Genomic DNA, 72,089 nt, shown 5'->3' with positions numbered 1-72,089 from the left:
GGAAACGGGATTCCTTCATATAATGCTAGACAGAACAATTCTCAGTAACTTCTTAGCGTTGTGTGTATTCAACTCACAGGGTTGAACCTTTCTTTAGAGAGAGCAGATTTGAAACTCTCTTTTTGTGGAATTTACAGTTGGAGATTTCAAGCGATTTGAGGCCAATGGTAGAAAGGGAAATATCTCCGTTTAAAAACTAGACAGAATCATTCTGAGAAACTACTTTGTGATGTGTGCATCCACCTGACAGAGTTTAACCTTTCTTTTCATAGAGCAGTTTGAAAACACTCTGTTTGAAAAGTCTGCAAGTGGATATTTGGAACTCTACGAGGCCTTCGTTGGAAACGGGATTTCTTCATATAATGCAAGACAGAAGAATTCTCAGTAACTTCCTTGTGTTGTGTGTCTTCAGCTCACAGAGTTTAACTTTTCTTTAGACAGAGCATATTTGAAACTCTCTTTTTGTGGAATTTGCAATTGGAGATTTCAAGCGATTTCAGGCCAATGGTAGAAAAGGAAATATCTTCGTTTAAAAACCAGACAGAATCATTCTCTGAAACAACTTAATGACTTGTGCGTTCAGCTCACAGGGTTTAACCTTTCTTTTCATAGAGCTGTTTGAAAACACTCTGTTTGTTAAGTCTGCAAGTGGATATTTGGACCTCTTTGAAGCCTTCTTTGGAAGCGGGATTTCTACATAAAATGCTAGACAGTAGAATTCTCAGTAACTTCCTTGTGTGTGTGTATTAAACTCACAGAGTTGAACCTTACTTTAGACAGTGTTGATTTGATGCACTCTTTTCGTGGAATTTACATGTGGAGATTTCAAGCGAATTGAGGTCAATGACAGAAAACGAAATATCACTGTTTAAAAACTAGTCAGAATCATTCTCAGAAACTACTTTGTGATGTGTGCATCCACCTGACAAAGTTGAACCTTTCTTTTCATGGAGCAGTTTGAAAACACTCTGTTTGTAAAGTCTGCAAGTGGATATTTGGACGTCTTGGAGGCCTTCGTTGGAAACGGGGTTTCTTCATATAATGCTAGACAGAAGAATTCCCAGTAACTTCTTTGTGTGTGTGTATTCAACTCACAGAGTTGGACCTTCCTTTAGACAGAGTAGATTTGAAACACTCTTTTTGTTTAACGTACATGTGGAGAATTCAAGCGAATTGAGGCCAATGACAGAAAAGGAAATATCTTCGTTTAAAAACTAGACAGAATCATTCTCTGAAACAACTTAATGATTTGTGCGTTCAGCTCACAGAGCTTAAACTTTCTTTTCATAGAGCAGTTTGAAAAGACTCTCTTTGTAAAGTCTGCCAGTGGATATTTGGGCCTTTACGAGGCCTTCTTTGGAAACGGGATATCTTCATATAATGCAAGACAGAAGATTTCTCAGTAACTTCCTTGTGTTGTGTGTATTCAGATCACAGAGTTTAACCATTCTTTAGACAGAGCATATTTGTAACATTCTTTTTTTGGAATTTGCAATTGGAGATTTCAAGCGATTTCAGGCCAATGGTAGAAAAGGAAATATCTTCGTTTAAAAACTAGACAGAATCATTTTCAGAAACTAGTTTGTGATGTGTGCCTTCAACTGACAGAGTTTAACGTTTCTTTTCACAGAGCAGTTTGGAAGCACTCTCTTTGTAAAGTCTGCAAGTGGATATTTGGACCTCTTTGAGGCCTTCGTTGGAAGGGGTATTTCTTCATAAAATGCTAGACAGAAGAATTCTCAGTAACTTTTGTGTGTGTGTGTATTCAACTCACAGAGTTGAACCTTCCTTTAGACAGAGTAGATTTGAAACACTCTTTTTGTTTAATTTACATGTGGAGATTTCAAGCGAATTGAGGCCAATGACAGAAAAGGAAATATCTTCTTTTAAAAAGGAGACAGAATCATTCTCTGAAACAACTTAATGATTTGTGCGTTCAGCTCACAGAGTTTAACATTTCTTTTCATAGAGCAGTTTGAAAACACTCTGTTTGTAAAGTCTGCAAGTGGATATTCGGGCCTTTACCAGGCCTTCGTTGGATACGGGATTTCTTCATATAATGCAAGACAGAAGATTTCCCAGTAACTTCCTTGTGTTGTGTGTATTCAGCTCACAGAGTTGAACCTTTCTTTAGACAGAGCATATTTGATACATTCTTTTTTTAGAATTTGCAATTGGAGATTTCAAGCGATTTCAGGCCAATGGTAGAAAAGGAAATATCTTCGTATAAAAACTAGACAGACTCATTCTCTGAAACAACTTAAAGATATGTGCGTTCAGCTCACAGAGTTTAACCTTACTTTTCATAGAGCAGTTAGGAAACACTCTGTTTGTAAAGTCTGGAAGCGGATATTTGGACCTCTTTCAGGCCTTCGTTGGAAACGGGATTCCTTCATATAATGCTAGACAGAACAATTCTCAGTAACTTCTTAGCGTTGTGTGTATTCAACTCACAGGGTTGAACCTTTCTTTAGAGAGAGCAGATTTGAAACTCTCTTTTTGTGGAATTTGCGGTTGTAGATTTCAAGCGATTTGAGGCCAATGGTAGAAAGGGAAATATCTCCATTTAAAAACTAGACAGAATCATTCTGAGAAACTACTTTGTGATGTGTGCATCCACCTGACAGAGTTTAACCTTTCTTTTCATAGAGCAGTTTGAAAACACTCTGTTTGAAAAGTCTGCAAGTGGATATTTGGAACTCTACGAGGCCTTCGTTGGAAACGGGATTTCTTCATATAATGCAAGACAGAAGAATTCTCAGTAACTTCCTTGTGTTGTGTGTCTTCAGCTCACAGAGTTTAACATTTCTTTAGACAGAGCATATTTGAAACTCTCTTTTTGTGGAATTTGCAATTGGAGATTTCAAGCGATTTCAGGCCAATGGTAGAAAAGGAAATATCTTCGTTTAGAAACTAGACAGAATCATTTTCAGAAACTAGTTTGTGATGTGTGCCTTCAACTGACAGAGTTTAACGTTTCTTTTCACAGAGCAGTTTGGAAGCACTCTCTTTGTAAAGTCTGCAAGTGGACACTTGGACCTCTTTGAGGCCTTCGTTGGAAGGGGTATTTCTTCACAAAATGCTAGACAGAGGAATTCTCAGTAACTTTTTTGTGTGTGTGTATTCAACTCACAGAGTTGAACCTTCCTTTAGACAGAGTAGATTTGAAACACTCTTTTTGTTTAATTTACATGTGGAGATTTCAAGCGAATTGAGGCCAATGACAGAAAAGGAAATATCTTCTTTTAAAAAGTAGACAGAATCATTCTCTGAAACAACTTAATGATTTGTGCGTTCAGCCCACAGAGTTTAACATTTCTTTTCATAGAGCAGTTTGAAAACACTCTGTTTGTAAAGTCTGCCAGGGGATATTTGGGCCTTTACCAGGCCTTCGTTGGAAACGGGATTTCTTCATACAATGCAAGACAGAAGACTTCTCAGTAACTTCCTTGTGTTGTGTGTATTCAGCTCACAGAGTTGAACCTTTCTTTAGACAGAGCATATTTGATACATTCTTTTTTTAGAATTTGCAATTGGAGATTTCAAGCGATTTCAGGCCAATGGTAGAAAAGGAAATACCTTCGTATAAAAAATAGACAGACTCATTCTCTGAAACAACTTAAAGATATGTGCGTTCAGCTCACAGAGTTTAACCTTACTTTTCATAGAGCAGTTAGGAAACACTCTGTTTGTAAAGTCTGGAAGCGGATATTTGGACCTCTTTCAGGCCTTCGTTGGAAACGGGATTCCTTCATATAATGCTAGACAGAACAATTCTCAGTAACTTCTTAGCGTTGTGTGTATTCAACTCACAGGGTTGAACGTTTCTTTAGAGAGAGCAGATTTGAAACTCTCTTTTTGTGGAATTTGCAGTTGGAGATTTCAAGCGATTTGAGGCCAATGGTAGAAAGGGAAATATCTCCGTTTAAAAACTAGACAGAATCATTCTGAGAAACTACTTTGTGATGTGTGCATCCACCTGACAGAGTTTAACCTTTCTTTTCATAGAGCAGTTTGAAAACACTCTGTTTGAAAAGTCTGCAAGTGGATATTTGGAACTCTACGAGGCCTTCGTTGGAAACGGGATTTCTTCATATAATGCAAGACAGAAGAATTCTCAGTAACTTCCTTGTGTTGTGTGTCTTCAGCTCACAGAGTTTAACTTTTCTTTAGACAGAGCATATTTGAAACTCTCTTTTTGTGGAATTTGCAATTGGAGATTTCAAGCGATTTCAGGCCAGTGGTAGAAAAGGAAATATCTTCGTTTAAAAACCAGACAGAATCATTCTCTGAAACAACTTAATGACTTGTGCGTTCAGCTCACAGGGTTTAACCTTTCTTTTCATAGAGCTGTTTGAAAACACTCTGTTAAGTCTGCAAGTGGATATTTGGACCTCTTTGAAGCCTTCTTTGGAAGCGGGATTTCTACATAAAATGCTAGACAGTAGAATTCTCAGTAACTTCCTTGTGTGTGTGTATTAAACTCACAGAGTTGAACCTTACTTTAGACAGTGTTGATTTTATGCACTCTTTTCGTGGAGTTTACATGTGGAGATTTCAAGCGAATTGAGGTCAATGACAGAAAACGAAATATCACTGTTTAAAAACTAGTCAGAATCATTCTCAGAAACTACTTTGTGATGTGTGCATCCACCTGACAAAGTTGAACCTTTCTTTTCATGGAGCAGTTTGAAAACACTCTGTTTGTAAAGTCTGCAAGTGGATATTTGGACGTCTTTGAGGCCTTCGTTGGAAACGGGGTTTCTTCATATAATGCTAGACAGAAGAATTCCCAGTAACTTCTTTGTGTGTGTGTATTCAACTCACAGATTTGGACCTTCCTTTAGACAGAGTAGATTTGAAACACTCTTTTTGTTTAACGTACATGTGGAGAATTCAAGCGAATTGAGGCCAATGACAGAAAAGGAAATATCTTCGTTTAAAAACTAGACAGAATCATTCTCTGAAACAACTTAATGATTTGTGCGTTCAGCTCACAGAGCTTAACCTTTCTTTTCATAGAGCAGTTTGAAAAGACTCTCTTTGTAAAGTCTGCCAGTGGATATTTGGGCCTTTACGAGGCCTTCTTTGGAAACGGGATATCTTCATATAATGCAAGACAGAAGATTTCTCAGTAACTTCCTTGTGTTGTGTGTATTCAGATCACAGAGTTTAACCATTCTTTAGACAGAGCATATTTGTAACATTCTTTTTTTGGAATTTGCAATTGGAGATTTCAAGCGATTTCAGGCCAATGGTAGAAAAGGAAATATCTTCGTTTAAAAACTAGACAGAATCATTTTCAGAAACTAGTTTGTGATGTGTGCCTTCAACTGACAGAGTTTAACGTTTCTTTTCACAGAGCAGTTTGGAAGCACTCTCTTTGTAAAGTCTGCAAGTGGACACTTGGACCTCTTTGAGGCCTTCGTTGGAAGGGGTATTTCTTCACAAAATGCTAGACAGAGGAATTCTCAGTAACTTTTTTTTGTGTGTGTATTCAACTCACAGAGTTGAACCTTCCTTTAGACAGAGTAGATTTGAAACACTCTTTTTGTTTAATTTACATGTGGAGATTTCAAGCGAATTGAGGCCAATGACAGAAAAGGAAATATCTTCTTTTAAAAAGTAGACAGAATCATTCTCTGAAACAACTTAATGATTTGTGCGTTCAGCCCACAGAGTTTAACATTTCTTTTCATAGAGCAGTTTGAAAACACTCTGTTTGTAAAGTCTGCCAGGGGATATTTGGGCCTTTACCAGGCCTTCGTTGGAAACGGGATTTCTTCATACAATGCAAGACAGAAGACTTCTCAGTAACTTCCTTGTGTTGTGTGTATTCAGCTCACAGAGTTGAACCTTTCTTTAGACAGAGCATATTTGATACATTCTTTTTTTAGAATTTGCAATTGGAGATTTCAAGCGATTTCAGGCCAATGGTAGAAAAGGAAATACCTTCGTATAAAAAATAGACAGACTCATTCTCTGAAACAACTTAAAGATATGTGCGTTCAGCTCACAGAGTTTAACCTTACTTTTCATAGAGCAGTTAGGAAACACTCTGTTTGTAAAGTCTGGAAGCGGATATTTGGACCTCTTTCAGGCCTTCGTTGGAAACGGGATTCCTTCATATAATGCTAGACAGAACAATTCTCAGTAACTTCTTAGCGTTGTGTGTATTCAACTCACAGGGTTGAACCTTTCTTTAGAGAGAGCAGATTTGAAACTCTCTTTTTGTGGAATTTGCGGTTGGAGATTTCAAGCGATTTGAGGCCAATGGTAGAAAGGGAAATATCTCCGTTTAAAAACTAGACAGAATCATTCTGAGAAACTACTTTGTGATGTGTGCATCCACCTGACAGAGTTTAACCTTTCTTTTCATAGAGCAGTTTGAAAACACTCTGTTTGAAAAGTCTGCAAGTGGATATTTGGAACTCTACGAGGCCTTCGTTGGAAACGGGATTTCTTCATATAATGCAAGACAGAAGAATTCTCAGTAACTTCCTTGTGTTGTGTGTCTTCAGCTCACAGAGTTTAACTTTTCTTTAGACAGAGCATATTTGAAACTCTCTTTTTGTGGAATTTGCAATTGGAGATTTCAAGCGATTTCAGGCCAATGGTAGAAAAGGAAATATCTTCGTTTAAAAACTAGACAGAATCATTCTCTGAAACAACTTAATGACTTGTGCGTTCAGCTCACAGGGTTTAACCTTTCTTTTCATAGAGCTGTTTGAAAACACTCTGTTTGTTAAGTCTGCAAGTGGATATTTGGACCTCTTTGAAGCCTTCTTTGGAAGCGGGATTTCTACATAAAATGCTAGACAGTAGAATTCTCAGTAACTTCCTTGTGTGTGTGTATTAAACTCACAGAGTTGAACCTTACTTTAGACAGTGTTGATTTGATGCACTCTTTTCGTGGAATTTACATGTGGAGATTTCAAGCGAATTGAGGTCAATGACAGAAAACGAAATATCATTGTTTAAAAACTAGTCAGAATCATTCTCAGAAACTACTTTGTGATGTGTGCATCCACCTGACAAAGTTGAGCCTTTCTTTTCATGGAGCAGTTTGAAAACACTCTGTTTGTAAAGTCTGCAAGTGGATATTTGGACGTCTTGGAGGCCTTCGTTGGAAACGGGGTTTCTTCATATAATGCTAGACAGAAGAATTCCCAGTAACTTCTTTGTGTGTGTGTATTCAACTCACAGAGTTGGACCTTCCTTTAGACAGAGTAGATTTGAAACACTCTTTTTGTTTAACGTACATGTGGAGAATTCAAGCGAATTGAGGCCAATGACAGAAAAGGAAATATCTTCGTTTAAAAACTAGACAGAATCATTCTCTGAAACAACTTAATGATTTGTGCGTTCAGCTCACAGAGCTTAACCTTTCTTTTCATAGAGCAGTTTGAAAAGACTCTCTTTGTAAAGTCTGCCAGGGGATATTTGGGCCTTTACGAGGCCTTCTTTGGAAACGGGATATCTTCATATAATGCAAGACAGAAGATTTCTCAGTAACTTCCTTGTGTTGTGTGTATTCAGATCACAGAGTTTAACCATTCTTTAGACAGAGCATATTTGTAACATTCTTTTTTTGGAATTTGCAATTGGAGATTTCAAGCGATTTCAGGCCAATGGTAGAAAAGGAAATATCTTCGTATAAAAAATAGACCGACTCATTTTCAGAAACTAGTTTGTGATGTGTGCCTTCAACTGACAGAGTTTAACGTTTCTTTTCACAGAGCAGTTTGGAAGCACTCTCTTTGTAAAGTCTGCAAGTGGATATTTGGACCTCTTTGAGGCCTTCGTTGGAAGGGGTATTTCTTCATAAAATGCTAGACAGAAGAATTCTCAGTAACTTTTATGTGTGTGTGTATTCAACTCACAGAGTTGAACCTTCCTTTAGACAGAGTAGATTTGAAACACTCTTTTTGTTTAATTTACATGTGGAGATTTCAAGCGAATTGAGGCCAATGACAGAAAAGGAAATATCTTCTTTTAAAAAGGAGACAGAATCATTCTCTGAAACAACTTAATGATTTGTGCGTTCAGCTCACAGAGTTTAACATTTCTTTTCATAGAGCAGTTTGAAAACACTCTGTTTGTAAAGTCTGCAAGTGGATATTCGGGCCTTTACCAGGCCTTCGTTGGATACGGGATTTCTTCATATAATGCAAGACAGAAGATTTCCCAGTAACTTCCTTGTGTTGTGTGTATTCAGCTCACAGAGTTGAACCTTTCTTTAGACAGAGCATATTTGATACATTCTTTTTTTAGAATTTGCAATTGGAGATTTCAAGCGATTTCAGGCCAATGGTAGAAAAGGAAATATCTTCGTATAAAAACTAGACAGACTCATTCTCTGAAACAACTTAAAGATATGTGCGTTCAGCTCACAGAGTTTAACCTTCCTTTTCATAGAGCAGTTAGGAAACACTCTGTTTGTAAAGTCTGGAAGCGGATATTTGGACCTCTTTCAGGCCTTCGTTGGAAACGGGATTCCTTCATATAATGCTAGACAGAACAATTCTCAGTAACTTCTTAGCGTTGTGTATTCAACTCACAGGGTTGAACCTTTCTTTAGAGAGAGCAGATTTGAAACTCTCTTTTTGTGGAATTTGCGGTTGGAGATTTCAAGCGATTTGAGGCCAATGGTAGAAAGGGAAATATCTCCATTTAAAAACTAGACAGAATCATTCTGAGAAACTACTTTGTGATGTGTGCATCCACCTGACAGAGTTTAACCTTTCTTTTCATAGAGCAGTTTGAAAACACTCTGTTTGAAAAGTCTGCAAGTGGATATTTGGAACTCTACGGGGCCTTCGTTGGAAACGGGATTTCTTCATATAATGCAAGACAGAAGAATTCTCAGTAACTTCCTTGTGTTGTGTGTCTTCAGCTCACAGAGTTTAACCTTTCTTTAGACAGAGCATATTTGAAACTCTCTTTTTGTGGAATTTGCAATTGGAGATTTCAAGCGATTTCAGGCCAATGGTAGAAAAGGAAATATCTTCGTTTAAAAACTAGACAGAATCATTTTCAGAAACTAGTTTGTGATGTGTGCCTTCAACTGACAGAGTTTAACGTTTCTTTTCACAGAGCAGTTTGAAAGCACTCTCTTTGTAAAGTCTGCAAGTGGACACTTGGACCTCTTTGAGGCCTTCGTTGGAAGGGGTATTTCTTCACAAAATGCTAGACAGAGGAATTCTCAGTAACTTTTTTGTGTGTGTGTATTCAACTCACAGAGTTGAACCTTCCTTTAGACAGAGTAGATTTGAAACACTCTTTTTGTTTAATTTACATGTGGAGATTTCAAGCGAATTGAGGCCAATGACAGAAAAGGAAATATCTTCTTTTAAAAAGTAGACAGAATCATTCTCTGAAACAACTTAATGATTTGTGCGTTCAGCCCACAGAGTTTAACATTTCTTTTCATAGAGCAGTTTGAAAACACTCTGTTTGTGAAGTCTGCCAGGGGATATTTGGGCCTTTACCAGGCCTTCGTTGGAAACGGGATTTCTTCATACAATGCAAGACAGAAGACTTCTCAGTAACTTCCTTGTGTTGTGTGTATTCAGCTCACAGAGTTGAACCTTTCTTTAGACAGAGCATATTTGATACATTCTTTTTTTAGAATTTGCAATTGGAGATTTCAAGCGATTTCAGGCCAATGGTAGAAAAGGAAATATCTTCGTATAAAAAATAGACAGACTCATTCTCTGAAACAACTTAAAGATATGTGCGTTCAGCTCACAGAGTTTAACCTTACTTTTCATAGAGCAGTTAGGAAACACTCTGTTTGTAAAGTCTGGAAGCGGATATTTGGACCTCTTTCAGGCCTTCGTTGGAAACGGGATTCCTTCATATAATGCTAGACAGAACAATTCTCAGTAACTTCTTAGCGTTGTGTGTATTCAACTCACAGGGTTGAACCTTTCTTTAGAGAGAGCAGATTTGAAACTCTCTTTTTGTGGAATTTACAGTTGGAGATTTCAAGCGATTTGAGGCCAATGGTAGAAAGGGAAATATCTTCGTTTAAAAACTAGACAGAATCATTCTCTGAAACAACGTAATGATTTGTGCGTTCAGCTAACAGAGTTTAACCTTTCTTTTCATAGAGCAGTTTGAAAACACTCTTTTTGTAAAGTCTGCAAGTGGATATTTGGACCTCTTTGAAGCCTTCGTTGGAAGCGGGATTTCTTCATAAAATGCTAGACAGAAGAATTCTCAGTAACTTCTTTGTGTGTGTGTATTCAAATCACAGAGTTGAACCTTCCTTTAGACAGAGTAGATTTGAAACACTCTTTTTGTTTAATTTACATGTGGAGATTTCAAGCGAATTGAGGCCAATGACAGAAAAGGAAATATCTTCGTTTAAAAACTAGACAGAATCATTCTCTGAAACAACTTAATGATTTGTGCGTTCAGCTCACAGACTTTAACCTTTCTTTTCATAGAGCAGTTTGAAAACACTCTGTTTGTAAAGTCTGCAAGTGGATATTTGGACCTTTACGAGGCCTTCGTTGGAAACGGTATTTCTTCGTATAATGCAAGACAGAAGATTTCTCAGTAACTTCCTTGTGTTGTGTGTATTCAGCTCACAGAGTTGGACATTTGTTTAGGGAGAGCATATATGAAACTTTCTCCTTTTGGAATTTGCAATTGGAGATTTCAAGGGATTTCAGGTCAATGGAAGAAAAGGAAATATCTTCGTTTAAAAACTAGACAGAATCATTTTCAGAAACTAGTTTCTGATGTGTGCCTTCAACTGACAGAGTTTAACTTTTCTTTTCACAGTGCAGTTTGGAAGCACTCTCTTTGTAAAGTCTGCAAGTGGATATTTGGACCTCTTTGAGGCCTTCGTTGGAAGCGGGATTTCTTCATAAAATGCTAGACAGAGGAATTCTCAGTAACTTCTTTGTGTTTGTGTATTCAACTCACAGAGTTGAACATTCCTTTAGAAAGAGTAGATTTGAAACCCTCTTTTTGTGGAAATTACATGTGGAGATTTCAAGCGAATAGAGGTCAGTGACAGAAAACGAAATATGTTTGTTTAAAAAGTAGACAGAATCATTCTCAGAAACTACTTTGTGATGTGTGCATCCACCTGACAAAGTATATCCTTATTTTTAATAGAGCAGTTTGAAAACACTCTGTTTGTAAAATCTGCAAGTGTATATTTGGACCCCTTAGAGGCCTTCGTTGGAAACGGTATTTCTTCATATAATGCTACACAGAAGAATTTTCAGTAACTTCTTTGTGTTGTGTGTATTCACCTCACAGACTTCAACCTTTCTTTAGACAGAGCAGATTTGAAACTCTGTTTTTGTGGATTTTGCAATTGGAGATTTCAAGCGATTTGAGGCCAATGGTAGAAAAGGAAATATCTTCGTTTAAAAACCAGACAGAATCATTTTTAGAAACTAGTTTCTGATCTGTGCCTTCAATTGACAGAGTTTAACGTTTCTTTTCACAGAGCAGTTTGGAAGCACTCTCTTTGTAAAGTCTGCAAGTGGATATTTGGACCTCTTTGAGGCCTTCGTTGGAAACGTTATTTCTTCATATAATGCTAGACAGAAGAACTTTCAGTAACTTCTTTGTGTTGTGTGTATTCAGCTCACAGAGTTGAACCTTTCTTTAGACAGAGCAGATTTGAAACTCTCTTTTTGTGGGTTTTGCAATTGGAGATTTCAAGAGATTTGAGGCCAATGACAGAAAAGGAAATATCTTCTTTTAAAAAGGAGACAGAATCATTCTCTGAAACAACTTAATGATTTGTGCGTTCAGCTCACAGAGTTTAACATTTCTTTTCATAGAGCAGTTTGAAAACACTCTGTTTGTAAAGTCTGCAAGTGGATATTCGGGCCTTTACCAGGCCTTCGTTGGATACGGGATTTCTTCATATAATGCAAGACAGAAGATTTCCCAGTAACTTCCTTGTGTTGTGTGTATTCAGCTCACAGAGTTGAACCTTTCTTTAGACAGAGCATATTTGATACATTCTTTTTTTAGAATTTGCAATTGGAGATTTCAAGCGATTTCAGGCCAATGGTAGAAAAGGAAATATCTTCGTATAAAAACTAGACAGACTCATTCTCTGAAACAACTTAAAGATATGTGCGTTCAGCTCACAGAGTTTAACCTTACTTTTCATAGAGCAGTTAGGAAACACTCTGTTTGTAAAGTCTGGAAGCGGATATTTGGACCTCTTTCAGGCCTTCGTTGGAAACGGGATTCCTTCACATAATGCTAGACAGAACAATTCTCAGTAACTTCTTAGCGTTGTGTGTATTCAACTCACAGGGTTGAACCTTTCTTTAGAGAGAGCAGATTTGAAACTCTCTTTTTGTGGAATTTGCGGTTGGAGATTTCAAGCGATTTGAGGCCAATGGTAGAAAGGGAAATATCTCCATTAAAAAACTAGACAGAATCATTCTGAGAAACTACTTTGTGATGTGTGCATCCACCTGACAGAGTTTAACCTTTCTTTTCATAGAGCAGTTTGAAAACACTCTGTTTGAAAAGTCTGCAAGTGGATATTTGGAACTCTACGAGGCCTTCGTTGGAAACGGGATTTCTTCATATAATGCAAGACAGAAGAATTCTCAGTAACTTCCTTGTGTTGTGTGTCTTCAGCTCACAGAGTTTAACCTTTCTTTAGACAGAGCATATTTGAAACTCTCTTTTTGTGGAATTTGCAATTGGAGATTTCAAGCGATTTCAGGCCAATGGTAGAAAAGGAAATATCTTCGTTTAAAAACTAGACAGAATCATTTTCAGAAACTAGTTTGTGATGTGTGCCTTCAACTGACAGAGTTTAACGTTTCTTTTCACAGAGCAGTTTGGAAGCACTCTCTTTGTAAAGTCTGCAAGTGGACACTTGGACCTCTTTGAGGCCTTCGTTGGAAGGGGTATTTCTTCACAAAATGCTAGACAGAGGAATTCTCAGTAACTTTTTTGTGTGTGTGTATTCAACTCACAGAGTTGAACCTTCCTTTAGACAGAGTAGATTTGAAACACTCTTTTTGTTTAATTTACATGTGGAGATTTCAAGCGAATTGAGGCCAATGACAGAAAAGGAAATATCTTCTTTTAAAAAGTAGACAGAATCATTCTCTGAAACAACTTAATGATTTGTGCGTTCAGCCCACAGAGTTTAACATTTCTTTTCATAGAGCAGTTTGAAAACACTCTGTTTGTAAAGTCTGCCAGGGGATATTTGGGCCTTTACCAGGCCTTCGTTGGAAACGGGATTTCTTCATACAATGCAAGACAGAAGACTTCTCAGTAACTTCCTTGTGTTGTGTGTATTCAGCTCACAGAGTTGAACCTTTCTTTAGACAGAGCATATTTGATACATTCTTTTTTTAGAATTTGCAATTGGAGATTTCAAGCGATTTCAGGCCAATGGTAGAAAAGGAAATACCTTCGTATAAAAACTAGACAGACTCATTCTCTGAAACAACTTAAAGATATGTGCGTTCAGCTCACAGAGTTTAACCTTACTTTTCATAGAGCAGTTAGGAAACACTCTGTTTGTAAAGTCTGGAAGCGGATATTTGGACCTCTTTCAGGCCTTCGTTGGAAACGGGATTCCTTCATATAATGCTAGACAGAACAATTCTCAGTAACTTCTTAGCGTTGTGTGTATTCAACTCACAGGGTTGAACCTTTCTTTAGAGAGAGCAGATTTGAAACTCTCTTTTTGTGGAATTTGCAGTTGGAGATTTCAAGCGATTTGAGGCCAATGGTAGAAAGGGAAATATCTCCATTTAAAAACTAGACAGAATCATTCTGAGAAACTACTTTGTGATGTGTGCATCCACCTGACAGAGTTTAACCTTTCTTTTCATAGAGCAGTTTGAAAACACTCTGTTTGAAAAGTCTGCAAGTGGATATTTGGAACTCTACGAGGCCTTCGTTGGAAACGGGATTTCTTCATATAATGCAAGACAGAAGAATTCTCAGTAACTTCCTTGTGTTGTGTGTCTTCAGCTCACAGAGTTTAACTTTTCTTTAGACAGAGCATATTTGAAACTCTCTTTTTGTGGAATTTGCAATTGGAGATTTCAAGCGATTTCAGGCCAGTGGTAGAAAAGGAAATATCTTCGTTTAAAAACCAGACAGAATCATTCTCTGAAACAACTTAATGACTTGTGCGTTCAGCTCACAGGGTTTAACCTTTCTTTTCATAGAGCTGTTTGAAAACACTCTGTTAAGTCTGCAAGTGGATATTTGGACCTCTTTGAAGCCTTCTTTGGAAGCGGGATTTCTACATAAAATGCTAGACAGTAGAATTCTCAGTAACTTCCTTGTGTGTGTGTATTAAACTCACAGAGTTGAACCTTACTTTAGACAGTGTTGATTTGATGCACTCTTTTCGTGGAATTTACATGTGGAGATTTCAAGCGAATTGAGGTCAATGACAGAAAACGAAATATCACTGTTTAAAAACTAGTCAGAATCATTCTCAGAAACTACTTTGTGATGTGTGCATCCACCTGACAAAGTTGAACCTTTATTTTCATGGAGCAGTTTGAAAACACTCTGTTTGTAAAGTCTGCAAGTGGATATTTGGACGTCTTTGAGGCCTTCGTTGGAAACGGGGTTTCTTCATATAATGCTAGACAGAAGAATTCCCAGTAACTTCTTTGTGTGTGTGTATTCAACTCACAGAGTTGGACCTTCCTTTAGACAGAGTAGATTTGAAACACTCTTTTTGTTTAACGTACATGTGGAGAATTCAAGCGAATTGAGGCCAATGACAGAAAAGGAAATATCTTCGTTTAAAAACTAGACAGAATCATTCTCTGAAACAACTTAATGATTTGTGCGTTCAGCTCACAGAGCTTAACCTTTCTTTTCATAGAGCAGTTTGAAAAGACTCTCTTTGTAAAGTCTGCCAGTGGATATTTGGGCCTTTACGAGGCCTTCTTTGGAAACGGGATATCTTCATATAATGCAAGACAGAAGATTTCTCAGTAACTTCCTTGTGTTGTGTGTATTCAGATCACAGAGTTTAACCATTCTTTAGACAGAGCATATTTGTAACATTCTTTTTTTGGAATTTGCAATTGGAGATTTCAAGCGATTTCAGGCCAATGGTAGAAAAGGAAATATCTTCGTTTAAAAACTAGACAGAATCATTTTCAGAAACTAGTTTGTGATGTGTGCCTTCAACTGACAGAGTTTAACGTTTCTTTTCACAGAGCAGTTTGGAAGCACTCTCTTTGTAAAGTCTGCAAGTGGACACTTGGACCTCTTTGAGGCCTTCGTTGGAAGGGGTATTTCTTCACAAAATGCTAGACAGAGGAATTCTCAGTAACTTTTTTTTGTGTGTGTATTCAACTCACAGAGTTGAACCTTCCTTTAGACAGAGTAGATTTGAAACACTCTTTTTGTTTAATTTACATGTGGAGATTTCAAGCGAATTGAGGCCAATGACAGAAAAGGAAATATCTTCTTTTAAAAAGTAGACAGAATCATTCTCTGAAACAACTTAATGATTTGTGCGTTCAGCCCACAGAGTTTAACATTTCTTTTCATAGAGCAGTTTGAAAACACTCTGTTTGTAAAGTCTGCCAGGGGATATTTGGGCCTTTACCAGGCCTTCGTTGGAAACGGGATTTCTTCATACAATGCAAGACAGAAGACTTCTCAGTAACTTCCTTGTGTTGTGTGTATTCAGCTCACAGAGTTGAACCTTTCTTTATACAGAGCATATTTGATACATTCTTTTTTTAGAATTTGCAATTGGAGATTTCAAGCGATTTCAGGCCAATGGTAGAAAAGGAAATACCTTCGTATAAAAAATAGACAGACTCATTCTCTGAAACAACTTAAAGATATGTGCGTTCAGCTCACAGAGTTTAACCTTACTTTTCATAGAGCAGTTAGGAAACACTCTGTTTGTAAAGTCTGGAAGCGGATATTTGGACCTCTTTCAGGCCTTCGTTGGAAACGGGATTCCTTCATATAATGCTAGACAGAACAATTCTCAGTAACTTCTTAGCGTTGTGTGTATTCAACTCACAGGGTTGAACCTTTCTTTAGAGAGAGCAGATTTGAAACTCTCTTTTTGTGGAATTTGCAGTTGGAGATTTCAAGCGATTTGAGGCCAATGGTAGAAAGGGAAATATCTCCGTTTAAAAACTAGACAGAATCATTCTGAGAAACTACTTTGTGATGTGTGCATCCACCTGACAGAGTTTAACCTTTCTTTTCATAGAGCAGTTTGAAAACACTCTGTTTGAAAAGTCTGCAAGTGGATATTTGGAACTCTACGAGGCCTTCGTTGGAAACGGGATTTCTTCATATAATGCAAGACAGAAGAATTCTCAGTAACTTCCTTGTGTTGTGTGTCTTCAGCTCACAGAGTTTAACTTTTCTTTAGACAGAGCATATTTGAAACTCTCTTTTTGTGGAATTTGCAATTGGAGATTTCAAGCGATTTCAGGCCAGTGGTAGAAAAGGAAATATCTTCGTTTAAAAACCAGACAGAATCATTCTCTGAAACAACTTAATGACTTGTGCGTTCAGCTCTCAGGGTTTAACCTTTCTTTTCATAGAGCTGTTTGAAAACACTCTGTTAAGTCTGCAAGTGGATATTTGGACCTCTTTGAAGCCTTCTTTGGAAGCGGGATTACTACATAAAATGCTAGACAGTAGAATTCTCAGTAACTTCCTTGTGTGTGTGTATTAAACTCACAGAGTTGAACCTTACTTTAGACAGTGTTGATTTGATGCACTCTTTTCGTGGAATTTACATGTGGAGATTTCAAGCGAATTGAGGTCAATGACAGAAAACGAAATATCACTGTTTAAAAACTAGTCAGAATCATTCTCAGAAACTACTTTGTGATGTGTGCATCCACCTGACAGAGTTTAACCTTTCTTTTCATAGAGCAGTTTGAAAACACTCTGTTTGAAAAGTCTGCAAGTGGATATTTGGAACTCTACGAGGCCTTCGTTGGAAACGGGATTTCTTCATATAATGCAAGACAGAAGAATTCTCAGTAACTTCCTTGTGTTGTGTGTCTTCAGCTCACAGAGTTTAACCTTTCTTTAGACAGAGCATATTTGAAACTCTCTTTTTGTGGAATTTGCAATTGGAGATTTCAAGCGATTTCAGGCCCATGGTAGAAAAGGAAATATCTTCGTTTAAAAACTAGACAGAATCATTTTCAGAAACTAGTTTGTGATGTGTGCCTTCAACTGACAGAGTTTAACGTTTCTTTTCACAGAGCAGTTTGGAAGCACTCTCTTTGTAAAGTCTGCAAGTGGACACTTGGACCTCTTTGAGGCCTTCGTTGGAAGGGGTATTTCTTCACAAAATGCTAGACAGAGGAATTCTCAGTAACTTTTTTGTGTGTGTGTATTCAACTCACAGAGTTGAACCTTCCTTTAGACAGAGTAGATTTGAAACACTCTTTTTGTTTAATTTACATGTGGAGATTTCAAGCGAATTGAGGCCAATGACAGAAAAGGAAATATCTTCTTTTAAAAAGTAGACAGAATCATTCTCTGAAACAACTTAATGATTTGTGCGTTCAGCCCACAGAGTTTAACATTTCTTTTCATAGAGCAGTTTGAAAACACTCTGTTTGTAAAGTCTGCCAGGGGATATTTGGGCCTTTACCAGGCCTTCGTTGGAAACGGGATTTCTTCATACAATGCAAGACAGAAGACTTCTCAGTAACTTCCTTGTGTTGTGTGTATTCAGCTCACAGAGTTGAACCTTTCTTTAGACAGAGCATATTTGATACATTCTTTTTTTAGAATTTGCAATTGGAGATTTCAAGCGATTTCAGGCCAATGGTAGAAAAGGAAATACCTTCGTATAAAAACTAGACAGACTCATTCTCTGAAACAACTTAAAGATATGTGCGTTCAGCTCACAGAGTTTAACCTTACTTTTCATAGAGCAGTTAGGAAACACTCTGTTTGTAAAGTCTGGAAGCGGATATTTGGACCTCTTTCAGGCCTTCGTTGGAAACGGGATTCCTTCATATAATGCTAGACAGAACAATTCTCAGTAACTTCTTAGCGTTGTGTGTATTCAACTCACAGGGTTGAACCTTTCTTTAGAGAGAGCAGATTTGAAACTCTCTTTTTGTGGAATTTGCAGTTGGAGATTTCAAGCGATTTGAGGCCAATGGTAGAAAGGGAAATATCTCCATTTAAAAACTAGACAGAATCATTCTGAGAAACTACTTTGTGATGTGTGCATCCACCTGACAGAGTTTAACCTTTCTTTTCATAGAGCAGTTTGAAAACACTCTGTTTGAAAAGTCTGCAAGTGGATATTTGGAACTCTACGAGGCCTTCGTTGGAAACGGGATTTCTTCATATAATGCAAGACAGAAGAATTCTCAGTAACTTCCTTGTGTTGTGTGTCTTCAGCTCACAGAGTTTAACTTTTCTTTAGACAGAGCATATTTGAAACTCTCTTTTTGTGGAATTTGCAATTGGAGATTTCAAGCGATTTCAGGCCAGTGGTAGAAAAGGAAATATCTTCGTTTAAAAACCAGACAGAATCATTCTCTGAAACAACTTAATGACTTGTGCGTTCAGCTCACAGGGTTTAACCTTTCTTTTCATAGAGCTGTTTGAAAACACTCTGTTAAGTCTGCAAGTGGATATTTGGACCTCTTTGAAGCCTTCTTTGGAAGCGGGATTTCTACATAAAATGCTAGACAGTAGAATTCTCAGTAACTTCCTTGTGTGTGTGTATTAAACTCACAGAGTTGAACCTTACTTTAGACAGTGTTGATTTGATGCACTCTTTTCGTGGAATTTACATGTGGAGATTTCAAGCGAATTGAGGTCAATGACAGAAAACGAAATATCACTGTTTAAAAACTAGTCAGAATCATTCTCAGAAACTACTTTGTGATGTGTGCATCCACCTGACAAAGTTGAACCTTTCTTTTCATGGAGCAGTTTGAAAACACTCTGTTTGTAAAGTCTGCAAGTGGATATTTGGACGTCTTTGAGGCCTTCGTTGGAAACGGGGTTTCTTCATATAATGCTAGACAGAAGAATTCCCAGTAACTTCTTTGTGTGTGTGTATTCAACTCACAGAGTTGGACCTTCCTTTAGACAGAGTAGATTTGAAACACTCTTTTTGTTTAACGTACATGTGGAGAATTCAAGCGAATTGAGGCCAATGACAGAAAAGGAAATATCTTCGTTTAAAAACTAGACAGAATCATTCTCTGAAACAACTTAATGATTTGTGCGTTCAGCTCACAGAGCTTAACCTTTCTTTTCATAGAGCAGTTTGAAAAGACTCTCTTTGTAAAGTCTGCCAGTGGATATTTGGGCCTTTACGAGGCCTTCTTTGGAAACGGGATATCTTCATATAATGCAAGACAGAAGATTTCTCAGTAACTTCCTTGTGTTGTGTGTATTCAGATCACAGAGTTTAACCATTCTTTAGACAGAGCATATTTGTAACATTCTTTTTTTGGAATTTGCAATTGGAGATTTCAAGCGATTTCAGGCCAATGGTAGAAAAGGAAATATCTTCGTTTAAAAACTAGACAGAATCATTTTCAGAAACTAGTTTGTGATGTGTGCCTTCAACTGACAGAGTTTAACGTTTCTTTTCACAGAGCAGTTTGGAAGCACTCTCTTTGTAAAGTCTGCAAGTGGACACTTGGACCTCTTTGAGGCCTTCGTTGGAAGGGGTATTTCTTCACAAAATGCTAGACAGAGGAATTCTCAGTAACTTTTTTTTGTGTGTGTATTCAACTCACAGAGTTGAACCTTCCTTTAGACAGAGTAGATTTGAAACACTCTTTTTGTTTAATTTACATGTGGAGATTTCAAGCGAATTGAGGCCAATGACAGAAAAGGAAATATCTTCTTTTAAAAAGTAGACAGAATCATTCTCTGAAACAACTTAATGATTTGTGCGTTCAGCCCACAGAGTTTAACATTTCTTTTCATAGAGCAGTTTGAAAACACTCTGTTTGTAAAGTCTGCCAGGGGATATTTGGGCCTTTACCAGGCCTTCGTTGGAAACGGGATTTCTTCATACAATGCAAGACAGAAGACTTCTCAGTAACTTCCTTGTGTTGTGTGTATTCAGCTCACAGAGTTGAACCTTTCTTTATACAGAGCATATTTGATACATTCTTTTTTTAGAATTTGCAATTGGAGATTTCAAGCGATTTCAGGCCAATGGTAGAAAAGGAAATACCTTCGTATAAAAAATAGACAGACTCATTCTCTGAAACAACTTAAAGATATGTGCGTTCAGCTCACAGAGTTTAACCTTACTTTTCATAGAGCAGTTAGGAAACACTCTGTTTGTAAAGTCTGGAAGCGGATATTTGGACCTCTTTCAGGCCTTCGTTGGAAACGGGATTCCTTCATATAATGCTAGACAGAACAATTCTCAGTAACTTCTTAGCGTTGTGTGTATTCAACTCACAGGGTTGAACCTTTCTTTAGAGAGAGCAGATTTGAAACTCTCTTTTTGTGGAATTTGCAGTTGGAGATTTCAAGCGATTTGAGGCCAATGGTAGAAAGGGAAATATCTCCGTTTAAAAACTAGACAGAATCATTCTGAGAAACTACTTTGTGATGTGTGCATCCACCTGACAGAGTTTAACCTTTCTTTTCATAGAGCAGTTTGAAAACACTCTGTTTGAAAAGTCTGCAAGTGGATATTTGGAACTCTACGAGGCCTTCGTTGGAAACGGGATTTCTTCATATAATGCAAGACAGAAGAATTCTCAGTAACTTCCTTGTGTTGTGTGTCTTCAGCTCACAGAGTTTAACTTTTCTTTAGACAGAGCATATTTGAAACTCTCTTTTTGTGGAATTTGCAATTGGAGATTTCAAGCGATTTCAGGCCAGTGGTAGAAAAGGAAATATCTTCGTTTAAAAACCAGACAGAATCATTCTCTGAAACAACTTAATGACTTGTGCGTTCAGCTCTCAGGGTTTAACCTTTCTTTTCATAGAGCTGTTTGAAAACACTCTGTTAAGTCTGCAAGTGGATATTTGGACCTCTTTGAAGCCTTCTTTGGAAGCGGGATTACTACATAAAATGCTAGACAGTAGAATTCTCAGTAACTTCCTTGTGTGTGTGTATTAAACTCACAGAGTTGAACCTTACTTTAGACAGTGTTGATTTGATGCACTCTTTTCGTGGAATTTACATGTGGAGATTTCAAGCGAATTGAGGTCAATGACAGAAAACGAAATATCACTGTTTAAAAACTAGTCAGAATCATTCTCAGAAACTACTTTGTGATGTGTGCATCCACCTGACAAAGTTGAACCTTTCTTTTCATGGAGCAGTTTGAAAACACTCTGTTTGTAAAGTCTGCAAGTGGATATTTGGACGTCTTGGAGGCCTTCGTTGGAAACGGGGTTTCTTCATATAATGCTAGACAGAAGAATTCCCAGTAACTTCTTTGTGTGTGTGTATTCAACTCACAGAGTTGGACCTTCCTTTAGACAGAGTAGATTTGAAACACTCTTTTTGTTTAACGTACATGTGGAGAATTCAAGCGAATTGAGGCCAATGACAGAAAAGGAAATATCTTCGTTTAAAAACTAGACAGAATCATTCTCTGAAACAACTTAATGATTTGTGCGTTCAGCTCACAGAGCTTAACCTTTCTTTTCATAGAGCAGTTTGAAAAGACTCTCTTTGTAAAGTCTGCCAGTGGATATTTGGGCCTTTACGAGGCCTTCTTTGGAAACGGGATATCTTCATATAATGCAAGACAGAAGATTTCTCAGTAACTTCCTTGTGTTGTGTGTATTCAGATCACAGAGTTTAACCATTCTTTAGACAGAGCATATTTGTAACATTCTTTTTTTGGAATTTGCAATTGGAGATTTCAAGCGATTTCAGGCCAATGGTAGAAAAGGAAATATCTTCGTTTAAAAACTAGACAGAATCATTTTCAGAAACTAGTTTGTGATGTGTGCCTTCAACTGACAGAGTTTAACGTTTCTTTTCACAGAGCAGTTTGGAAGCACTCTCTTTGTAAAGTCTGCAAGTGGATATTTGGACCTCTTTGAGGCCTTCGTTGGAAGGGGTATTTCTTCATAAAATGCTAGACAGAAGAATTCTCAGTAACTTTTGTGTGTGTGTGTATTCAACTCACAGGGTTGAACCTTCCTTTAGACAGAGTAGATTTGAAACACTCTTTTTGTTTAATTTACATGTGGAGATTTCAAGCGAATTGAGGCCAATGACAGAAAAGGAAATATCTTCTTTTAAAAAGGAGACAGAATCATTCTCTGAAACAACTTAATGATTTGTGCGTTCAGCTCACAGAGTTTAACATTTCTTTTCATAGAGCAGTTTGAAAACACTCTGTTTGTAAAGTCTGCAAGTGGATATTCGGGCCTTTACCAGGCCTTCGTTGGATACGGGATTTCTTCATATAATGCAAGACAGAAGATTTCCCAGTAACTTCCTTGTGTTGTGTGTATTCAGCTCACAGAGTTGAACCTTTCTTTAGACAGAGCATATTTGATACATTCTTTTTTTAGAATTTGCAATTGGAGATTTCAAGCGATTTCAGGCCAATGGTAGAAAAGGAAATATCTTCGTATAAAAACTAGACAGACTCATTCTCTGAAACAACTTAAAGATATGTGCGTTCAGCTCACAGAGTTTAACCTTACTTTTCATAGAGCAGTTAGGAAACACTCTGTTTGTAAAGTCTGGAAGCGGATATTTGGACCTGTTTCAGGCCTTCGTTGGAAACGGGATTCCTTCATATAATGCTAGACAGAACAATTCTCAGTAACTTCTTAGCGTTGTGTGTATTCAACTCACAGGGTTGAACCTTTCTTTAGAGAGAGCAGATTTGAAACTCTCTTTTTGTGGAATTTGCGGTTGGAGATTTCAAGCGATTTGAGGCCAATGGTAGAAAGGGAAATATCTCCATTTAAAAACTAGACAGAATCATTCTGAGAAACTACTTTGTGATGTGTGCATCCACCTGACAGAGTTTAACCTTTCTTTTCATAGAGCAGTTTGAAAACACTCTGTTTGAAAAGTCTGCAAGTGGATATTTGGAACTCTACGAGGCCTTCGTTGGAAACGGGATTTCTTCATATAATGCAAGACAGAAGAATTCTCAGTAACTTCCTTGTGTTGTGTGTCTTCAGCTCACAGAGTTTAACCTTTCTTTAGACAGAGCATATTTGAAACTCTCTTTTTGTGGAATTTGCAATTGGAGATTTCAAGCGATTTCAGGCCAATGGTAGAAAAGGAAATATCTTCGTTTAAAAACTAGACAGAATCATTCTCTGAAACAACTTAATGACTTGTGCGTTCAGCTCACAGGGTTTAACCTTTCTTTTCATAGAGCTGTTTGAAAACACTCTGTTTGTTAAGTCTGCAAGTGGATATTTGGACCTCTTTGAAGCCTTCTTTGGAAGCGGGATTTCTACATAAAATGCTAGACAGTAGAATTCTCAGTAACTTCCTTGTGTGTGTGTATTAAACTCACAGAGTTGAACCTTACTTTAGACAGTGTTGATTTGATGCACTCTTTTCGTGGAATTTACATGTGGAGATTTCAAGCGAATTGAGGTCAATGACAGAAAACGAAATATCACTGTTTAAAAACTAGTCAGAATCATTCTCAGAAACTACTTTGTGATGTGTGCATCCACCTGACAAAGTTGAACCTTTCTTTTCATGGAGCAGTTTGAAAACACTCTGTTTGTAAAGTCTGCAAGTGGATATTTGGACGTCTTGGAGGCCTTCGTTGGAAACGGGGTTTCTTCATATAATGCTAGACAGAAGAATTCCCAGTAACTTCTTTGTGTGTGTGTATTCAACTCACAGAGTTGGACCTTCCTTTAGACAGAGTAGATTTGAAACACTCTTTTTGTTTAACGTACATGTGGAGAATTCAAGCGAATTGAGGCCAATGACAGAAAAGGAAATATCTTCGTTTAAAAACTAGACAGAATCATTCTCTGAAACAACTTAATGATTTGTGCGTTCAGCTCACAGAGCTTAACCTTTCTTTTCATAGAGCAGTTTGAAAAGACTCTCTTTGTAAAGTCTGCCAGTGGATATTTGGGCCTTTACGAGGCCTTCTTTGGAAACGGGATATCTTCATATAATGCAAGACAGAAGATTTCTCAGTAACTTCCTTGTGTTGTGTGTATTCAGATCACAGAGTTTAACCATTCTTTAGACAGAGCATATTTGTAACATTCTTTTTTTGGAATTTGCAATTGGAGATTTCAAGCGATTTCAGGCCAATGGTAGAAAAGGAAATATCTTCGTATAAAAAATAGACAGACTCATTCTCTGAAACAACTTAAAGATATGTGCGTTCAGCTCACAGAGTTTAACCTTACTTTTCATAGAGCAGTTAGGAAACACTCTGTTTGTAAAGTCTGGAAGCGGATATTTGGACCTCTTTCAGGCCTTCGTTGGAAACGGGATTCCTTCATATAATGCTAGACAGAACAATTCTCAGTAACTTCTTAGCGTTGTGTGTATTCAACTCACAGGGTTGAACCTTTCTTTAGAGAGAGCAGATTTGAAACTCTCTTTTTGTGGAATTTGCAGTTGGAGATTTCAAGCGATTTGAGGCCAATGGTAGAAAGGGAAATATCTCCGTTTAAAAACTAGACAGAATCATTCTGAGAAACTACTTTGTGATGTGTGCATCCACCTGACAGAGTTTAACCTTTCTTTTCATAGAGCAGTTTGAAAACACTCTGTTTGAAAAGTCTGCAAGTGGATATTTGGAACTCTACGAGGCCTTCGTTGGAAACGGGATTTCTTCATATAATGCAAGACAGAAGAATTCTCAGTAACTTCCTTGTGTTGTGTGTCTTCAGCTCACAGAGTTTAACTTTTCTTTAGACAGAGCATATTTGAAACTCTCTTTTTGTGGAATTTGCAATTGGAGATTTCAAGCGATTTCAGGCCAATGGTAGAAAAGGAAATATCTTCGTTTAAAAACCAGACAGAATCATTCTCTGAAACAACTTAATGACTTGTGCGTTCAGCTCACAGGGTTTAACCTTTCTTTTCATAGAGCTGTTTGAAAACACTCTGTTTGTTAAGTCTGCAAGTGGATATTTGGACCTCTTTGAAGCCTTCTTTGGAAGCGGGATTTCTACATAAAATGCTAGACAGTAGAATTCTCAGTAACTTCCTTGTGTGTGTGTATTAAACTCACAGAGTTGAACCTTACTTTAGACAGTGTTGATTTGATGCACTCTTTTCGTGGAATTTACATGTGGAGATTTCAAGCGAATTGAGGTCAATGACAGAAAACGAAATATCATTGTTTAAAAACTAGACAGAATCATTCTCAGAAACTACTTTGTGATGTGTGCATCCACCTGACAAAGTTGAACCTTTCTTTTCATGGAGCAGTTTGAAAACACTCTGTTTGTAAAGTCTGCAAGTGGATATTTGGACGTCTTGGAGGCCTTCGTTGGAAACGGGGTTTCTTCATATAATGCTAGACAGAAGAATTCCCAGTAACTTCTTTGTGTGTGTGTATTCAACTCACAGAGTTGGACCTTCCTTTAGACAGAGTAGATTTGAAACACTCTTTTTGTTTAATGTACATGTGGAGAATTCAAGCGAATTGAGGCCAATGACAGAAAAGGAAATATCTTCGTTTAAAAACTAGACAGAATCATTCTCTGAAACAACTTAATGATTTGTGCGTTCAGCTCACAGAGCTTAACCTTTCTTTTCATAGAGCAGTTTGAAAAGACTCTCTTTGTAAAGTCTGCCAGGGGATATTTGGGCCTTTACGAGGCCTTCTTTGGAAACGGGATATCTTCATATAATGCAAGACAGAAGATTTCTCAGTAACTTCCTTGTGTTGTGTGTATTCAGATCACAGAGTTTAACCATTCTTTAGACAGAGCATATTTGTAACATTCTTTTTTTGGAATTTGCAATTGGAGATTTCAAGCGATTTCAGGCCAATGGTAGAAAAGGAAATATCTTCGTTTAAAAACTAGACAGAATCATTTTCAGAAACTAGTTTGTGATGTGTGCCTTCAACTGACAGAGTTTAACGTTTCTTTTCACAGAGCAGTTTGGAAGCACTCTCTTTGTAAAGTCTGCAAGTGGATATTTGGACCTCTTTGAGGCCTTCGTTGGAAGGGGTATTTCTTCATAAAATGCTAGACAGAAGAATTCTCAGTAACTTTTTGTGTGTGTGTATTCAACTCACAGAGTTGAACCTTCCTTTAGACAGAGTAGATTTGAAACACTCTTTTTGTTTAATTTACATGTGGAGATTTCAAGCGAATTGAGGCCAATGACAGAAAAGGAAATATCTTCTTTTAAAAAGGAGACAGAATCATTCTCTGAAACAACTTAATGATTTGTGCGTTCAGCTCACAGAGTTTAACATTTCTTTTCATAGAGCAGTTTGAAAACACTCTGTTTGTAAAGTCTGCAAATGGATATTTGGGCCTTTACCAGGCCTTCGTTGGAAACGGGATTTCTTCATATAATGCAAGACAGAAGATTTCCCAGTAACTTCCTTGTGTTGTGTGTATTCAGCTCACAGAGTTGAACCTTTCTTTAGACAGAGCATATTTGATACATTCTTTTTTTAGAATTTGCAATTGGAGATTTCAAGCGATTTCAGGCCAATGGTAGAAAAGGAAATATCTTCGTATAAAAACTAGACAGACTCATTCTCTGAAACAACTTAAAGATATGTGCGTTCAGCTCACAGAGTTTAACCTTACTTTTCATAGAGCAGTTAGGAAACACTCTGTTTGTAAAGTCTGGAAGGGGATATTTGCACCTCTTTCAGGCCTTCGTTGGAAACGGGATTCCTTCATATAATGCTAGACAGAACAATTCTCAGTAACTTCTTAGCGTTGTGTGTATTCAACTCACAGGGTTGAACCTTTCTTTAGAGAGAGAAGATTTGAAACTCTCTTTTTGTGGAATTTGCAGTTGGAGATTTCAAGCGATTTGAGGCCAATGGTAGAAAGGGAAATATCTCCGTTTAAAAACTAGACAGAATCATTCTGAGAAACTACTTTGTGATGTGTGCATCCACCTGACAGAGTTTAACCTTTCTTTTCATAGAGCAGTTTGAAAACACTCTGTTTGAAAAGTCTGCAAGTGGATATTTGGAACTCTACGAGGCCTTCGTTGGAAACGGGATTTCTTCATATAATGCAAGACAGAAGAATTCTCAGTAACTTCCTTGTGTTGTGTGTCTTCAGCTCACAGAGTTTAACCTTTCTTTACACAGAGCATATTTGAAACTCTCTTTTTGTGGAATTTGCAATTGGAGATTTCAAGCGATTTCAGGCCAATGGTAGAAAAGGAAATATCTTCGTTTAAAAACTAGACAGAATCATTCTCTGAAACAACTTAATGACTTGTGCGTTCAGCTCACAGGGTTTAACCTTTCTTTTCATAGAGCTGTTTGAAAACACTCTGTTTGTATAGTCTGCAAGTGGATATTCGGGCTTTTAGCAGGCCTTCGTTTGAAACGGGATTTCTTCATATAAACACTCTTTTTGTGGAATTTACATGTGGAGATTTCAAGCGAATTGAGGTCAATGACAGAAAACCAAATATGTTCGTTAAAAACTAGACAGAATCATTTTCAGAAACTACTTTGTGATGTGTGCATCCACCTGACAAAGTTTAACCTTTCTTTTCATAGAGCAGTTTGAAAACACTCTCTTTGTAACATCTGCAAGTGTATATTTACACCTCTTTGAGTCCTTCATTGGAAAAGGGATTTCTTCATATAATGCTAGACAGAAGAATTTTCAGTAACTTCTTTGTGTTGTGTATTCAGCACACAGAGTTGAACCTTTCTTTAGACAGAGCAGATTTGAAACTCTCTTTTTGTGGATTTCGCAATTGGAGTTTTCAAGCGATTTGAGGCCAATGGTTGAAAAGTAAATATCTTCGTATAAAAACTAGACAGAATCATTCTCTGAAGAAACTTAATGATTTGTGCGTTCAGGTCACAGAGTTTAACCTTCCTTTTCATAGAGCAGTTAGGAAACGCTCTGTTTGTAATGTCTGGAAGCGGATATTTGGACCTCTTTCAGGCCTTCGTTGGAAACGGGATTCCTTCATATAATGCTAGACAGAACAATTCTCAGTAACTTCTTAGCGTTGTGTGTATTCAACTCAGAGGGTTGAACCTTTCTTTAGAGAGAGCAGATTTCAAACTCTCTTTTTATGGAATTTGCAATTGGAGATTTCAAGCGATTTGAGGCCAATGGTAGAAAGGGAAATATCTTCGTTTAAAAACTAGACAGAATCATTCTCTGAAACAACGTAATGATTTGTGCGTTCAGCTAACAGAGTTTAACCTTTCTTTTCATAGAGCAGTTTGAAAACACTCTTTTTGTAAAGTCTGCAAGTGGATATTTGGACCTCTTTGAAGCCTTCGTTGGAAGCGGGATTTCTTCATAAAATGCTAGACAGAAGAATTCTCAGTAACTTCTTTGTGTGTGTGTATTCAAATCACAGAGTTGAACCTTCCTTTAGACAGAGTAGATTTGAAACACTCTTTTTGTTTAATTTACATGTGGAGATTTCAAGCGAATTGAGGCCAATGACAGAAAAGGAAATATCTTCGTTTAAAAACTAGACAGAATCATTCTCTGAAACAACTTAATGATTTGTGCGTTCAGCTCACAGACTTTAACCTTTCTTTTCATAGAGCAGTTTGAAAACACTCTGTTTGTAAAGTCTGCAAGTGGATATTTGGACCTTTACGAGGCCTTCGTTGGAAACGGTATTTCTTCGTATAATGCAAGACAGAAGATTTCTCAGTAACTTCCTTGTGTTGTGTGTATTCAGCTCACAGAGTTGGACATTTGTTTAGGGAGAGCATATATGAAACTTTCTCCTTTTGGAATTTGCAATTGGAGATTTCAAGGGATTTCAGGTCAATGGAAGAAAAGGAAATATCTTCGTTTAAAAACTAGACAGAATCATTTTCAGAAACTAGTTTCTGATGTGTGCCTTCAACTGACAGAGTTTAACTTTTCTTTTCACAGTGCAGTTTGGAAGCACTCTCTTTGTAAAGTCTGCAAGTGGATATTTGGACCTCTTTGAGGCCTTCGTTGGAAGTGGGATTTCTTCATAAAATGCTAGACAGAGGAATTCTCAGTAACTTCTTTGTGTTTGTGTATTCAACTCACAGAGTTGAACATTCCTTTAGAAAGAGTAGATTTGAAACCCTCTTTTTGTGGAAATTACATGTGGAGATTTCAAGCGAATTGAGGTCAGTGACAGAAAACGAAATATGTTTGTTTAAAAAGTAGACAGAATCATTCTCAGAAACTACTTTGTGATGTGTGCATCCACCTGACAAAGTATATCCTTATTTTTCATAGAGCAGTTTGAAAACACTCTGTTTGTAAAATCTGCAAGTGTATATTTGGACCCCTTAGAGGCCTTCGTTGGAAACGGTATTTCTTCATATAATGCTACACAGAAGAATTTTCTGTAACTTCTTTGTGTTGTGTGTATTCACCTCACAGACTTGAACCTTTCTTTAGACAGAGCAGATTTGAAACTCTGTTTTTGTGGATTTTGCAATTGGAGATTTCAAGCGATTTGAGGCCAATGGTAGAAAAGGAAATATCTTCGTTTAAAAACCAGACAGAATCATTTTTAGAAACTAGTTTCTGATCTGTGCCTTCAATTGACAGAGTTTAACGTTTCTTTTCACAGAGCAGTTTGGAAGCACTCTCTTTGTAAAGTCTGCAAGTGGATATTTGGACCTCTTTGAGGCCTTCGTTGGAAACGTTATTTCTTCATATAATGCTAGACAGAAGAATTTTCAGTAACTTCTTTGTGTTGTGTGTATTCAGCTCACAGAGTTGAACCTTTCTTTAGACAGAGCAGATTTGAAACTCTCTTTTTGTGGGTTTTGCAATTGGAGATTTCAAGAGATTTGAGGCCAATGACAGAAAAGGAAATATCTTCTTTTAAAAAGGAGACAGAATCATTCTCTGAAACAACTTAATGATTTGTGCGTTCAGCTCACAGAGTTTAACATTTCTTTTCATAGAGCAGTTTGAAAACACTCTGTTTGTAAAGTCTGCAAGTGGATATTCGGGCCTTTACCAGGCCTTCGTTGGATACGGGATTTCTTCATATAATGCAAGACAGAAGATTTCCCAGTAACTTCCGTCAGCTCACAGAGTTGAACCTTTCTTTAGACAGAGCATATTTGATACATTCTTTTTTTAGAATTTGCAATTGGAGATTTCAAGCGATTTCAGGCCAATGGTAGAAAAGGAAATATCTTCGTATAAAAACTAGACAGACTCATTCTCTGAAACAACTTAAAGATATGTGCGTTCAGCTCACAGAGTTTAACCTTACTTTTCATAGAGCAGTTAGGAAACACTCTGTTTGTAAAGTCTGGAAGCGGATATTTGGACCTGTTTCAGGCCTTCGTTGGAAACGGGATTCCTTCATATAATGCTAGACAGAACAATTCTCAGTAACTTCTTAGCGTTGTGTGTATTCAACTCACAGGGTTGAACCTTTCTTTAGAGAGAGCAGATTTGAAACTCTCTTTTTGTGGAATTTGCGGTTGGAGATTTCAAGCGATTTGAGGCCAATGGTAGAAAGGGAAATATCTCCATTTAAAAACTAGACAGAATCATTCTGAGAAACTACTTTGTGATGTGTGCATCCACCTGACAGAGTTTAACCTTTCTTTTCATAGAGCAGTTTGAAAACACTCTGTTTGAAAAGTCTGCAAGTGGATATTTGGAACTCTACGAGGCCTTCGTTGGAAACGGGATTTCTTCATATAATGCAAGACAGAAGAATTCTCAGTAACTTCCTTGTGTTGTGTGTCTTCAGCTCACAGAGTTTAACCTTTCTTTAGACAGAGCATATTTGAAACTCTCTTTTTGTGGAATTTGCAATTGGAGATTTCAAGCGATTTCAGGCCAATGGTAGAAAAGGAAATATCTTCGTTTAAAAACTAGACAGAATCATTCTCTGAAACAACTTAATGACTTGTGCGTTCAGCTCACAGGGTTTAACCTTTCTTTTCATAGAGCTGTTTGAAAACACTCTGTTTGTTAAGTCTGCAAGTGGATATTTGGACCTCTTTGAAGCCTTCTTTGGAAGCGGGATTTCTACATAAAATGCTAGACAGTAGAATTCTCAGTAACTTCCTTGTGTGTGTGTATTAAACTCACAGAGTTGAACCTTACTTTAGACAGTGTTGATTTGATGCACTCTTTTCGTGGAATTTACATGTGGAGATTTCAAGCGAATTGAGGTCAATGACAGAAAACGAAATATCACTGTTTAAAAACTAGTCAGAATCATTCTCAGAAACTACTTTGTGATGTGTGCATCCACCTGACAAAGTTGAACCTTTCTTTTCATGGAGCAGTTTGAAAACACTCTGTTTGTAAAGTCTGCAAGTGGATATTTGGACGTCTTGGAGGCCTTCGTTGGAAACGGGGTTTCTTCATATAATGCTAGACAGAAGAATTCCCAGTAACTTCTTTGTGTGTGTGTATTCAACTCACAGAGTTGGACCTTCCTTTAGACAGAGTAGATTTGAAACACTCTTTTTGTTTAACGTACATGTGGAGAATTCAAGCGAATTGAGGCCAATGACAGAAAAGGAAATATCTTCGTTTAAAAACTAGACAGAATCATTCTCTGAAACAACTTAATGATTTGTGCGTTCAGCTCACAGAGCTTAACCTTTCTTTTCATAGAGCAGTTTGAAAAGACTCTCTTTGTAAAGTCTGCCAGTGGATATTTGGGCCTTTACGAGGCCTTCTTTGGAAACGGGATATCTTCATATAATGCAAGACAGAAGATTTCTCAGTAACTTCCTTGTGTTGTGTGTATTCAGATCACAGAGTTTAACCATTCTTTAGACAGAGCATATTTGTAACATTCTTTTTTTGGAATTTGCAATTGGAGATTTCAAGCGATTTCAGGCCAATGGTAGAAAAGGAAATATCTTCGTATAAAAAATAGACAGACTCATTCTCTGAAACAACTTAAAGATATGTGCGTTCAGCTCACAGAGTTTAACCTTACTTTTCATAGAGCAGTTAGGAAACACTCTGTTTGTAAAGTCTGGAAGCGGATATTTGGACCTCTTTCAGGCCTTCGTTGGAAACGGGATTCCTTCATATAATGTTAGACAGAACAATTCTCAGTAACTTCTTAGCGTTGTGTGTATTCAACTCACAGGGTTGAACGTTTCTTTAGAGAGAGCAGATTTGAAACTCTCTTTTTGTGGAATTTGCAGTTGGAGATTTCAAGCGATTTGAGGCCAATGGTAGAAAGGGAAATATCTCCGTTTAAAAACTAGACAGAATCATTCTGAGAAACTACTTTGTGATGTGTGCATCCACCTGACAGAGTTTAACCTTTCTTTTCATAGAGCAGTTTGAAAACACTCTGTTTGAAAAGTCTGCAAGTGGATATTTGGAACTCTACGAGGCCTTCGTTGGAAACGGGATTTCTTCATATAATGCAAGACAGAAGAATTCTCAGTAACTTCCTTGTGTTGTGTGTCTTCAGCTCACAGAGTTTAACTTTTCTTTAGACAGAGCATATTTGAAACTCTCTTTTTGTGGAATTTGCAATTGGAGATTTCAAGCGATTTCAGGCCAATGGTAGAAAAGGAAATATCTTCGTTTAAAAACCAGACAGAATCATTCTCTGAAACAACTTAATGACTTGTGCGTTCAGCTCACAGGGTTTAACCTTTCTTTTCATAGAGCTGTTTGAAAACACTCTGTTTGTTAAGTCTGCAAGTGGATATTTGGACCTCTTTGAAGCCTTCTTTGGAAGCGGGATTTCTACATAAAATGCTAGACAGTAGAATTCTCAGTAACTTCCTTGTGTGTGTGTATTAAACTCACAGAGTTGAACCTTACTTTAGACAGTGTTGATTTGATGCACTCTTTTCGTGGAATTTACATGTGGAGATTTCAAGCGAATTGAGGTCAATGACAGAAAACGAAATATCATTGTTTAAAAACTAGACAGAATCATTCTCAGAAACTACTTTGTGATGTGTGCATCCACCTGACAAAGTTGAACCTTTCTTTTCATGGAGCAGTTTGAAAACACTCTGTTTGTAAAGTCTGCAAGTGGATATTTGGACGTCTTGGAGGCCTTCGTTGGAAACGGGGTTTCTTCATATAATGCTAGACAGAAGAATTCCCAGTAACTTCTTTGTGTGTGTGTATTCAACTCACAGAGTTGGACCTTCCTTTAGACAGAGTAGATTTGAAACACTCTTTTTGTTTAATGTACATGTGGAGAATTCAAGCGAATTGAGGCCAATGACAGAAAAGGAAATATCTTCGTTTAAAAACTAGACAGAATCATTCTCTGAAACAACTTAATGATTTGTGCGTTCAGCTCACAGAGCTTAACCTTTCTTTTCATAGAGCAGTTTGAAAAGACTCTCTTTGTAAAGTCTGCCAGGGGATATTTGGGCCTTTACGAGGCCTTCTTTGGAAACGGGATATCTTCATATAATGCAAGACAGAAGATTTCTCAGTAACTTCCTTGTGTTGTGTGTATTCAGATCACAGACTTTAACCATTCTTTAGACAGAGCATATTTGTAACATTCTTTTTTTGGAATTTGCAATTGGAGATTTCAAGCGATTTCAGGCCAATGGTAGAAAAGGAAATATCTTCGTTTAAAAACTAGACAGAATCATTTTCAGAAACTAGTTTGTGATGTGTGCCTTCAACTGACAGAGTTTAACGTTTCTTTTCACAGAGCAGTTTGGAAGCACTCTCTTTGTAAAGTCTGCAAGTGGATATTTGGACCTCTTTGAGGCCTTCGTTGGAAGGGGTATTTCTTCATAAAATGCTAGACAGAAGAATTCTCAGTAACTTTTTGTGTGTGTGTATTCAACTCACAGAGTTGAACCTTCCTTTAGACAGAGTAGATTTGAAACACTCTTTTTGTTTAATTTACATGTGGAGATTTCAAGCGAATTGAGGCCAATGACAGAAAAGGAAATATCTTCTTTTAAAAAGGAGACAGAATCATTCTCTGAAACAACTTAATGATTTGTGCGTTCAGCTCACAGAGTTTAACATTTCTTTTCATAGAGCAGTTTGAAAACACTCTGTTTGTAAAGTCTGCAAATGGATATTTGGGCCTTTACCAGGCCTTCGTTGGAAACGGGATTTCTTCATATAATGCAAGACAGAAGATTTCCCAGTAACTTCCTTGTGTTGTGTGTATTCAGCTCACAGAGTTGAACCTTTCTTTAGACAGAGCATATTTGATACATTCTTTTTTTAGAATTTGCAATTGGAGATTTCAAGCGATTTCAGGCCAATGGTAGAAAAGGAAATATCTTCGTATAAAAACTAGACAGACTCATTCTCTGAAACAACTTAAAGATATGTGCGTTCAGCTCACAGAGTTTAACCTTACTTTTCATAGAGCAGTTAGGAAACACTCTGTTTGTAAAGTCTGGAAGGGGATATTTGCACCTCTTTCAGGCCTTCGTTGGAAACGGGATTCCTTCATATAATGCTAGACAGAACAATTCTCAGTAACTTCTTAGCGTTGTGTGTATTCAACTCACAGGGTTGAACCTTTCTTTAGAGAGAGAAGATTTGAAACTCTCTTTTTGTGGAATTTGCAGTTGGAGATTTCAAGCGATTTGAGGCCAATGGTAGAAAGGGAAATATCTCCGTTTAAAAACTAGACAGAATCATTCTGAGAAACTACTTTGTGATGTGTGCATCCACCTGACAGAGTTTAACCTTTCTTTTCATAGAGCAGTTTGAAAACACTCTGTTTGAAAAGTCTGAAAGTGGATATTTGGAACTCTACGAGGCCTTCGTTGGAAACGGGATTTCTTCATATAATGCAAGACAGAAGAATTCTCAGTAACTTCCTTGTGTTGTGTGTCTTCAGCTCACAGAGTTTAACCTTTCTTTACACAGAGCATATTTGAAACTCTCTTTTTGTGGAATTTGCAATTGGAGATTTCAAGCGATTTCAGGCCAATGGTAGAAAAGGAAATATCTTCGTTTAAAAACTAGACAGAATCATTCTCTGAAACAACTTAATGACTTGTGCGTTCAGCTCACAGGGTTTAACCTTTCTTTTCATAGAGCTGTTTGAAAACACTCTGTTTGTATAGTCTGCAAGTGGATATTCGGGCTTTTAGCAGGCCTTCGTTTGAAACGGGATTTCTTCATATAAACACTCTTTTTGTGGAATTTACATGTGGAGATTTCAAGCGAATTGAGGTCAATGACAGAAAACCAAATATGTTCGTTAAAAACTAGACAGAATCATTTTCAGAAACTACTTTGTGATGTGTGCATCCACCTGACAAAGTTTAACCTTTCTTTTCATAGAGCAGTTTGAAAACACTCTCTTTGTAACATCTGCAAGTGTATATTTACACCTCTTTGAGTCCTTCATTGGAAAAGGGATTTCTTCATATAATGCTAGACAGAAGAATTTTCAGTAACTTCTTTGTGTTGTGTATTCAGCACACAGAGTTGAACCTTTCTTTAGACAGAGCAGATTTGAAACTCTCTTTTTGTGGATTTCGCAATTGGAGTTTTCAAGCGATTTGAGGCCAATGGTTGAAAAGTAAATATCTTCGTATAAAAACTAGACAGAATCATTCTCTGAAGAAACTTAATGATTTGTGCGTTCAGGTCACAGAGTTTAACCTTCCTTTTCATAGAGCAGTTAGGAAACGCTCTGTTTGTAATGTCTGGAAGCGGATATTTGGACCTCTTTCAGGCCTTCGTTGGAAACGGGATTCCTTCATATAATGCTAGACAGAACAATTCTCAGTAACTTCTTAGCGTTGTGTGTATTCAACTCAGAGGGTTGAACCTTTCTTTAGAGAGAGCAGATTTCAAACTCTCTTTTTATGGAATTTGCAATTGGAGATTTCAAGCGATTTGAGGCCAATGGTAGAAAGGGAAATATCTTCGTTTAAAAACTAGACAGAATCATTCTCTGAAACAACGTAATGATTTGTGCGTTCAGCTAACAGAGTTTAACCTTTCTTTTCATAGAGCAGTTTGAAAACACTCTTTTTGTAAAGTCTGCAAGTGGATATTTGGACCTCTTTGAAGCCTTCGTTGGAAGCGGGATTTCTTCATAAAATGCTAGACAGAAGAATTCTCAGTAACTTCTTTGTGTGTGTGTATTCAAATCACAGAGTTGAACCTTCCTTTAGACAGAGTAGATTTGAAACACTCTTTTTGTTTAATTTACATGTGGAGATTTCAAGCGAATTGAGGCCAATGACAGAAAAGGAAATATCTTCGTTTAAAAACTAGACAGAATCATTCTCTGAAACAACTTAATGATTTGTGCGTTCAGCTCACAGACTTTAACCTTTCTTTTCATAGAGCAGTTTGAAAACACTCTGTTTGTAAAGTCTGCAAGTGGATATTTGGACCTTTACGAGGCCTTCGTTGGAAACGGTATTTCTTCGTATAATGCAAGACAGAAGATTTCTCAGTAACTTCCTTGTGTTGTGTGTATTCAGCTCACAGAGTTGGACATTTGTTTAGGGAGAGCATATATGAAACTTTCTCCTTTTGGAATTTGCAATTGGAGATTTCAAGGGATTTCAGGTCAATGGAAGAAAAGGAAATATCTTCGTTTAAAAACTAGACAGAATCATTTTCAGAAACTAGTTTCTGATGTGTGCCTTCAACTGACAGAGTTTAACTTTTCTTTTCACAGTGCAGTTTGGAAGCACTCTCTTTGTAAAGTCTGCAAGTGGATATTTGGACCTCTTTGAGGCCTTCGTTGGAAGTGGGATTTCTTCATAAAATGCTAGACAGAGGAATTCTCAGTAACTTCTTTGTGTTTGTGTATTCAACTCACAGAGTTGAACATTCCTTTAGAAAGAGTAGATTTGAAACCCTCTTTTTGTGGAAATTACATGTGGAGATTTCAAGCGAATTGAGGTCAGTGACAGAAAACGAAATATGTTTGTTTAAAAAGTAGACAGAATCATTCTCAGAAACTACTTTGTGATGTGTGCATCCACCTGACAAAGTATATCCTTATTTTTCATAGAGCAGTTTGAAAACACTCTGTTTGTAAAATCTGCAAGTGTATATTTGGACCCCTTAGAGGCCTTCGTTGGAAACGGTATTTCTTCATATAATGCTACACAGAAGAATTTTCTGTAACTTCTTTGTGTTGTGTGTATTCACCTCACAGACTTGAACCTTTCTTTAGACAGAGCAGATTTGAAACTCTGTTTTTGTGGATTTTGCAATTGGAGATTTCAAGCGATTTGAGGCCAATGGTAGAAAAGGAAATATCTTCGTTTAAAAACCAGACAGAATCATTTTTAGAAACTAGTTTCTGATCTGTGCCTTCAATTGACAGAGTTTAACGTTTCTTTTCACAGAGCAGTTTGGAAGCACTCTCTTTGTAAAGTCTGCAAGTGGATATTTGGACCTCTTTGAGGCCTTCGTTGGAAACGTTATTTCTTCATATAATGCTAGACAGAAGAATTTTCAGTAACTTCTTTGTGTTGTGTGTATTCAGCTCACAGAGTTGAACCTTTCTTTAGACAGAGCAGATTTGAAACTCTCTTTTTGTGGGTTTTGCAATTGGAGATTTCAAGAGATTTGAGGCCAATGACAGAAAAGGAAATATCTTCTTTTAAAAAGGAGACAGAATCATTCTCTGAAACAACTTAATGATTTGTGCGTTCAGCTCACAGAGTTTAACATTTCTTTTCATAGAGCAGTTTGAAAACACTCTGTTTGTAAAGTCTGCAAGTGGATATTCGGGCCTTTACCAGGCCTTCGTTGGATACGGGATTTCTTCATATAATGCAAGACAGAAGATTTCCCAGTAACTTCCGTCAGCTCACAGAGTTGAACCTTTCTTTAGACAGAGCATATTTGATACATTCTTTTTTTAGAATTTGCAATTGGAGATTTCAAGCGATTTCAGGCCAATGGTAGAAAAGGAAATATCTTCGTATAAAAACTAGACAGACTCATTCTCTGAAACAACTTAAAGATATGTGCGTTCAGCTCACAGAGTTTAACCTTACTTTTCATAGAGCAGTTAGGAAACACTCTGTTTGTAAAGTCTGGAAGCGGATATTTGGACCTCTTTCAGGCCTTCGTTGGAAACGGGATTCCTTCATATAATGCTAGACAGAACAATTCTCAGTAACTTCTTAGCGTTGTGTGTATTCAACTCACAGGGTTGAACCTTTCTTTAGAGAGAGCAGATTTGAAACTCTCTTTTTGTGGAATTTGCGGTTGGAGATTTCAAGCGATTTGAGGCCAATGGTAGAAAGGGAAATATCTCCATTTAAAAACTAGACAGAATCATTCTGAGAAACTACTTTGTGATGTGTGCATCCACCTGACAGAGTTTAACCTTTCTTTTCATAGAGCAGTTTGAAAACACTCTGTTTGAAAAGTCTGCAAGTGGATATTTGGAACTCTACGAGGCCTTCGTTGGAAACGGGATTTCTTCATATAATGCAAGACAGAAGAATTCTCAGTAACTTCCTTGTGTTGTGTGTCTTCAGCTCACAGAGTTTAACCTTTCTTTAGACAGAGCATATTTGAAACTCTCTTTTTGTGGAATTTGCAATTGGAGATTTCAAGCGATTTCAGGCCAATGGTAGAAAAGGAAATATCTTCGTTTAAAAACCAGACAGAATCATTCTCTGAAACAACTTAATGACTTGTGCGTTCAGCTCACAGGGTTTAACCTTTCTTTTCATAGAGCTGTTTGAAAACACTCTGTTTGTTAAGTCTGCAAGTGGATATTTGGACCTCTTTGAAGCCTTCTTTGGAAGCGGGATTTCTACATAAAATGCTAGACAGTAGAATTCTCAGTAACTTCCTTGTGTGTGTGTATTAAACTCACAGAGTTGAACCTTACTTTAGACAGTGTTGATTTGATGCACTCTTTTTGTGGAATTTACATGTGGAGATTTCAAGCGAATTGAGGTCAATGACAGAAAACGAAATATCATTGTTGAAAAACTAGTCAGAATCATTCTCAGAAACTACTTTGTGATGTGTGCATCCACCTGACAAAGTTGAACCTTTCTTTTCATGGAGCAGTTTGAAAACACTCTGTTTGTAAAGTCTGCAAGTGGATATTTGGACGTCTTGGAGGCCTTCGTTGGAAACGGGGTTTCTTCATATAATGCTAGACAGAAGAATTTCCAGTAACTTCTTTGTGTGTGTGTATTCAACTCACAGAGTTGGACCTTCCTTTAGACAGAGTAGATTTGAAACACTCTTTTTGTTTAATGTACATGTGGAGAATTCAAGCGAATTGAGGCCAATGACAGAAAAGGAAATATCTTCGTTTAAAAACTAGACAGAATCATTCTCTGAAACAACTTAATGATTTGTGCGTTCAGCTCACAGAGCTTAACCTTTCTTTTCATAGAGCAGTTTGAAAAGACTCTCTTTGTAAAGTCTGCCAGGGGATATTTGGGCCTTTACGAGGCCTTCTTTGGAAACGGGATATCTTCATATAATGCAAGACAGAAGATTTCTCAGTAACTTCCTTGTGTTGTGTGTATTCAGATCACAGAGTTTAACCATTCTTTAGACAGAGCATATTTGTAAAATTCTTTTTTTGGAATTTGCAATTGGAGATTTCAAGCGATTTCCGGCCAATGGTAGAAAAGGAAATATCTTCGTTTAAAAACTAGACAGAATCATTTTCAGAAACTAGTTTGTGATGTGTGCCTTCAATTGACAGAGTTTAACGTTTCTTTTCACAGAGCAGTTTGGAAGCACTCTCTTTGTAAAGTCTGCAAGTGGATATTTGGACCTCTTTGAGGCCTTCGTTGGAAGGGGTATTTCTTCACAAAATGCTAGACAGAAGAATTCTCAGTAACTTTTTTTTGTGTGTGTATTCAACTCACAGAGTTGAACCTTCCTTTAGACAGAGTAGATTTGAAACACTCTTTTTGTTTAATTTACATGTGGAGATTTCAAGCGAATTGAGGCCAATGACAGAAAAGGAAATATCTTCTTTTAAAAAGTAGACAGAATCATTCTCTGAAACAACTTAATGATTTGTGCGTTCAGCTCACAGAGTTTAACATTTCTTTTCATAGAGCAGTTTGAAAACACTCTGTTTGTAAAGTCTGCAAGTGGATATTCGGGCTTTTACCAGGCCTTCGTTGGAAACGGGATTTCTTCATATAATGCAAGACAGAAGATTTCTCAGTAACTTCCTTCTGTTGTGTGTATTCAGCTCACAGAGTTGAACCTTTCTTTAGACAGAGCATATTTGATACATTCTTTTTTTAGAATTTGCAATTGGAGATTTCAAGCGATTTCAGGCCAATGGTAGAAAAGGAAATATCTTCGTATAAAAAATAGACAGACTCATTCTCTGAAACAACTTAAAGATATGTGCGTTCAGCTCACAGAGTTTAACCTTCCTTTTCATAGAGCAGTTAGGAAACACTCTGTTTGTAAAGTCTGGAAGGGGATATTTGGACCTCTTTCAGGCCTTCGTTGGAAACGGGATTCCTTCATATAATGCTAGACAGAACAATTCTCAGTAACTTCTTAGCGTTGTGTGTATTCAACTCACAGGGTTGAACCTTTCTATAGAGAGAGAAGATTTGAAACTCTCTTTTTGTGGAATTTGCGGTTGGAGATTTCAAGCGATTTGAGGCCAATGGTAGAAAGGGAAATATCTCCGTTTAAAAACTAGACAGAATCATTCTGAGAAACTACTTTGTGATGTGTGCATCCACCTGACAGAGTTTAACCTTTCTTTTCATAGAGCAGTTTGAAAACACTGTGTTTGAAAAGTCTGCAAGTGGATATTTGGAACTCTACGAGGCCTTCGTTGGAAACGGGATTTCTTCATATAATGCAAGACAGAAGAATTCTCAGTAACTTCCTTGTGTTGTGTGTCTTCAGCTCACAGAGTTTAACCTTTCTTTAGACAGAGCATATATGAAACTCTCTTTTTGTGGAATTTGCAATTGGAGATTTCAAGCGATTTCAGGCCAATGGTAGAAAAGGAAATATCTTCGTTTAAAAACCAGACAGAATCATTCTCTGAAACAACTTAATGACTTGTGCGTTCAGCTCACAGGGTTTAACCTTTCTTTTCATAGAGCTGTTTGAAAACACTCTGTTTGTTAAGTCTGCAAGTGGATATTTGGACCTCTTTGAAGCCTTCTTTGGAAGCGGGATTTCTACATAAAATGCTAGACAGTAGAATTCTCAGTAACTTCCTTGTGTGTATGTATTAAACTCACAGAGTTGAACCTTACTTTAGACAGTGTTGATTTGATGCACTCTTTTCGTGGAATTTACATGTGGAGATTTCAAGCGAATTGAGGTCAATGACAGAAAACCAAATATCACTGTTTAAAAACTAGTCAGAATCATTCTCAGAAACTACTTTGTGATGTGTGCATCCACCTGACAAAGTTGAACCTTTCTTTTCATGGAGCAGTTTGAAAACACTCTGTTTGTAAAGTCTGCAAGTGGATATTTGGACGTCTTGGAGGCCTTCGTTGGAAACGGGGTTTCTTCATATAATGCTAGACAGAAGAATTCCCAGTAACTTCTTTGTGTGTGTGTATTCAACTCACAGAGTTGGACCTTCCTTTAGACAGAGTAGATTTGAAACACTCTTTTTGTTTAATGTACATGTGGAGAATTCAAGCGAATTGAGGCCAATGACAGAAAAGGAAATATCTTCGTTTAAAAACTAGACAGAATCATTCTCTGAAACAACTTAATGATTTGTGCGTTCAGCTCACAGAGCTTAAACTTTCTTTTCATAGAGCAGTTTGAAAAGACTCTCTTTGTAAAGTCTGCCAGTGGATATTTGGGCCTTTACGAGGCCTTCTTTGGAAACGGGATATCTTCATATAATGCAAGACAGAAGATTTCTCAGTAACTTCCTTGTGTTGTGTGTATTCAGATCACAGAGTTTAACCATTCTTTAGACAGAGCATATTTGTAACATTCTTTTTTTGGAATTTGCAATTGGAGATTTCAAGCGATTTCAGGCCAATGGTAGAAAAGGAAATATCTTCGTTTAAAAACTAGACAGAATCATTTTCAGAAACTAGTTTGTGATGTGTGCCTTCAACTGACAGAGTTTAACGTTTCTTTACACAGAGCAGTTTGGAAGCACTCTCTTTGTAAAGTCTGCAAGTGGATATTTGGACCTCTTTGAGGCCTTCGTTGGAAGGGGTATTTCTTCATAAAATGCTAGACAGAAGAATTCTCAGTAACTTTTGTGTGTGTGTGTATTCAACTCACAGAGTTGAAACTTCCTTTAGACAGAGTAGATTTGAAACACTCTTTTTGTTTAATTTACATGTGGAGATTTCAAGCGAATTGAGGCCAATGACAGAAAAGGAAATATCTTCTTTTAAAAAGGAGACAGAATCATTCTCTGAAACAACTTAATGATTTGTGCGTTCAGCTCACAGAGTTTAACATTTCTTTTCATAGAGCAGTTTGAAAACACTCTGTTTGTAAAGTCTGCAAGTGGATATTCGGGCCTTTACCAGGCCTTCGTTGGATACGGGATTTCTTCATATAATGCAAGACAGAAGATTTCCCAGTAACTTCCTTGTGTTGTGTGTATTCAGCTCACAGAGTTGAACCTTTCTTTAGACAGAGCATATTTGATACATTCTTTTTTTAGAATTTGCAATTGGAGATTTCAAGCGATTTCAGGCCAATGGTAGAAAAGGAAATATCTTCGTATAAAAACTAGACAGACTCATTCTCTGAAACAACTTAAAGATATGTGCGTTCAGCTCACAGAGTTTAACCTTACTTTTCATAGAGCAGTTAGGAAACACTCTGTTTGTAAAGTCTGGAAGCGGATATTTGGACCTCTTTCAGGCCTTCGTTGGAAACGGGATTCCTTCATATAATGCTAGACAGAACAATTCTCAGTAACTTCTTAGCGTTGTGTGTATTCAACTCACAGGGTTGAACCTTTCTTTAGAGAGAGCAGATTTGAAACTCTCTTTTTGTGGAATTTGCGGTTGGAGATTTCAAGCGATTTGAGGCCAATGGTAGAAAGGGAAATATCTCCGTTTAAAAACTAGACAGAATCATTCTGAGAAACTACTTTGTGATGTGTGCATCCACCTGACAGAGTTTAACCTTTCTTTTCATAGAGCAGTTTGAAAACACTCTGTTTGAAAAGTCTGCAAGTGGATATTTGGAACTCTACGAGGCCTTCGTTGGAAACGGGATTTCTTCATATAATGCAAGACAGAAGAATTCTCAGTAACTTCCTTGTGTTGTGTGTCTTCAGCTCACAGAGTTTAACCTTTCTTTAGACAGAGCATATTTGAAACTCTCTTTTTGTGGAATTTGCAATTGGAGATTTCAAGCGATTTCAGGCCAATGGTAGAAAAGGAAATATCTTCGTTTAAAAACTAGACAGAATCATTCTCTGAAACAACTTAATGACTTGTGCGTTCAGCTCACAGGGTTTAACCTTTCTTTTCATAGAGCTGTTTGAAAACACTCTGTTTGTTAAGTCTGCAAGTGGATATTTGGACCTCTTTGAAGCCTTCTTTGGAAGCGGGATTTCTACATAAAATGCTAGACAGTAGAATTCTCAGTAACTTCCTTGTGTGTGTGTATTAAACTCACAGATTTGAACCTTACTTTAGACAGTGTTGATTTGATGCACTCTTTTCGTGGAATTTACATGTGGAGATTTCAAGCGAATTGAGGTCAATGACAGAAAACGAAATATCACTGTTTAAAAACTAGTCAGAATCATTCTCAGAAACTACTTTGTGATGTGTGCATCCACCTGACAAAGTTGAACCTTTCTTTTCATGGAGCAGTTTGAAAACACTCTGTTTGTAAAGTCTGCAAGTGGATATTTGGACGTCTTGGAGGCCTTCGTTGGAAACGGGGTTTCTTCATATAATGCTAGACAGAAGAATTCCCAGTAACTTCTTTGTGTGTGTGTATTCAACTCACAGAGTTGGACCTTCCTTTAGACAGAGTAGATTTGAAACACTCTTTTTGTTTAATGTACATGTGGAGAATTCAAGCGAATTGAGGCCAATGACAGAAAAGGAAATATCTTCGTTTAAAAACTAGACAGAATCATTCTCTGAAACAACTTAATGATTTGTGCGTTCAGCTCACAGAGCTTAACCTTTCTTTTCATAGAGCAGTTTGAAAAGACTCTCTTTGTAAAGTCTGCCAGGGGATATTTGGGCCTTTACGAGGCCTTCTTTGGAAACGGGATATCTTCATATAATGCAAGACAGAAGATTTCTCAGTAACTTCCTTGTGTTGTGTGTATTCAGATCACAGAGTTTAACCATTCTTTAGACAGAGCATATTTGTAACATTCATTTTTGGAATTTGCAATTGGAGATTTCAAGCGATTTCAGGCCAATGGTAGAAAAGGAAATATCTTCGTTTAAAAACTAGACAGAATCATTTTCAGAAACTAGTTTGTGATGTGTGCCTTCAACTGACAGAGTTTAACGTTTCTTTTCACAGAGCAGTTTGGAAGCACTCTCTTTGTAAAGTCTGCAAGTGGATATTTGGACCTCTTTGAGGCCTTCGTTGGAAGGGGTATTTCTTCATAAAATGCTAGACAGAAGAATTCTCAGTAACTTTTTGTGTGTGTGTATTCAACTCACAGAGTTGAACCTTCCTTTAGACAGAGTAGATTTGAAACACTCTTTTTGTTTAATTTACATGTGGAGATTTCAAGCGAATTGAGGCCAATGACAGAAAAGGAAATATCTTCTTTTAAAAAGGAGACAGAATCATTCTCTGAAACAACTTAATGATTTGTGCGTTCAGCTCACAGAGTTTAACATTTCTTTTCATAGAGCAGTTTGAAAACACTCTGTTTGTAAAGTCTGCAAATGGATATTTGGGCCTTTACCAGGCCTTCTTTGGAAACGGGATTTCTTCATATAATGCAAGACAGAAGATTTCCCAGTAACTTCCTTGTGTTGTGTGTATTCAGCTCACAGAGTTGAACCTTTCTTTAGACAGAGCATATTTGATACATTCTTTTTTTAGAATTTGCAATTGGAGATTTCAAGCGATTTCAGGCCAATGGTAGAAAAGGAAATATCTTCGTATAAAAACTAGACAGACTCATTCTCTGAAACAACTTAAAGATATGTGCGTTCAGCTCACAGAGTTTAACCTTCCTTTTCATAGAGCAGTTAGGAAACACTCTGTTTGTAAAGTCTGGAAGCGGATATTTGGACCTCTTTCAGGCCTTCGTTGGAAACGGGATTCCTTCATATAATGCTAGACAGAACAATTCTCAGTAACTTCTTAGCGTTGTGTGTATTCAACTCACAGGGTTGAACCTTTCTTTAGAGAGAGCAGATTTGAAACTCTCTTTTTGTGGAATTTGCAGTTGGAGATTTCAAGCGATTTGAGGCCAATGGTAGAAAGGGAAATATCTCCGTTTAAAAACTAGACAGAATCATTCTGAGAAACTACTTTGTGATGTGTGCATCCACCTGACAGAGTTTAACCTTTCTTTTCATAGAGCAGTTTGAAAACACTCTGTTTGAAAAGTCTGCAAGTGGATATTTGGAACTCTACGAGGCCTTCGTTGGAAACGGGATTTCTTCATATAATGCAAGACAGAAGAATTCTCAGTAACTTCCTTGTGTTGTGTGTCTTCAGCTCACAGAGTTTAACCTTTCTTTAGACAGAGCATATTTGAAACTCTCTTTTTGTGGAATTTGCAATTGGAGATTTCAAGCGATTTCAGGCCAATGGTAGAAAAGGAAATATCTTCGTTTAAAAACCAGACAGAATCATTCTCTGAAACAACTTAATGACTTGTGCGTTCAGCTCACAGGGTTTAACCTTTCTTTTCATAGAGCTGTTTGAAAACACTCTGTTTGTTAAGTCTGCAAGTGGATATTTGGACCTCTTTGAAGCCTTCTTTGGAAGCGGGATTTCTACATAAAATGCTAGACAGTAGAATTCTCAGTAACTTCCTTGTGTGTATGTATTAAACTCACAGAGTTGAACCTTACTTTAGACAGTGTTGATTTGATGCACTCTTTTCGTGGAATTTACATGTGGAGATTTCAAGCGAATTGAGGTCAATGACAGAAAACGAAATATCACTGTTTAAAAACTAGTCAGAATCATTCTCAGAAACTACTTTGTGATGTGTGCATCCACCTGACAAAGTTGAACCTTTCTTTTCATGGAGCAGTTTGAAAACACTCTGTTTGTAAAGTCTGCAAGTGGATATTTGGACGTCTTGGAGGCCTTCGTTGGAAACGGGGTTTCTTCATATAATGCTAGACAGAAGAATTCCCAGTAACTTCTTTGTGTGTGTGTATTCAACTCACAGAGTTGGACCTTCCTTTAGACAGAGTAGATTTGAAACACTCTTTTTGTTTAATGTACATGTGGAGAATTCAAGCGAATTGAGGCCAATGACAGAAAAGGAAATATCTTCGTTTAAAAACTAGACAGAATCATTCTCTGAAACAACTTAATGATTTGTGCGTTCAGCTCACAGAGCTTAAACTTTCTTTTCATAGAGCAGTTTGAAAAGACTCTCTTTGTAAAGTCTGCCAGTGGATATTTGGGCCTTTACGAGGCCTTCTTTGGAAACGGGATATCTTCATATAATGCAAGACAGAAGATTTCTCAGTAACTTCCTTGTGTTGTGTGTATTCAGATCACAGAGTTTAACCATTCTTTAGACAGAGCATATTTGTAACATTCTTTTTTTGGAATTTGCAATTGGAGATTTCAAGCGATTTCAGGCCAATGGTAGAAAAGGAAATATCTTCGTTTAAAAACTAGACAGAATCATTTTCAGAAACTAGTTTGTGATGTGTGCCTTCAACTGACAGAGTTTAACGTTTCTTTACACAGAGCAGTTTGGAAGCACTCTCTTTGTAAAGTCTGCAAGTGGATATTTGGACCTCTTTGAGGCCTTCGTTGGAAGGGGTATTTCTTCATAAAATGCTAGACAGAGGAATTCTCAGTAACTTTTTGTGTGTGTGTATTCAACTCACAGAGTTGAACCTTCCTTTAGACAGAGTAGATTTGAAACACTCTTTTTGTTTAATTTACATGTGGAGATTTCAAGCGAATTGAGGCCAATGACAGAAAAGGAAATATCTTCTTTTAAAAAGGAGACAGAATCATTCTCTGAAACAACTTAATGATTTGTGCGTTCAGCTCACAGAGTTTAACATTTCTTTTCATAGAGCAGTTTGAAAACACTCTGTTTGTAAAGTCTGCAAATGGATATTTGGGCCTTTACCAGGCCTTCGTTGGAAACGGGATTTCTTCATATAATGCAAGACAGAAGATTTCCCAGTAACTTCCTTGTGTTGTGTGTATTCAGCTCACAGAGTTGAACCTTTCTTTAGACAGAGCATATTTGATACATTCTTTTTTTAGAATTTGCAATTGGAGATTTCAAGCGATTTCAGGCCAATGGTAGAAAAGGAAATATCTTCGTATAAAAACTAGACAGACTCATTCTCTGAAACAACTTAAAGATATGTGCGTTCAGCTCACAGAGTTTAACCTTACTTTTCATAGAGCAGTTAGGAAACACTCTGTTTGTAAAGTCTGGAAGCGGATATTTGGACCTCTTTCAGGCCTTCGTTGGAAACGGGATTCCTTCATATAATGCTAGACAGAACAATTCTCAGTAACTTCTTAGCGTTGTGTGTATTCAACTCACAGGGTTGAACCTTTCTTTAGAGAGAGCAGATTTGAAACTCTCTTTTTGTGGAATTTGCAGTTGGAGATTTCAAGCGATTTGAGGCCAATGGTAGAAAGGGAAATATCTCCGTTTAAAAACTAGACAGAATCATTCTGAGAAACTACTTTGTGATGTGTGCATCCACCTGACAGAGTTTAACCTTTCTTTTCATAGAGCAGTTTGAAAACACTCTGTTTGAAAAGTCTGCAAGTGGATATTTGGAACTCTACGAGGCCTTCGTTGGAAACGGGATTTCTTCATATAATGCAAGACAGAAGAATTCTCAGTAACTTCCTTGTGTTGTGTGTCTTCAGCTCACAGAGTTTAACCTTTCTTTAGACAGAGCATATTTGAAACTCTCTTTTTGTGGAATTTGCAATTGGAGATTTCAAGCGATTTCAGGCCAATGGTAGAAAAGGAAATATCTTCGTTTAAAAACTAGACAGAATCATTCTCTGAAACAACTTAATGACTTGTGCGTTCAGCTCACAGGGTTTAACCTTTCTTTTCATAGAGCTGTTTGAAAACACTCTGTTTGTTAAGTCTGCAAGTGGATATTTGGACCTCTTTGAAGCCTTCTTTGGAAGCGGGATTTCTACATAAAATGCTAGACAGTAGAATTCTCAGTAACTTCCTTGTGTGTGTGTATTAAACTCACAGATTTGAACCTTACTTTAGACAGTGTTGATTTGATGCACTCTTTTCGTGGAATTTACATGTGGAGATTTCAAGCGAATTGAGGTCAATGACAGAAAACGAAATATCACTGTTTAAAAACTAGTCAGAATCATTCTCAGAAACTACTTTCTGATGTGTGCATCCACCTGACAAAGTTGAACCTTTCTTTTCATGGAGCAGTTTGAAAACACTCTGTTTGTAAAGTCTGCAAGTGGATATTTGGACGTCTTGGAGGCCTTCGTTGGAAACGGGGTTTCTTCATATAATGCTAGACAGAAGAATTCCCAGTAACTTCTTTGTGTGTGTGTATTCAACTCACAGAGTTGGACCTTCCTTTAGACAGAGTAGATTTGAAACACTCTTTTTGTTTAATGTACATGTGGAGAATTCAAGCGAATTGAGGCCAATGACAGAAAAGGAAATATCTTCGTTTAAAAACTAGACAGAATCATTCTCTGAAACAACTTAATGATTTGTGCGTTCAGCTCACAGAGCTTAACCTTTCTTTTCATAGAGCAGTTTGAAAAGACTCTCTTTGTAAAGTCTGCCAGGGGATATTTGGGCCTTTACGAGGCCTTCTTTGGAAACGGGATATCTTCATATAATGCAAGACAGAAGATTTCTCAGTAACTTCCTTGTGTTGTGTGTATTCAGATCACAGAGTTTAACCATTCTTTAGACAGAGCATATTTGTAACATTCATTTTTGGAATTTGCAATTGGAGATTTCAAGCGATTTCAAGCCAATGGTAGAAAAGGAAATATCTTCGTTTAAAAACTAGACAGAATCATTTTCAGAAACTAGTTTGTGATGTGTGCCTTCAACTGACAGAGTTTAACGTTTCTTTTCACAGAGCAGTTTGGAAGCACTCTCTTTGTAAAGTCTGCAAGTGGATATTTGGACCTCTTTGAGGCCTTCGTTGGAAGGGGTATTTCTTCATAAAATGCTAGACAGAAGAATTCTCAGTAACTTTTTGTGTGTGTGTATTCAACTCACAGAGTTGAACCTTCCTTTAGACAGAGTAGATTTGAAACACTCTTTTTGTTTAATTTACATGTGGAGATTTCAAGCGAATTGAGGCCAATGACAGAAAAGGAAATATCTTCTTTAAAAAGGAGACAGAATCATTCTCTGAAACAACTTAATGATTTGTGCGTTCAGCTCACAGAGTTTAACATTTCTTTTCATAGAGCAGTTTGAAAACACTCTGTTTGTAAAGTCTGCAAATGGATATTTGGGCCTTTACCAGGCCTTCGTTGGAAACGGGATTTCTTCATATAATGCAAGACAGAAGATTTCCCAGTAACTTCCTTGTGTTGTGTGTATTCAGCTCACAGAGTTGAACCTTTCTTTAGACAGAGCATATTTGATACATTCTTTTTTTAGAATTTGCAATTGGAGATTTCAAGCGATTTCAGGCCAATGGTAGAAAAGGAAATATCTTCGTATAAAAACTAGACAGACTCATTCTCTGAAACAACTTAAAGATATGTGCGTTCAGCTCACAGAGTTTAACCTTCCTTTTCATAGAGCAGTTAGGAAACACTCTGTTTGTAAAGTCTGGAAGCGGATATTTGGACCTCTTTCAGGCCTTCGTTGGAAACGGGATTCCTTCATATAATGCTAGACAGAGCAATTCTCAGTAACTTCTTAGCGTTGTGTGTATTCAACTCACAGGGTTGAACCTTTCTTTAGAGAGAGCAGATTTGAAACTCTCTTTTTGTGGAATTTGCAGTTGGAGATTTCAAGCGATTTGAGGCCAATGGTAGAAAGGGAAATATCTCCGTTTAAAAACTAGACAGAATCATTCTGAGAAACTACTTTGTGATGTGTGCATCCACCTGACAGAGTTTAACCTTTCTTTTCATAGAGCAGTTTGAAAACACTCTGTTTGAAAAGTCTGCAAGTGGATATTTGGAACTCTACGAGGCCTTCGTTGGAAACGGGATTTCTTCATATAATGCAAGACAGAAGAATTCTCATTAACTTCCTTGTGTTGTGTGTCTTCAGCTCACAGAGTTTAACCTTTCTTTAGACAGAGCATATTTGAAACTCTCTTTTTGTGGAATTTGCAATTGAAGATTTCAAGCGATTTCAGGCCAATGGTAGAAAAGGAAATATCTTCGTTTAAAAACTAGACAGAATCATTCTCTGAAACAACTTAATGACTTGTGCGTTCAGCTCACAGGGTTTAACCTTTCTTTTCATAGAGCTGTTTGAAAACACTCTGTTTGTTAAGTCTGCAAGTGGATATTTGGACCTCTTTGAAGCCTTCTTTGGAAGCGGGATTTCTACATAAAATGCTAGACAGTAGAATTCTCAGTAACTTCCTTGTGTGTGTGTATTAAACTCACAGAGTTGAACCTTACTTTAGACAGTGTTGATTTGATGCACTCTTTTCGTGGAATTTACATGTGGAAATTTCAAGCGAATTGAGGTCAATGACAGAAAACGAAATATCACTGTTTAAAAACTAGTCAGAATCATTCTCAGAAACTACTTTGTGATGTGTGCATCCACCTGACAAAGTTGAACCTTTCTTTTCATGGAGCAGTTTGAAAACACTCTGTTTGTAAAGTCTGCAAGTGGATATTTGGACGTCTTGGAGGCCTTCGTTGGAAACGGGGTTTCTTCATATAATGCTAGACAGAAGAATTCCCAGTAACTTCTTTGTGTGTGTGTATTCAACTCACAGAGTTGGACCTTCCTTTAGACAGAGTAGATTTGAAACACTCTTTTTGTTTAATGTACATGTGGAGAATTCAAGCGAATTGAGGCCAATGACAGAAAAGGAAATATCTTCGTTTAAAAACTAGACAGAATCATTCTCTGAAACAACTTAATGATTTGTGCGTTCAGCTCACAGAGCTTAAACTTTCTTTTCATAGAGCAGTTTGAAAAGACTCTCTTTGTAAAGTCTGCCAGTGGATATTTGGGCCTTTACGAGGCCTTCTTTGGAAACGGGATATCTTCATATAATGCAAGACAGAAGATTTCTCAGTAACTTCCTTGTGTTGTGTGTATTCAGATCACAGAGTTTAACCATTCTTTAGACAGAGCATATTTGTAACATTCTTTTTTTGGAATTTGCAATTGGAGATTTCAAGCGATTTCAGGCCAATGGTAGAAAAGGAAATATCTTCGTTTAAAAACTAGACAGAATCATTTTCAGAAACTAGTTTGTGATGTGTGCCTTCAACTGACAGAGTTTAACGTTTCTTTACACAGAGCAGTTTGGAAGCACTCTCTTTGTAAAGTCTGCAAGTGGATATTTGGACCTCTTTGAGGCCTTCGTTGGAAGGGGTATTTCTTCATAAAATGCTAGACAGAAGAATTCTCAGTAACTTTTTGTGTGTGTGTATTCAACTCACAGAGTTGAACCTTCCTTTAGACAGAGTAGATTTGAAACACTCTTTTTGTTTAATTTACATGTGGAGATTTCAAGCGAATTGAGGCCAATGACAGAAAAGGAAATATCTTCTTTTAAAAAGGAGACAGAATCATTCTCTGAAACAACTTAATGATTTGTGCGTTCAGCTCACAGAGTTTAACATTTCTTTTCATAGAGCAGTTTGAAAACACTCTGTTTGTAAAGTCCGCAAGTGTATATTCGGGCTTTTACCAGGCCTTCGTTGGAAACGGGATTTCTTCATATAATGCAAGACAGAAGATTTCTCAGTAACTTCCTTCTGTTGTGTGTATTCAGCTCACAGAGTTGAACCTTTCTTTAGACAGAGCATATTTGATACATTCTTTTTTTAGAATTTGCAATTGGAGATTTCAAGCGATTTCAGGCCAATGGTAGAAAAGGAAATATCTTCGTATAAAAACTAGACAGACTCATTCTCTGAAACAACTTAAAGATATGTGCGTTCAGCTCACAGAGTTTAACCTTCCTTTTCATAGAGCAGTTAGGAAACACTCTGTTTGTAAAGTCTGGAAGGGGATATTTGGACCTCTTTCAGGCCTTCGTTGGAAACGGGATTCCTTCATATAATGCTAGACAGAACAATTCTCAGTAACTTCTTAGCGTTGTGTGTATTCAACTCACAGGGTTGAACCTTTCTTTAGAGAGAGAAGATTTGAAACTCTCTTTTTGTGGAATTTGCAGTTGGAGATTTCAAGCGATTTGAGGCCAATGGTAGAAAGGGAAATATCTCCGTTTAAAAACTAGACAGAATCATTCTGAGAAACTACTTTGTGATGTGTGCATCCACCTGACAGAGTTTAACCTTTCTTTTCATAGAGCAGTTTGAAAACACTCTGTTTGAAAAGTCTGCAAGTGGATATTTGGAACTCTACGAGGCCTTCGTTGGAAACGGGATTTCTTCATATAATGCAAGACAGAAGAATTCTCAGTAACTTCCTTGTGTTGTGTGTCTTCAGCTCACAGAGTTTAACCTTTCTTTAGACAGAGCATATTTGAAACTCTCTTTTTGTGGAATTTGCAATTGGAGATTTCAAGCGATTTCAGGCCAATGGTAGAAAAGGAAATATCTTCGTTTAAAAACCAGACAGAATCATTCTCTGAAACAACTTAATGACTTGTGCGTTCAGCTCACAGGGTTTAACCTTTCTTTTCATAGAGCTGTTTGAAAACACTCTGTTTGTTAAGTCTGCAAGTGGATATTTGGACCTCTTTGAAGCCTTCTTTGGAAGCGGGATTTCTACATAAAATGCTAGACAGTAGAATTCTCAGTAACTTCCTTGTGTGTGTGTATTAAACTCACAGAGTTGAACCTTACTTTAGACAGTGTTGATTTGATGCACTCTTTTTGTGGAATTTACATGTGGAGATTTCAAGCGAATTGAGGTCAATGACAGAAAACGAAATATCATTGTTGAAAAACTAGTCAGAATCATTCTCAGAAACTACTTTGTGATGTGTGCATCCACCTGACAAAGTTGAACCTTTCTTTTCATGGAGCAGTTTGAAAACACTCTGTTTGTAAAGTCTGCAAGTGGATATTTGGACGTCTTGGAGGCCTTCGTTGGAAACGGGGTTTCTTCATATAATGCTAGACAGAAGAATTCCCAGTAACTTCTTTGTGTGTGTGTATTCAACTCACAGAGTTGGACCTTCCTTTAGACAGAGTAGATTTGAAACACTCTTTTTGTTTAATGTACATGTGGAGAATTCAAGCGAATTGAGGCCAATGACAGAAAAGGAAATATCTTCGTTTAAAAACTAGACAGAATCATTCTCTGAAACAACTTAATGATTTGTGCGTTCAGCTCACAGAGCTTAACCTTTCTTTTCATAGAGCAGTTTGAAAAGACTCTCTTTGTAAAGTCTGCCAGGGGATATTTGGGCCTTTACGAGGCCTTCTTTGGAAACGGGATATCTTCATATAATGCAAGACAGAAGATTTCTCAGTAACTTCCTTGTGTTGTGTGTATTCAGATCACAGAGTTTAACCATTCTTTAGACAGAGCATATTTGTAAAATTCTTTTTTTGGAATTTGCAATTGGAGATTTCAAGCGATTTCAGGCCAATGGTAGAAAAGGAAATATCTTCGTTTAAAAACTAGACAGAATCATTTTCAGAAACTAGTTTGTGATGTGTGCCTTCAATTGACAGAGTTTAACGTTTCTTTTCACAGAGCAGTTTGGAAGCACTCTCTTTGTAAAGTCTGCAAGTGGATATTTGGACCTCTTTGAGGCCTTCGTTGGAAGGGGTATTTCTTCACAAAATGCTAGACAGAAGAATTCTCAGTAACTTTTTTTTGTGTGTGTATTCAACTCACAGAGTTGAACCTTCCTTTAGACAGAGTAGATTTGAAACACTCTTTTTGTTTAATTTACATGTGGAGATTTCAAGCGAATTGAGGCCAATGACAGAAAAGGAAATATCTTCTTTTAAAAAGGAGACAGAATCATTCTCTGAAACAACTTAATGATTTGTGCGTTCAGCTCACAGAGTTTAACATTTCTTTTCATAGAGCAGTTTGAAAACACTCTGTTTGTAAAGTCTGCAAGTGGATATTCGGGCTTTTACCAGGCCTTCGTTGGAAACGGGATTTCTTCATATAATGCAAGACAGAAGATTTCTCAGTAACTTCCTTCTGTTGTGTGTATTCAGCTCACAGAGTTGAACCTTTCTTTAGACAGAGCATATTTGATACATTCTTTTTTTAGAATTTGCAATTGGAGATTTCAAGCGATTTCAGGCCAATGGTAGAAAAGGAAATATCTTCGTATAAAAAATAGACAGACTCATTCTCTGAAACAACTTAAAGATATGTGCGTTCAGCTCACAGAGTTTAACCTTCCTTTTCATAGAGCAGTTAGGAAACACTCTGTTTGTAAAGTCTGGAAGGGGATATTTGGACCTTTTTCAGGCCTTCGTTGGAAACGGGATTCCTTCATATAATGCTAGACAGAACAATTCTCAGTAACTTCTTATCGTTGTGTGTATTCAACTCACAGGGTTGAACCTTTCTATAGAGAGAGAAGATTTGAAACTCTCTTTTTGTGGAATTTGCAGTTGGAGATTTCAAGTGATTTGAGGCCAATGGTAGAAAGGGAAATATCTCCGTTTAAAAACTAGACAGAATCATTCTGAGAAACTACTTTGTGATGTGTGCATCCACCTGACAGAGTTTAACCTTTCTTTTCATAGAGCAGTTTGAAAACACTCTGTTTGAAAAGTCTGCAAGTGGATATTTGGAACTCTACGAGGCCTTCGTTGGAAACGGGATTTCTTCATATAATGCAAGACAGAAGAATTCTCAGTAACTTCCTTGTGTTGTGTGTCTTCAGCTCACAGAGTTTAACCTTTCTTTAGACAGAGCATATATGAAACTCTCTTTTTGTGGAATTTGCAATTGGAGATTTCAAGCGATTTCAGGCCAATGGTAGAAAAGGAAATATCTTCGTTTAAAAACCAGACAGAATCATTCTCTGAAACAACTTAATGACTTGTGCGTTCAGCTCACAGGGTTTAACCTTTCTTTTCATAGAGCTGTTTGAAAACACTCTGTTTGTTAAGTCTGCAAGTGGATATTTGGACCTCTTTGAAGCCTTCTTTGGAAGAGGGATTTCTACATAAAATGCTAGACAGTAGAATTCTCAGTAACTTCCTTGTGTGTATGTATTAAACTCACAGAGTTGAACCTTACTTTAGACAGTGTTGATTTGATGCACTCTTTTCGTGGAATTTACATGTGGAGATTTCAAGCGAATTGAGGTCAATGACAGAAAACGAAATATCACTGTTTAAAAACTAGTCAGAATCATTCTCAGAAACTACTTTGTGATGTGTGCATCCACCTGACAAAGTTGAACCTTTCTTTTCATGGAGCAGTTTGAAAACACTCTGTTTGTAAAGTCTGCAAGTGGATATTTGGACGTCTTGGAGGCCTTCGTTGGAAACGGGGTTTCTTCATATAATGCTAGACAGAAGAATTCCCAGTAACTTCTTTGTGTGTGTGTATTCAACTCACAGAGTTGGACCTTCCTTTAGACAGAGTAGATTTGAAACACTCTTTTTGTTTAATGTACATGTGGAGAATTCAAGCGAATTGAGGCCAATGACAGAAAAGGAAATATCTTCGTTTAAAAACTAGACAGAATCATTCTCTGAAACAACTTAATGATTTGTGCGTTCAGCTCACAGAGCTTAAACTTTCTTTTCATAGAGCAGTTTGAAAAGACTCTCTTTGTAAAGTCTGCCAGTGGATATTTGGGCCTTTACGAGGCCTTCTTTGGAAACGGGATATCTTCATATAATGCAAGACAGAAGATTTCTCAGTAACTTCCTTGTGTTGTGTGTATTCAGATCACAGAGTTTAACCATTCTTTAGACAGAGCATATTTGTAACATTCTTTTTTTGGAATTTGCAATTGGAGATTTCAAGCGATTTCAGGCCAATGGTAGAAAAGGAAATATCTTCGTTTAAAAACTAGACAGAATCATTTTCAGAAACTAGTTTGTGATGTGTGCCTTCAACTGACAGAGTTTAACGTTTCTTTACACAGAGCAGTTTGGAAGCACTCTCTTTGTAAAGTCTGCAAGTGGATATTTGGACCTCTTTGAGGCCTTCGTTGGAAGGGGTATTTCTTCATAAAATGCTAGACAGAAGAATTCTCAGTAACTTTTGTGTATGTGTGTATTCAACTCACAGAGTTGAACCTTCCTTTAGACAGAGTAGATTTGAAACACTCTTTTTGTTTAATTTACATGTGGAGATTTCAAGCGAATTGAGGCCAATGACAGAAAAGGAAATATCTTCTTTTAAAAAGGAGACAGAATCATTCTCTGAAACAACTTAATGATTTGTGCGTTCAGCTCACAGAGTTTAACATTTCTTTTCATAGAGCAGTTTGAAAACACTCTGTTTGTAAAGTCTGCAAGTGGATATTCGGGCCTTTACCAGGCCTTCGTTGGATACGGGATTTCTTCATATAATGCAAGACAGAAGATTTCCCAGTAACTTCCTTGTGTTGTGTGTATTCAGCTCACAGAGTTGAACCTTTCTTTAGACAGAGCATATTTGATACATTCTTTTTTTAGAATTTGCAATTGGAGATTTCAAGCGATTTCAGGCCAATGGTAGAAAAGGAAATATCTTCGTATAAAAACTAGACAGACTCATTCTCTGAAACAACTTAAAGATATGTGCGTTCAGCTCACAGAGTTTAACCTTCCTTTTCATAGAGCAGTTAGGAAACACTCTGTTTGTAAAGTCTGGAAGGGGATATTTGGACCTCTTTCAGGCCTTCGTTGGAAACGGGATTCCTTCATATAATGCTAGACAGAACAATTCTCAGTAACTTCTTAGCGTTGTGTGTATTCAACTCACAGGGTTGAACCTTTCTTTAGAGAGAGCAGATTTGAAACTCTCTTTTTGTGGAATTTGCAGTTGGAGATTTCAAGCGATTTGAGGCCAATGGTAGAAAGGGAAATATCTCCGTTTAAAAACTAGACAGAATCATTCTGAGAAACTACTTTGTGATGTGTGCATCCACCTGACAGAGTTTAACCTTTCTTTTCATAGAGCAGTTTGAAAACACTCTGTTTGAAAAGTCTGCAAGTGGATATTTGGAACTCTACGAGGCCTTCGTTGGAAACGGGATTTCTTCATATAATGCAAGACAGAAGAATTCTCAGTAACTTCCTTGTGTTGTGTGTCTTCAGCTCACAGAGTTTAACCTTTCTTTAGACAGAGCATATTTGAAACTCTCTTTTTGTGGAATTTGCAATTGGAGATTTCAAGCGATTTCAGGCCAATGGTAGAAAAGGAAATATCTTCGTTTAAAAACTAGACAGAATCATTCTCTGAAACAACTTAATGACTTGTGCGTTCAGCTCACAGGGTTTAACCTTTCTTTTCATAGAGCTGTTTGAAAACACTCTGTTTGTTAAGTCTGCAAGTGGATATTTGGACCTCTTTGAAGCCTTCTTTGGAAGAGGGATTTCTACATAAAATGCTAGACAGTAGAATTCTCAGTAACTTCCTTGTGTGTGTGTATTAAACTCACAGATTTGAACCTTACTTTAGACAGTGTTGATTTGATGCACTCTTTTCGTGGAATTTACATGTGGAGATTTCAAGCGAATTGAGGTCAATGACAGAAAACGAAATATCACTGTTTAAAAACTAGTCAGAATCATTCTCAGAAACTACTTTGTGATGTGTGCATCCACCTGACAAAGTTGAACCTTTCTTTTCATGGAGCAGTTTGAAAACACTCTGTTTGTAAAGTCTGCAAGTGGATATTTGGACGTCTTGGAGGCCTTCGTTGGAAACGGGGTTTCTTCATATAATGCTAGACAGAAGAATTCCCAGTAACTTCTTTGTGTGTGTGTATTCAACTCACAGAGTTGGACCTTCCTTTAGACAGAGTAGATTTGAAACACTCTTTTTGTTTAATGTACATGTGGAGAATTCAAGCGAATTGAGGCCAATGACAGAAAAGGAAATATCTTCGTTTAAAAACTAGACAGAATCATTCTCTGAAACAACTTAATGATTTGTGCGTTCAGCTCACAGAGCTTAACCTTTCTTTTCATAGAGCAGTTTGAAAAGACTCTCTTTGTAAAGTCTGCCAGGGGATATTTGGGCCTTTACGAGGCCTTCTTTGGAAACGGGATATCTTCATATAATGCAAGACAGAAGATTTCTCAGTAACTTCCTTGTGTTGTGTGTATTCAGATCACAGAGTTTAACCATTCTTTAGACAGAGCATATTTGTAACATTCATTTTTGGAATTTGCAATTGGAGATTTCAAGCGATTTCAGGCCAATGGTAGAAAAGGAAATATCTTCGTTTAAAAACTAGACAGAATCATTTTCAGAAACTAGTTTGTGATGTGTGCCTTCAACTGACAGAGTTTAACGTTTCTTTTCACAGAGCAGTTTGGAAGCACTCTCTTTGTAAAGTCTGCAAGTGGATATTTGGACCTCTTTGAGGCCTTCGTTGGAAGGGGTATTTCTTCATAAAATGCTAGACAGAAGAATTCTCAGTAACTTTTTGTGTGTGTGTATTCAACTCACAGAGTTGAACCTTCCTTTAGACAGAGTAGATTTGAAACACTCTTTTTGTTTAATTTACATGTGGAGATTTCAAGCGAATTGAGGCCAATGACAGAAAAGGAAATATCTTCTTTTAAAAAGGAGACAGAATCATTCTCTGAAACAACTTAATGATTTGTGCGTTCAGCTCACAGAGTTTAACATTTCTTTTCATAGAGCAGTTTGAAAACACTCTGTTTGTAAAGTCTGCAAATGGATATTTGGGCCTTTACCAGGCCTTCGTTGGAAACGGGATTTCTTCATATAATGCAAGACAGAAGATTTCCCAGTAACTTCCTTGTGTTGTGTGTATTCAGCTCACAGAGTTGAACCTTTCTTTAGACAGAGCATATTTGATACATTCTTTTTTTAGAATTTGCAATTGGAGATTTCAAGCGATTTCAGGCCAATGGTAGAAAAGGAAATATCTTCGTATAAAAACTAGACAGACTCATTCTCTGAAACAACTTAAAGATATGTGCGTTCAGCTCACAGAGTTTAACCTTCCTTTTCATAGAGCAGTTAGGAAACACTCTGTTTGTAAAGTCTGGAAGCGGATATTTGGACCTCTTTCAGGCCTTCGTTGGAAACGGGATTCCTTCATATAATGCTAGACAGAACAATTCTCAGTAACTTCTTAGCGTTGTGTGTATTCAACTCACAGGGTTGAACCTTTCTTTAGAGAGAGCAGATTTGAAACTCTCTTTTTGTGGAATTTGCAGTTGGAGATTTCAAGCGATTTGAGGCCAATGGTAGAAAGGGAAATATCTCCGTTTAAAAACTAGACAGAATCATTCTGAGAAACTACTTTGTGATGTGTGCATCCACCTGACAGAGTTTAACCTTTCTTTTCATAGAGCAGTTTGAAAACACTCTGTTTGAAAAGTCTGCAAGTGGATATTTGGAACTCTACGAGGCCTTCGTTGGAAACGGGATTTCTTCATATAATGCAAGACAGAAGAATTCTCAGTAACTTCCTTGTGTTGTGTGTCTTCAGCTCACAGAGTTTAACCTTTCTTTAGACAGAGCATATTTGAAACTCTCTTTTTGTGGAATTTGCAATTGGAGATTTCAAGCGATTTCAGGCCAATGGTAGAAAAGGAAATATCTTCGTTTAAAAACTAGACAGAATCATTCTCTGAAACAACTTAATGACTTGTGCGTTCAGCTCACAGGGTTTAACCTTTCTTTTCATAGAGCTGTTTGAAAACACTCTGTTTGTTAAGTCTGCAAGTGGATATTTGGACCTCTTTGAAGCCTTCTTTGGAAGCGGGATTTCTACATAAAATGCTAGACAGTAGAATTCTCAGTAACTTCCTTGTGTGTGTGTATTAAACTCACAGATTTGAACCTTACTTTAGACAGTGTTGATTTGATGCACTCTTTTCGTGGAATTTACATGTGGAGATTTCAAGCGAATTGAGGTCAATGACAGAAAACGAAATATCACTGTTTAAAAACTAGTCAGAATCATTCTCAGAAACTACTTTCTGATGTGTGCATCCACCTGACAAAGTTGAACCTTTCTTTTCATGGAGCAGTTTGAAAACACTCTGTTTGTAAAGTCTGCAAGTGGTTATTTGGACGTCTTGGAGGCCTTCGTTGGAAACGGGGTTTCTTCATATAATGCTAGACAGAAGAATTCCCAGTAAGTTCTTTGTGTGTGTGTATTCAACTCACAGAGTTGGACCTTCCTTTAGACAGAGTAGATTTGAAACACTCTTTTTGTTTAATGTACATGTGGAGAATTCAAGCGAATTGAGGCCAATGACAGAAAAGGAAATATCTTCGTTTAAAAACTAGACAGAATCATTCTCTGAAACAACTTAATGATTTGTGCGTTCAGCTCACAGAGCTTAAACTTTCTTTTCATAGAGCAGTTTGAAAAGACTCTCTTTGTAAAGTCTGCCAGTGGATATTTGGGCCTTTACGAGGCCTTCTTTGGAAACGGGATATCTTCATATAATGCAAGACAGAAGATTTCTCAGTAACTTCCTTGTGTTGTGTGTATTCAGATCACAGAGTTCAACCATTCTTTAGACAGAGCATATTTGTAACATTCTTTTTTTGGAATTTGCAATTGGAGATTTCAAGCGATTTCAGGCCAATGGTAGAAAAGGAAATATCTTCGTTTAAAAACTAGACAGAATCATTTTCAGAAACTAGTTTGTGATGTGTGCCTTCAACTGACAGAGTTTAACGTTTCTTTTCACAGAGCAGTTTGGAAGCACTCTCTTTGTAAAGTCTGCAAGTGGATATTTGGACCTCTTTGAGGCCTTCGTTGGAAGGGGTATTTCTTCACAAAATGCTAGACAGAAGAATTCTCAGTAACTTTTTTGTGTGTGTGTATTCAACTCACAGAGTTGAACCTTCCTTTAGACAGAGTAGATTTGAAACACTCTTTTTGTTTAATTTACATGTGGAGATTTCAAGCGAATTGAGGCCAATGACAGAAAAGGAAATATCTTCTTTTAAAAAGTAGACAGAATCATTCTCTGAAACAACTTAATGATTTGTGCGTTCAGCTCACAGAGTTTAACATTTCTTTTCATAGAGCAGTTTGAAAACACTCTGTTTGTAAAGTCTGCAAGTGGATAATCGGGCTTTTACCAGGCCTTCGTTGGAAACGGGATTTCTTCATATAATGCAAGACAGAAGATTTCTCAGTAACTTCCTTCTGTTGTGTGTATTCAGCTCACAGAGTTGAACCTTTCTTTAGACAGAGCATATTTGATACATTCTTTTTTTAGAATTTGCAATTGGAGATTTCAAGCGATTTCAGGCCAATGGTAGAAAAGGAAATATCTTCGTATAAAAACTAGACAGACTCATTCTCTGAAACAACTTAAAGATATGTGCGTTCAGCTCACAGAGTTTAACCTTCCTTTTCATAGAGCAGTTAGGAAACACTCTGTTTGTAAAGTCTGGAAGGGGATATTTGGACCTCTTTCAGGCCTTCGTTGGAAACGGGATTCCTTCATATAATGCTAGACAGAACAATTCTCAGTAACTTCTTAGCGTTGTGTGTATTCAACTCACAGGGTTGAACCTTTCTTTAGAGAGAGAAGATTTGAAACTCTCTTTTTGTGGAATTTGCAGTTGGAGATTTCAAGTGATTTGAGGCCAATGGTTGAAAGGGAAATATCTCCGTTTAAAAACTAGACAGAATCATTCTGAGAAACTACTTTGTGATGTGTGCATCCACCTGACAGAGTTTAACCTTTCTTTTCATAGAGCAGTTTGAAAACACTCTGTTTGAAAAGTCTGCAAGTGGATATTTGGAACTCTACGAGGCCTTCGTTGGAAACGGGATTTCTTCATATAATGCAAGACAGAAGAATTCTCAGTAACTTCCTTGTGTTGTGTGTCTTCAGCTCACAGAGTTTAACCTTTCTTTAGACAGAGCATATTTGAAACTCTCTTTTTGTGGAATTTGCAATTGGAGATTTCAAGCGATTTCAGGCCAATGGTAGAAAAGGAAATATCTTCGTTTAAAAACTAGACAGAATCATTCTCTGAAACAACTTAATGAGTTGTGCGTTCAGCTCACAGGGTTTAACCTTTCTTTTCATAGAGCTGTTTGAAAACACTCTGTTTGTTAAGTCTGCAAGTGGATATTTGGACCTCTTTGAAGCCTTCTTTGGAAGAGGGATTTCTACATAAAATGCTAGACAGTAGAATTCTCAGTAACTTCCTTGTGTGTGTGTATTAAACTCACAGAGTTGAACCTTACTTTAGACAGTGTTGATTTGATGCACTCTTTTCGTGGAATTTACATGTGGAGATTTCAAGCGAATTGAGGTCAATGACAGAAAACGAAATATCACTGTTTAAAAACTAGTCAGAATCATTCTCAGAAACTACTTTGTGATGTGTGCATCCACCTGACAAAGTTGAACCTTTCTTTTCATGGAGCAGTTTGAAAACACTCTGTTTGTAAAGTCTGCAAGTGGATATTTGGACGTCTTTGAGGCCTTCGCTGGAAACGGGGTTTCTTCATATAATGCTAGACAGAAGAATTCCCAGTAACTTCTTTGTGTGTGTGTATTCAACTCACAGAGTTGGACCTTCCTTTAGACAGAGTAGATTTGAAACACTCTTTTTGTTTAATGTACATGTGGAGAATTCAAGCGAATTGAGGCCAATGACAGAAAAGGAAATATCTTCGTTTAAAAACTAGACAGAATCATTCTCTGAAACAACTTAATGATTTGTGCGTTCAGCTCACAGAGCTTAACCTTTCTTTTCATAGAGCAGTTTGAAAAGACTCTCTTTGTAAAGTCTGCCAGTGGATATTTGGGCCTTTACGAGGCCTTCTTTGGAAACGGGATATCTTCATATAATGCAAGACAGAAGATTTCTCAGTAACTTCCTTGTGTTGTGTGTATTCAGATCACAGAGTTTAACCATTCTTTAGACAGAGCATATTTGTAACATTCTTTTTTTGGAATTTGCAATTGGAGATTTAAAGCGATTTCAGGCCAATGGTAGAAAAGGAAATATCTTCGTTTAAAAACTAGACAGAATCATTTTCAGAAACTAGTTTGTGATGTGTGCCTTCAACTGACAGAGTTTAACGTTTCTTTTCACAGAGCAGTTTGGAAGCACTCTCTTTGTAAAGTCTGCAAGTGGATATTTGGACCTCTTTGAGGCCTTCGTTGGAAGGGGTATTTCTTCACAAAATGCTAGACAGAAGAATTCTCAGTAACTTTTTTGTGTGTGTGTATTCAACTCACAGAGTTGAACCTTCCTTTAGACAGAGTAGATTTGAAACACTCTTTTTGTTTAATTTACATGTGGAGATTTCAAGCGAATTGAGGCCAATGACAGAAAAGGAAATATCTTCTTTTAAAAAGGAGACAGAATCATTCTCTGAAACAACTTAATGATTTGTGCGTTCAGCTCACAGAGTTTAACATTTCTTTTCATAGAGCAGTTTGAAAACACTCTGTTTGTAAAGTCTGCAAATGGATATTTGGGCCTTTACCAGGCCTTCGTTGGAAACGGGATTTCTTCATATAATGCAAGACAGAAGATTTCCCAGTAACTTCCTTGTGTTGTGTGTATTCAGCTCACAGAGTTGAACCTTTCTTTAGACAGAGCATATTTGATACATTCTTTTTTTAGAATTTGCAATTGGAGATTTCAAGCGATTTCAGGCCAATGGTAGAAAAGGAAATATCTTCGTATAAAAACTAGACAGACTCATTCTCTGAAACAACTTAAAGATATGTGCGTTCAGCTCACAGAGTTTAACCTTCCTTTTCATAGAGCAGTTAGGAAACACTCTGTTTGTAAAGTCTGGAAGCGGATATTTGGACCTCTTTCAGGCCTTCGTTGGAAACGGGATTCCTTCATATAATGCTAGACAGAACAATTCTCAGTAACTTCTTAGCGTTGTGTGTATTCAACTCACAGGGTTGAACCTTTCTTTAGAGAGAGCAGATTTGAAACTCTCTTTTTGTGGAATTTGCAGTTGGAGATTTCAAGCGATTTGAGGCCAATGGTAGAAAGGGAAATATCTCCGTTTAAAAACTAGACAGAATCATTCTGAGAAACTACTTTGTGATGTGTGCATCCACCTGACAGAGTTTAACCTTTCTTTTCATAGAGCAGTTTGAAAACACTCTGTTTGAAAAGTCTGCAAGTGGATATTTGGAACTCTACGAGGCCTTCGTTGGAAACGGGATTTCTTCATATAATGCAAGACAGAAGAATTCTCAGTAACTTCCTTGTGTTGTGTGTCTTCAGCTCACAGAGTTTAACCTTTCTTTACACAGAGCATATTTGAAACTCTCTTTTTGTGGAATTTGCAATTGGAGATTTCAAGCGATTTCAGGCCAATGGTAGAAAAGGAAATATCTTCGTTTAAAAACTAGACAGAATCATTCTCTGAAACAACTTAATGACTTGTGCGTTCAGCTCACAGGGTTTAACCTTTCTTTTCATAGAGCTGTTTGAAAACACTCTGTTTGTTAAGTCTGCAAGTGGATATTTGGACCTCTTTGAAGCCTTCTTTGGAAGCGGGATTTCTACATAAAATGCTAGACAGTAGAATTCTCAGTAACTTCCTTGTGTGTGTGTATTAAACTCACAGATTTGAACCTTACTTTAGACAGTGTTGATTTGATGCACTCTTTTCGTGGAATTTACATGTGGAGATTTCAAGCGAATTGAGGTCAATGACAGAAAACGAAATATCATTGTTGAAAAACTAGTCAGAATCATTCTCAGAAACTACTTTGTGATGTGTGCATCCACCTGACAAAGTTGAACCTTTCTTTTCATGGAGCAGTTTGAAAACACTCTGTTTGTAAAGTCTGCAAGTGGATATTTGGACGTCTTGGAGGCCTTCGTTGGAAACGGGGTTTCTTCATATAATGCTAGACAGAAGAATTCCCAGTAACTTCTTTGTGTGTGTGTATTCAACTCACAGAGTTGGACCTTCCTTTAGACAGAGTAGATTTGAAACACTCTTTTTGTTTAATGTACATGTGGAGAATTCAAGCGAATTGAGGCCAATGACAGAAAAGGAAATATCTTCGTTTAAAAACTAGACAGAATCATTCTCTGAAACAACTTAATGATTTGTGCGTTCAGCTCACAGAGCTTAACCTTTCTTTTCATAGAGCAGTTTGAAAAGACTCTCTTTGTAAAGTCTGCCAGGGGATATTTGGGCCTTTACGAGGCCTTCTTTGGAAACGGGATATCTTCATATAATGCAAGACAGAAGATTTCTCAGTAACTTCCTTGTGTTGTGTGTATTCAGATCACAGAGTTTAACCATTCTTTAGACAGAGCATATTTGTAAAATTCTTTTTTTGGAATTTGCAATTGGAGATTTCAAGCGATTTCAGGCCAATGGTAGAAAAGGAAATATCTTCGTTTAAAAACTAGACAGAATCATTTTCAGAAACTAGTTTGTGATGTGTGCCTTCAATTGACAGAGTTTAACGTTTCTTTTCACAGAGCAGTTTGGAAGCACTCTCTTTGTAAAGTCTGCAAGTGGATATTTGGACCTCTTTGAGGCCTTCGTTGGAAGGGGTATTTCTTCACAAAATGCTAGACAGAAGAATTCTCAGTAACTTTTTTTTGTGTGTGTATTCAACTCACAGAGTTGAACCTTCCTTTAGACAGAGTAGATTTGAAACACTCTTTTTGTTTAATTTACATGTGGAGATTTCAAGCGAATTGAGGCCAATGACAGAAAAGGAAATATCTTCTTTTAAAAAGTAGACAGAATCATTCTCTGAAACAACTTAATGATTTGTGCGTTCAGCTCACAGAGTTTAACATTTCTTTTCATAGAGCAGTTTGAAAACACTCTGTTTGTAAAGTCTGCAAGTGGATATTCGGGCTTTTACCAGGCCTTCGTTGGAAACGGGATTTCTTCATATAATGCAAGACAGAAGATTTCTCAGTAACTTCCTTGTGTTGTGTGTATTCAGCTCACAGAGTTGAACCTTTCTTTAGACAGAGCATATTTGATACATTCTTTTTTTAGAATTTGCAATTGGAGATTTCAAGCGATTTCAGGCCAATGGTAGAAAAGGAAATATCTTCGTATAAAAAATAGACAGACTCATTCTCTGAAACAACTTAAAGATATGTGCGTTCAGCTCACAGAGTTTAACCTTCCTTTTCATAGAGCAGTTAGGAAACACTCTGTTTGTAAAGTCTGGAAGGGGATATTTGGACCTCTTTCAGGCCTTCGTTGGAAACGGGATTCCTTCATATAATGCTAGACAGAACAATTCTCAGTAACTTCTTAGCGTTGTGTGTATTCAACTCACAGGGTTGAACCTTTCTTTAGAGAGAGCAGATTTGAAACTCTCTTTTTGTGGAATTTGCAGTTGGAGATTTCAAGCGATTTGAGGCCAATGGTAGAAAGGGAAATATCTCCGTTTAAAAACTAGACAGAATCATTCTGAGAAACTACTTTGTGATGTGTGCATCCACCTGACAGAGTTTAACCTTTCTTTTCATAGAGCAGTTTGAAAACACTCTGTTTGAAAAGTCTGCAAGTGGATATTTGGAACTCTACGAGGCCTTCGTTGGAAACGGGATTTCTTCATATAATGCAAGACAGAAGAATTCTCAGTAACTTCCTTGTGTTGTGTGTCTTCAGCTCACAGAGTTTAACCTTTCTTTACACAGAGCATATTTGAAACTCTCTTTTTGTGGAATTTGCAATTGGAGATTTCAAGCGATTTCAGGCCAATGGTAGAAAAGGAAATATCTTCGTTTAAAAACTAGACAGAATCATTCTCTGAAACAACTTAATGACTTGTGCGTTCAGCTCACAGGGTTTAACCTTTCTTTTCATAGAGCTGTTTGAAAACACTCTGTTTGTTAAGTCTGCAAGTGGATATTTGGACCTCTTTGAAGCCTTCTTTGGAAGCGGGATTTCTACATAAAATGCTAGACAGTAGAATTCTCAGTAACTTCCTTGTGTGTGTGTATTAAACTCACAGATTTGAACCTTACTTTAGACAGTGTTGATTTGATGCACTCTTTTCGTGGAATTTACATGTGGAGATTTCAAGCGAATTGAGGTCAATGACAGAAAACGAAATATCATTGTTGAAAAACTAGTCAGAATCATTCTCAGAAACTACTTTGTGATGTGTGCATCCACCTGACAAAGTTGAACCTTTCTTTTCATGGAGCAGTTTGAAAACACTCTGTTTGTAAAGTCTGCAAGTGGATATTTGGACGTCTTGGAGGCCTTCGTTGGAAACGGGGTTTCTTCATATAATGCTAGACAGAAGAATTCCCAGTAACTTCTTTGTGTGTGTGTATTCAACTCACAGAGTTGGACCTTCCTTTAGACAGAGTAGATTTGAAACACTCTTTTTGTTTAATGTACATGTGGAGAATTCAAGCGAATTGAGGCCAATGACAGAAAAGGAAATATCTTCGTTTAAAAACTAGACAGAATCATTCTCTGAAACAACTTAATGATTTGTGCGTTCAGCTCACAGAGCTTAACCTTTCTTTTCATAGAGCAGTTTGAAAAGACTCTCTTTGTAAAGTCTGCCAGGGGATATTTGGGCCTTTACGAGGCCTTCTTTGGAAACGGGATATCTTCATATAATGCAAGACAGAAGATTTCTCAGTAACTTCCTTGTGTTGTGTGTATTCAGATCACAGAGTTTAACCATTCTTTAGACAGAGCATATTTGTAAAATTCTTTTTTTGGAATTTGCAATTGGAGATTTCAAGCGATTTCAGGCCAATGGTAGAAAAGGAAATATCTTCGTTTAAAAACTAGACAGAATCATTTTCAGAAACTAGTTTGTGATGTGTGCCTTCAATTGACAGAGTTTAACGTTTCTTTTCACAGAGCAGTTTGGAAGCACTCTCTTTGTAAAGTCTGCAAGTGGATATTTGGACCTCTTTGAGGCCTTCGTTGGAAGGGGTATTTCTTCACAAAATGCTAGACAGAAGAATTCTCAGTAACTTTTTTTTTGTGTGTGTATTCAACTCACAGAGTTGAACCTTCCTTTAGACAGAGTAGATTTGAAACACTCTTTTTGTTTAATTTACATGTGGAGATTTCAAGCGAATTGAGGCCAATGACAGAAAAGGAAATATCTTCTTTTAAAAAGTAGACAGAATCATTCTCTGAAACAACTTAATGATTTGTGCGTTCAGCTCACAGAGTTTAACATTTCTTTTCATAGAGCAGTTTGAAAACACTCTGTTTGTGAAGTCTGCAAGTGGATATTCGGGCTTTTACCAGGCCTTCGTTGGAAACGGGATTTCTTCATATAATGCAAGACAGAAGATTTCTCAGTAACTTCCTTGTGTTGTGTGTATTCAGCTCACAGAGTTGAACCTTTCTTTAGACAGAGCATATTTGATACATTCTTTTTTTAGAATTTGCAATTGGAGATTTCAAGCGATTTCAGGCCAATGGTAGAAAAGGAAATATCTTCGTATAAAAAATAGACAGACTCATTCTCTGAAACAACTTAAAGATATGTGCGTTCAGCTCACAGAGTTTAACCTTCCTTTTCATAGAGCAGTTAGGAAACACTCTGTTTGTAAAGTCTGGAAGGGGATATTTGGACCTCTTTCAGGCCTTCGTTGGAAACGGGATTCCTTCATATAATGCTAGACAGAACAATTCTCAGTAACTTCTTAGCGTTGTGTGTATTCAACTCACAGGGTTGAACCTTTCTATAGAGAGAGAAGATTTGAAACTCTCTTTTTGTGGAATTTGCAGTTGGAGATTTCAAGCGATTTGAGGCCAATGGTAGAAAGGGAAATATCTCCGTTTAAAAACTAGACAGAATCATTCTGAGAAACTACTTTGTGATGTGTGCATCCACCTGACAGAGTTTAACCTTTCTTTTCATAGAGCAGTTTGAAAACACTGTGTTTGAAAAGTCTGCAAGTGGATATTTGGAACTCTACGAGGACTTCGTTGGAAACGGGATTTCTTCATATAATGCAAGACAGAAGAATTCTCAGTAACTTCCTTGTGTTGTGTGTCTTCAGCTCACAGAGTTTAACCTTTCTTTAGACAGAGCATATATGAAACTCTCTTTTTGTGGAATTTGCAATTGGAGATTTCAAGCGATTTCAGGCCAATGGTAGAAAAGGAAATATCTTCGTTTAAAAACCAGACAGAATCATTCTCTGAAACAACTTAATGACTTGTGCGTTCAGCTCACAGGGTTTAACCTTTCTTTTCATAGAGCTGTTTGAAAACACTCTGTTTGTTAAGTCTGCAAGTGGATATTTGGACCTCTTTGAAGCCTTCTTTGGAAGCGGGATTTCTACATAAAATGCTAGACAGTAGAATTCTCAGTAACTTCCTTGTGTGTATGTATTAAACTCACAGAGTTGAACCTTACTTTAGACAGTGTTGATTTGATGCACTCTTTTCGTGGAATTTACATGTGGAGATTTCAAGCGAATTGAGGTCAATGACAGAAAACGAAATATCACTGTTTAAAAACTAGTCAGAATCATTCTCAGAAACTACTTTGTGATGTGTGCATCCACCTGACAAAGTTGAACCTTTCTTTTCATGGAGCAGTTTGAAAACACTCTGTTTGTAAAGTCTGCAAGTGGATATTTGGACGTCTTGGAGGCCTTCGTTGGAAACGGGGTTTCTTCATATAATGCTAGACAGAAGAATTCCCAGTAACTTCTTTGTGTGTGTGTATTCAACTCACAGAGTTGGACCTTCCTTTAGACAGAGTAGATTTGAAACACTCTTTTTGTTTAATGTACATGTGGAGAATTCAAGCGAATTGAGGCCAATGACAGAAAAGGAAATATCTTCGTTTAAAAACTAGACAGAATCATTCTCTGAAACAACTTAATGATTTGTGCGTTCAGCTCACAGAGCTTAAACTTTCTTTTCATAGAGCAGTTTGAAAAGACTCTCTTTGTAAAGTCTGCCAGTGGATATTTGGGCCTTTACGAGGCCTTCTTTGGAAACGGTATATCTTCATATAATGCAAGACAGAAGATTTCTCAGTAACTTCCTTGTGTTGTGTGTATTCAGATCACAGAGTTTAACCATTCTTTAGACAGAGCATATTTGTAACATTCTTTTTTTGGAATTTGCAATTGGAGATTTCAAGCGATTTCAGGCCAATGGTAGAAAAGGAAATATCTTCGTTTAAAAACTAGACAGAATCATTTTCAGAAACTAGTTTGTGATGTGTGCCTTCAACTGACAGAGTTTAACGTTTCTTTACACAGAGCAGTTTGGAAGCACTCTCTTTGTAAAGTCTGCAAGTGGATATTTGGACCTCTTTGAGGCCTTCGTTGGAAGGGGTATTTCTTCATAAAATGCTAGACAGAAGAATTCTCAGTAACTTTTGTGTATGTGTGTATTCAACTCACAGAGTTGAACCTTCCTTTAGACAGAGTAGATTTGAAACACTCTTTTTGTTTAATTTACATGTGGAGATTTCAAGCGAATTGAGGCCAATGACAGAAAAGGAAATATCTTCTTTTAAAAAGGAGACAGAATCATTCTCTGAAACAACTTAATGATTTGTGCGTTCAGCTCACAGAGTTTAACATTTCTTTTCATAGAGCAGTTTGAAAACACTCTGTTTGTAAAGTCTGCAAGTGGATATTCGGGCCTTTACCAGGCCTTCGTTGGATACGGGATTTCTTCATATAATGCAAGACAGAAGATTTCCCAGTAACTTCCTTGTGTTGTGTGTATTCAGCTCACAGAGTTGAACCTTTCTTTAGACAGAGCATATTTGATACATTCTTTTTTTAGAATTTGCAATTGGAGATTTCAAGCGATTTCAGGCCAATGGTAGAAAAGGAAATATCTTCGTATAAAAACTAGACAGACTCATTCTCTGAAACAACTTAAAGATATGTGCGTTCAGCTCACAGAGTTTAACCTTACTTTTCATAGAGCAGTTAGGAAACACTCTGTTTGTAAAGTCTGGAAGCGGATATTTGGACCTCTTTCAGGCCTTCGTTGGAAACGGGATTCCTTCATATAATGCTAGACAGAACAATTCTCAGTAACTTCTTAGCGTTGTGTGTATTCAACTCACAGGGTTGAACCTTTCTTTAGAGAGAGCAGATTTGAAACTCTCTTTTTGTGGAATTTGCAGTTGGAGATTTCAAGCGATTTGAGGCCAATGGTAGAAAGGGAAATATCTCCGTTTAAAAACTAGACAGAATCATTCTGAGAAACTACTTTGTGATGTGTGCATCCACCTGACAGAGTTTAACCTTTCTTTTCATAGAGCAGTTTGAAAACACTCTGTTTGAAAAGTCTGCAAGTGGATATTTGGAACTCTACGAGGCCTTCGTTGGAAACGGGATTTCTTCATATAATGCAAGACAGAAGAATTCTCAGTAACTTCCTTGTGTTGTGTGTCTTCAGCTCACAGAGTTTAACCTTTCTTTAGACAGAGCATATTTGAAACTCTCTTTTTGTGGAATTTGCAATTGGAGATTTCAAGCGATTTCAGGCCAATGGTAGAAAAGGAAATATCTTCGTTTAAAAACTAGACAGAATCATTCTCTGAAACAACTTAATGACTTGTGCGTTCAGCTCACAGGGTTTAACCTTTCTTTTCATAGAGCTGTTTGAAAACACTCTGTTTGTTAAGTCTGCAAGTGGATATTTGGACCTCTTTGAAGCCTT

Source organism: Pan paniscus, chromosome 15 (genome assembly GCF_029289425.2).
Source record: "Pan paniscus chromosome 15, NHGRI_mPanPan1-v2.0_pri, whole genome shotgun sequence".
NCBI classification, from domain to species: Eukaryota; Metazoa; Chordata; class Mammalia; order Primates; family Hominidae; genus Pan; species Pan paniscus.
The sequence above is the reverse complement of the archived record's forward strand: the minus strand, read 5'-3'. Positions refer to the sequence as shown.